The sequence below is a fragment of the Mandrillus leucophaeus genome, unplaced genomic scaffold (genome assembly GCF_000951045.1).
Source record: "Mandrillus leucophaeus isolate KB7577 unplaced genomic scaffold, Mleu.le_1.0 Scaffold552, whole genome shotgun sequence".
Taxonomy (NCBI): Eukaryota; Metazoa; Chordata; class Mammalia; order Primates; family Cercopithecidae; genus Mandrillus; species Mandrillus leucophaeus.
The window spans coordinates 1634575-1706663 of NW_012105942.1; positions in this window are offsets into that span (position 1 = coordinate 1634575).

The following is a 72089-nucleotide window of genomic DNA, read 5'->3' on the forward strand; positions in this document are numbered from 1 at the left end:
ATGACCATTTGATGCCCCAAGACTCCTGGTATGAGAAATTATCCCTTTCAGCCTTGTGCTGTACACCATTAAAACAACAAATGCCTGGTTATCTACTGGGCTGTCTTAAAAATAGAGGCTGTCACAGACGCTAAACCTGTGACCCTCTAATGACCCTCTAAATTAAGCTGCTCCCTATGCTTTTCATCATGGCAACAGCAACTCACAAGCTCAGCATTGCAACCAAGACCTCCTCAGGACAGGATGGAACATAACCTGGACCCTCTGGTACATTCCACCTGGAGGAGGTGGTGGCTTCCACTGTCATCAGTCCCTTGCCAGATGCCAGATGCTGAAGGAGGTCATTCGTCCCTCAGACCCCTTGTCTAGTTGGGGTTGACTGAGTGAATAGTAGTGAGAGTTCACAGACTTTTTGAAAGCGTGGTTCACCATCATACATCATGGAGCTCGGTGAAATTTTGCTGCTTTCCATCTCTTAGCCAGGATGTCCCTAATAAAAGATGGGACCCAATAAATAACACTCTTGGCCAGACTTCAGGCAGTCATCTTAGTACTGGGTGTCTTGATCAACAAATAGTCCCATTTTCAGCTATTATCAACTATTTGTATATAGTTTATTATCAATGATTGACCCATAACCTAAAAATTCTCCCCTTCAAGGTAAAAAACTAGAAACCTCTTGCCTCACAGATACTCGAAACATGAAGGAAAATCATATTGTCTCACATACTAAAGCCACAGTACAAGGCCTTGCCAAAAACACGCCTCATTCCCTTCAGATATACAGACATAACTGGTAGTAACCAAGACATGCATTTTACTTCTTAAAATACGCAATGCTGGGCTTCTGAAAGAAACATTTGACAGAACATTTATGTTGCCAATAGGCCCCAAATAGGTGCTTTAATTGAGAGACATAAGGATGTCTTCAAACAATTCCTTTTCAAATTCTAGTCCAACATTACCCCTGAAGTTCTCTATGTTGCATCAGGCTTTAAGCTACTTATAATTAAATTTTCAGTCTTTCCCCTATCTCACTAGGGCTGGAGGCCAGTCTGGGGGCACATACGCTCCAGGGACTCCTGAACTGTTGTCCCACAGGCCAGGCCACTGCCCATCTGATATGGAACCCAGCAGAACGTAAACTTCCACCCCCTACAAAAGCCCTGTCAGGTGCAGCACAGACCCCACTAGTAACCTCTTACTACTGGTTTGGGGGGTTTGTAGTTTACAACCCAGAGGCCCACATCAACTCAAGTGGGTACCCACTTGAAAAGGACACTGCAGTCACACTTCTTAGATGACATCTCTCTGGCCTGAAATCTAAGTGCTGGAGATGACTTCGCCCCCTGCCTGCATGCCAAGCCCACTTCACCCAGACACTAAAACCTCCACCCAGTTATGCCCATGGGCCTCCTCTCCTAAGACACAACATGAGCACAAAACATTTTTTTGTTTTTCCTTCCTGAACTCGCTGCTTAGCCCATGATCCTGGTGTTTTCCTTGCTGTCTCTTCAAATGTACACCCCTGTAATTCTATACCTACAGGGAAATCTGGTGTAAGTTACTTAAATTAATGGAGATTATTGCTTTCCCTAGAAGGCACCTGCCTCCCAAAGTGCTGGGGTTAAAGGTGTGAGCCACCATCCCCGGCTGGGGCTAGAGTTTATAGATGCTCTCTAGACACTTCAGCACCGACTTACAAAGAAAAAATACAGCAATAGTACACCCTCAAGAAGGGTTATAAACAGGGGCAACAGAAAGTGAGAACTTAGAGGACAGCGTAAGGCAGAGAGAAAGAAGAAGTATTAAGGAGTGAGGCAGAACCTCTGGGGCCCAGGCAGCGAGGCCTCCCTAGGCAGCATGTATAGTGCCCGCATGCCCCAGCCCTGAGATTGCTCAGTGTTCCCCTGCAATGACCTTCTTTATTCCCTCCTGAATGCCATCATCCATCCATTGAGGGCATTTAAGGCCTTGGGAAAATGGATTCAAAACCTGACTCACCACTTTTGTTCTGGCTTCCAGATGCTCAAAAACCCTCCAATCAGTAGGTAAATGGGAAGTTTTGCTTCAATAATCAGGCTCATTCAGACCCCTGCTGGAAGAAATCAGGACCTTTGAAGGTCTCCAAGTGTTGGGATGCAGGGAATTCATCTTCTGTTCCAGGGGAGGCAAACACATAGTCTTGGGACCTGGGAGTGGGTAATTTCTGCCTCCACCAGTGGTAGGAAAGTTTTGGTGGCTACTGACCAAGAAGGACTAACTACCTGCAAGCCACTCTCTGGCTGGAGAGACAGAAGATGATTCCCACTCCACCACACTTAGAATGTATCCAAAGCCCTTACTGTGCCTAAAATTCCACATGACTGCGGTCTCCATCCCCTCTCCTCAGCTCGGCCACTCTGCCTGCCTCAGCCTCATCACTTGCTGTTCTCTGTACCTGGAAATGACTTCACCATTTCTGTGCAGGGCTCACGCTCTCACTTTCTTTCAGTCTTTGTTCTAAGATTGCATCCTCAAAGTCCTTCCCTGATCATCCTCCTTACAAAGCTCACAGCTCCCTTACCTCGCCCTGCTGTATTTCAGTGCACCTATCTCTGCCTCATATGTTAATTTTTGTTTGTCTATTTGCTTATTTTCTGGGTCTTCCACTTGAGAGTAAACTTCAAGAAGGCAGGAAGTTTATCCACTGCCTTCCCTAGCATCTGGAACACTTAAATATTCAAGATACTCTCTAAATATTTATTGACTTAATGAATATCATTCCGTTTGCTCCTCATTTGATTGTATCAGGTGATGTATGTCACTTGCACAGACATCTGATAATGTGACTTACGAGCTGAATGTGGGAAAGTCTTATAACCTAAACTTGGACCATCAGAACTGACACTACAAGAATTAAGCCTCTGGATAGGAAGAATCAATATGGTGAAAATGGCCATACTGCCTAAAGTAATTTATAGATTCAGTGCTATCCCCATCAAGTTACCATTGACTTTCTTCACAGAATTAGCAAGAACCACTTTAACTTTCATATGGAACCAAAAAGGAGCCCATATAGCCAAGACAATCCTAAGCAAAAAGAGTAAAGCTGGAGGCATCATGCTACCTGACTTTAAGCTATACTACAAGGCTACAGTAATCAAAATAGCATGGTACTGGTACCAAAGCAGATATAGACCCATGGAACAGAACAGAGACCTCAGAAATAACGCCACACATCTACAACCATCTGATCTTTGACAAACCTGACAAAAACAAGCAATGGGGAAAGGATTCCCTATTTAATAAATGGTGTTGGGAAAACTGGTTAGCCATATGCAGAACACTGAAATTGGACCCCTTCCTTATGCCTTATACAAAAATTAACTCAAGATGGATTAAAGACTTAAACATAAGACTTAAAACCATAAAAACCCTAGAAGAAAACCTAGGCAATTCCATTCAGAATATAGGCATGGGCAAAGACTTCATGACTAAAACACCAAAAGCAATGGCAACAAAAGCCAAAATTGACAAATAGGATCTAATTAAATGAAAGAGCTTCTGCACAGCAAAAGAAACTATCATCAGAGTGAACAGGCAACCTACAGAACTGGAGAAAACTTTTGCAATCTATTCATCTGACAAAGGACTAATATCCAGAATCTGCAAAGAATTTAAACAAGTTTAAAAGAAAAAAACAAACAATCCCATCAAAAAGTGGTAGAAGGATATGAACAGATACTTCTGAAAAGAAGACATTTATGCAACCAACAAACATATGAAAAAAAGAAAAAGCTCATTATCACTGGTCTTTAGAGAAATGCAAAGCAAAACCACAATGAGACACCATCTCACGCCAGTTAGAATGGCGATTATTAAAAAGTCAGGAAACAACAGATACCAGAGAGGATGTGGCTGTCTCTTATACACATCTAGATGTGTATAAGAGACAGGTGTAAATTAGTTCAACCATTGTGGAAGACAGTGTGATAATTCCTCAAGGATCTAGAACCAGAAATACCATTTGACCCAGCAATCCCATTACTGGGTATATACCCAAAGGATTATAAATCATTCTACTATAAAGACATATGTCCATGTTCTTTCAGCATGTGAACAGCAACACTGTTCACAATAGCAAAGACTTGGAGCCATCCCAAGTGCCCATCAGTCAAAGACTGGATAAAGAAAATATGGCACATATACACCATGGAATAGTATGCAGCCATAAAATGTAATGAGTTCATGTCCTTTGTAGGGACATAGAAGAAGCTGGAAACCACCATTCTCAGCAAACTAACACAGAAACAGAAAACCAAACCCTGCATGTTCTCACTCATAGGTGGAAGTTGAACAATGACAACACATGGACACAGGGAGGGGAACATCACACACTGGGGCCTGTTGCGGGGTAGGGAGCTAGGGGAGGGATAGCATTAGGTGAAACACCTAATGTAGATGATGGGTTGATAGGAGCAGCAAATCACCATGGCACATGTATACCAATGTAAGAAACTTGCACATTTGGCACATGTATCCCAGAACTTAAAGTATAATAACAAAAGAAAAAAATTTACTTTGTCAGTTATACAAAGTCATAAAATTGCACTGGAGCAATGGTAAAAAACAATATGAGTGGATATCTATTAGTGGTACTCTTTTAGTATGGGAAATTATTTACTGTGAAAGCAACAAAAAATTTAAAAAGTTGAGCCTCCACTTTCTTCAAAACTACATTTGGAAATAACCATGTATTAATTTCCTAGGCCTGCCATGACAAAATAACAGCAACTAGGTGGCTCAACACAGCAGAAATGTATTATCTCACAGGTTTAGGTGTTACACTCACTCTGGGGCTCTACGGGATGATCTGCTCTTTGCCTCTTCCAGCTTCTGGTGGCTTTGGCATTCCTTAGCGATGATCTCCACCCACATCTTCACATCACTCTTTCCTCTGTGTCTGTGTCTGTCTCCTATAAAGACACCTGTCGTTGGATTTAGGGCCCACCTGGACAATACAGGATGATCACTTCATCTCAAAATCCTAAATTTAATTACATCTGCCAAGATGCTTTTTCACAGAAAGCAACATCCTCAGGTTCTAGGGCTTAAATTATCTTCTCAGGAGCCCCCTGTAGCCTGACACAGTCCACTACAGACAACTAAAACTTTGAGTTCCATATTTCTGACCCATTGACAACCTTACTATGTCTGTAACTTCCATTTAGATGTCATCATTATTTAAAACCCACTTTCAAAAGAAAATATGAAGTGGCTTGGCTAAATCACAGGGCACAAATATGATTTGCTATTTATCCACCTGGGAATAAACCTAAACTGACTTTTCCCTATACATACGAAAACATCTCAAATCAGCCCCATGTTTGCCATCGCAATTGTCCTGCTTTCTCTTGTGTTATCGTACTTTTTTTTTTTTAGCAGTACCCCCTTCCCTGTTTTATACTATGTTACCTTGTTTGTGCTCCTATAGCAAAATACCACAGACTGGGTAATTTACAAACAATAGAAATCTATTTCTCACCGTTCTGGTGGCTGGAAAGATCAAGGTACTGGCAAATTCATCTGAGGAGGGCCCATTCCTCATAGACAGGGTTTTGTGTGGCATCCTTACATGACGGAACGGACGGAGAGGCAAAGGGCCTAGCTAGTTCCCCTCAGCCCTTTAGTAAAGCTCTCTTGGCCCAATCACCTCCTAAAGGCCCCACCTCTTAATTCCACCACAATAGAGATCACATTCCAATATGAATTGCGGAGAAGACATAAACATTCAAACCATAGCCTTACTTATGGGCAGCTCTCCAGAATGGGAGTTTATTTTTCTCATTTTTCCATCCCATAATCATTCAGAAACTTTCTGCTTTTATTTTCTTCTCTTAGGGTTTTTAGTAGTAGTATGCCTTGCCTTTGATACATTTTTTTTCTTTTAACAATTCAGTTTATCGTTTGGTACTCATTGACAGCCCTGTTAGGGGTTGAATCATCTCCTCCTGAAAAGAGATGTCGAAGTCCTAACCCACAGTATCAGAATGTGATCTTACATGGAAATGGAGTTTTTACAGAGGTAATTGAGTTAAAATGAGGTCTTTTGGGTAGACCCTAATCCAGTATGACCTGGTATTCATACAAAAAGGGGAAATTTAGGCACAGACACAGACATGCACAGGGGGAAGACAGCCATGAGAAGACGGAGAATTAGAATGATGTATCTAAAAACCAACAATTGCTGGCAACCACCGGGCTCTAGGAAGAGGCAAGGAAGGATGTTTCCCCTACAGGTTTCGGATTGAGCATGGCCCTGCTAACACCTTGATTTCAGACTTCTAGCCTTAAGAACTATGAGACAATAAATCTCAGTTGTTTTAAGCCATTCAGTTTGTTAAGGCAACTCTAGCAAACTGATAAGATGCCCTAAACTCTGCTATCCCACTTTCTTTAGCACACAGAATTAAGGCTCACTCTGCCGCTGCCCTTCTAGTCACTACCTGAATTTCAGTCTCAGTACTTTAGTGAGACTTAGGATAATGCAATGAAAGACTAACTATTTGTTTGAAGTTTCAAATAAGCTCTTAGAAGTACAATTGCTCCGAATGTGAAGCAAGTGAATGCATGTGTAATAGACGTGTAATAGTTCAAGATACCGACTTATGACTGTAATCTCAAATTGGCTAGTGAATATGTTAATTCATGAAAAGAAGCTACATAATTATTTTTTGAAGCATGATTTAAGATTTAAGATGATTGAAGAAGACAAGAATTTTGTTGTGAGAATAAGTAGGCACTGAGCTAAGTCTGTTCTGGAGTAATTACATGAATTTTCCCCTTGTCCCCCTCATCTTCCTTCTTCTCTGTTGACATACACTCCACCTCCTAATGGGGCACTGTCTCTTTCCTGAAGGTGTGGTATCCCTCATTTCCAAGGGCAGAGAGAAGAAGGAGCTGTTGATAATCTTCAGGATACTGCTGCAGGCTGGGCCTCGTCCTGGGAGGTTTAAAGACTGTCTGTGCCTTTAGTTGGAGAAGACGTTTCTGTTGGTGGTACTATTATAGGTTCTTCTCACCATTTTAATGTTGTTTAGATGGGGAAAGATATCTGTATGAAATGTAATTGGTTGTTTTATACTATTTTTTTTAACTGTGGGAAGAAAGCTCTCCCTATAACATATTCACTGTTGACATTTGGTCATCTGACATATGCACGTGTTCTTATTTCCACTCTATATGGAAGTATGATCCTAATTCAGAGTTTTGGAAAAAGGATGACCTTCCCAGGAAATATACACATTTCCCAGGAGCTTTGATGCAAAGATATTAATATCTGCATTTCTTGTCTTCTGTAGGGTTGGTGGGGTGAATCTTTTTTTGGCGGGGGCCTCATGCAATGAATGGTTCTTCAAGCACACAGGAGGGTGGCTGCTCACTCTGTTTTTGCATAAAGCTCACTCTGAAAGCTTTGCAGAATGAAAGTTTGCCACAGAGTACAAACTCAGATGGTCAAACAGTATGTGGCATCCCAACTCATGTGAGTGAAAAAGGTCATACAAAGTCCCCAAGAGGGTTCCATCTCAAACTTCCCTTATGCAGGACACAAATGATGGTTCCCTCTTGTGCCTGAGTGTGGTGCTCCACCATACTCCCCACAGACAACGTTTCTATGACCTTCCTTAAGTAGCAACCAAGCAGTGTTGGGTCACTGTTGCCATCTGGTAACTAGTGCTGCAAACCAGGTAACACAAAAGTTGTTCACTACCTTCTTGAACAAATGAGGCATAATAAAACCCAACTCCTAATAATCTGTTTTTCCTCAGTGCCAGCATTCATGATACAGAAAAATTAAAAAATTTCCCAAACTTATTCCTCTTTGATTTAATTACCAGTATCATTATAATATTTTCCCTTTTAAATAAATAACATTGTAAGTTAATTAAATCTTTGAAAACCAGTATGTCTACTTTCCATTGGCAATTTTTTTTCATTTTTATCGAGAAACATAGTTCTTCACAGGGTCCACAGTTCTAAACTATTGAATTGTTGTTAAAATTGGACTTTTGGTTTGCAATCTCCTGAAAGTGTGGAAGCAAACACACACACACACACAAACACACACACACGCAGTGATACATCTGATAAATATTTTATTTTAGGATGCAAAATGTGTCATTTTCTTTCATCCTTTAAATAAAATGAAATATTTTCCAATCCATCGTGCTGTAATTGTGGGAAATTCAGTCTCACTCTTTATTAGATTCCTGTTCCCCCAGTTCCACCAGGTTACTCAAAGTTCCAAGAAATCTTAATTCAGGGCAGGTTTTATATTAAAGGCCCTCCCCTGTGTGGTGTTCTTGGTCACTGCTAATTATAGCAGCAGCACATAGAAGACCAGCACATAGAAGATCAGCAGATGGTTCTGCTGGTCTTACCAACAATGGGCATTTGGTCTTTGCAGAGTATCAAGTTCCACTTCCTGGAGTCTGGTCTGTCGAGATGTACGAGACAGGTATTCCCCTCCCAGGGGTACTGTCACCTCCATACAATGCTGAGGCAGCTGTTCCTCCTCACCCCTGCACCTTGCCTTCCCAGGGAGGACCCCTGTTCCTCCACTATGCTCCCATCTGCTTTTCTGGTCAGAGCAAGCTTTTTCAGTTCAGCCACTCAGCACCACCACTCCCAACCCCATGAATCTCTATTTCTCACACCCAAAGCACCCCCATAAGACAGATATTTTTAAAATCTTCTAATTCTCCACCAGGAGTAAAGGAAGTAACAGATCTTCAGGCTTTATATCCTTGCTTGCCACCAAGGTTGGGTTTGTGGGGGAAGGACATATACCTCTCATTCTTTTTGATTCTTCTGCAGCAAACAAATACACAGAAAGCAAGTAGAAGAAGCAAAGAAAGTCAACAAAAAGCCATACAACTTGGTATTTAACTCTGATTTTCTTCATCTTATGAGGTGTTTTCACACTGAGGAATTAAATGGCACAATTTTTGAAATTCTGTCCTTGAGTCTTTGAAAAGGCTGATGAAAGAAACTGGATTTTGTGTGACTCTAAAGATATATGTCATTCTGATACATTTTAATTGGGATTCTTCCAGAAAGGTTTTCACTTTTGATTGTATAATATGCATACTTAAACCAAAAACACTTTAAAATACTTTTTCAGAAGAGAGGCAGAGTTTACTAGCTCAGTTGCAGTTGCTGTCAGTGTGGTACTTTATACAGAAAGTGAGAGATCCGGTACCTAACTTTTCTTTCCCCTTTCTCTCCTGTGGACAATTGCATCTCTCTAGGGTTACTATCACGGTCAGGAAAAGTTAAACATCTATGAGGAATGAATCTGTTATCTTTTTTCCTTTAAGGAAAATTATTTCAGAATAAAGATATGGATGTTGGGTAATACATTTAAAAGTTGAATGGAAGGTTTTTTTTGTTTTGTTTTGTTTTGGTTTTTTTTTGATGTCCCTTTTTTTGAAAACCAACTTCCTTCTGTTTTCTTGGGAAAATTAAAAAATTCCACAGAACTGGTGATGATAAACAGCCATTGGCTAGATTTGCCTGTGTTGGAGTTGCTGATATAGTTTCCTTTTTTTCGCCCGATATTTTAGGGAATTGAGAATACAGGAGTGGGCTTGGGAGAACTCATTTAAATTTCATCATTTATAAAATCCCTACTTCCAAACAGTGCTGTTTCGTGTTGGTTGAATAATTCACGAATGGGCAGATGGAAATGCACTTATAGCTACAAACTGAAAGTGTCCCTTTGTATAAGCACCCGTCTGTTAAGTGTTCTTGATTCAGTTCCATTATAGTTAAAGCAATACATGGGAGGAATGAATAAGATCAACTTCTCCACTAAAATAGCGCATTCATGTGGATTTAGTAAAAGCCCCTCCTATTGAGGTGATCTGACTCCAGAATCTTATGGAACAAGGAAGTAATTAGAACTCAGGCATTGCACTACGAAATAAATGTCCTGTCAATGAGTTATGTTCTTGGTTCTGTGTTTCTTTCTTTCTTTAAAAACGGTTTTAAAAAACACACAATTATTGCTTTGCTCATTCTAAAGCATGAGTAGAAAAGTAGAACTAAAGCCACCACCATGGCTTCCTGAGATTCTCAGCCAAGGCCTTCTGTAGAGCAGCAGTGGGAGTGTGTGACTCCGGGAATTAAGCATCATGCTGGCTCCTGAGCCTTTATCTAATTCTCAGTGACCTCATGAAAACTACTTCAGGTGTCTGTGCCTCTGCTTGCTTTTAAGGCGAGGAGAATGCTATCAGCCTCCTACCAAGAAAGTATGGGGTGAATAGCAAATGAGTATAATTGAAAGTGCATATTGCTAACAATGTGTGAAGTGCCCAGGGATAACCTTACTCAGTGTAAGGTGACTGGAAGAGGAGAGATGACAGATGGCCTGCTGTTTAACTAGACCTATGGTTCAGACATGGTGTAGCTCAGGAGTTGTCTGAAGGCTTTGTTTGCCACAGTCTAAGGGGATGAATAACCCATTTTAGCCCTAAAGAAATGAGACATTAACACTTGCATAATCAAGCATTTCAACAAGCATTTGGAAGATACAGGTCTACTTCTGCTTTAGCCTAAGATCTAAAGGCCTCAGAAGTCATTCAGCCCACCCCTTCCCCCACCCACTGAAACCCTACTGTTGTAGGCCATTTCCCATAGAAGACACTTGCCACCTCCTGAATTCTGATTCTGTGTACTGTTTACCCATTGACTCTAGTTCTACTTCCCGAAGTCTGTTTCTTCTTCCATGTGACAGACTTTTCAAATCATTGAAGTCGAAGTTCCCTTTTTGTTTGAGTTTCTGTTTTCAGGTAAAATATGTTCCATTGCATCCCATTCCTTACATGACATGGAACCCAAAGCCCGTCACCGTCAATGTCATCTTTGGTGTAGCTTGTTATTGTTTCTCTTAACATGTAGTCTTCAAAATGGTCACTATCTTAAGAGTGGGTATGATGTTCAAAGTGTAATGAGGACTCTTTTATTTAAATTTTAACCAGGCAGGACATGATGGCTGCCACCTGTAATCCCAGCACTTTGGGAGACCAAGGTGGGGGTATTGATTGAGGCCAGGAGTTTGAGACCAGCCTGCACAACATAGCAAGAACTCGCTCTCTACAAAAACAAAAGTTAAAAAATTATCCAGCTGTGGTGGTATATGCCTGTAGTGTCAGCTACTTGGGAGGCTGAAGTAGGTAGCCCAAGAGGTTGAGGTTGCAGTGAACTATGGTTGGTGTTACTGCACTCCAGCCTGGGTGACAGGATGGGACCCTATCTCTAAAGTAAATAAATAAATAATTTTAATGAAACAGATATTTATGATATTTATTTTGAGTGTCTTCTGTGTGCGTGGCACTATGGATATAATAATGAACAAAATAGACATAATTCTTATTCTTATGAAGCTTATGTTTGGGGAATGGTGGGGAAGTGGGGAAAATTACTTCCAAAAGAAAGCTACCAAAAATTCCGTTAAAAAACTCCAAGTCTGGAGATGCATTATAGCAGATACGGCTGATTGGCATTCAGCATCCATCCCCACCTCTTTCTGGTTTGCTTTCCTTTCCTGTATAGTCTGGTAAGCTAACACTGCACTTCCCAGACTGCCGTGTACGTAGGATTCTGGAGGGGAATTAGGTGCTACCGAATAAATACAACTCAGGTAGGCCCTTGTTAAGGAATTTGTCCTTGTTAAGAAATTTTATTCTAAATGCAATGGAAAGCCCCTGAAGAATTTTAAGCGGTGTTCTAACATTTAGAGCTTTAAAAGAGGTTTACATGTCTGATAAGGCTAACTTCCCTTTATTTTATTTTTAATTTTCAAAATTTTGAAGCTATTTTTTTGTTCAGTTACTCATCTAGATAAATTTTAGAATAATTTCATCCATTAAAAAACGTGTGAATAGTTGTATTGGTTTAAACTTAAAAATTAATTTGAGAAGAAATAATTTAATGTTTCCATCCTCAACATAATTTTCTCCACTTATGTAAATTTTATTTCCCTCAAAAAAATTAAACAGTAAACTGAACATACTAAATATTTGTACAATAGAGAACTACTGGGGCACTGTGACAACTTGTAATAGTAAAACCTAAACCAGACTCAGGATTATAGACAAGGCTTTTCAAAAGAGGCATCTTGATTGGGTCATAGAGAGTGAATAGGAGTTCATTAGGCAAAGAGAGAGAGAGGTAAGGGAAGAAAGTTCTAGATGACTTGATCAACTTATAGGAAGGTCCAATAGTAGAAGAGAGTATGGATGTTGCTTTGAAGCACTGAAAAAGTTTAATATGGCTAGCACATAAAATCCAAAGGGGTGAAATAACAAAATTGGAATAATTTGGGTAAACAATGATCAAATTAGGAATAGCTTTGAAAACTGTATCTGGGAACTTGGATGTATGTTTGGAGTTTAGATGGCACAACCAACTTAATGTGGTAATAGAAAGATAGGTATAGGTATAGTGATGGAAAGAGAGGTATTCAATAGAATGTCTAGGCTTTTGGCTTGGGAACTAGGAGAATGGCAGTGCCTTTCACAGGAGAACAAGAGGTGAATCATATCCAGGAGGACTGAGGGATATCATTAATGCACTTTTGTACCTGTTGAATTTGAGATGCCTGGCGGGGTATACAAGTGGGAATGTCCTACAGGTGTTTGAATTATTGATCAAAACCACAGTAGAATGATGTAGGTAGAGTGATTGATTTTTTGAATCATTGTGGTATTTGAAGGCATGTAAGTGGGAAAAATCAGCCAAGGATCATGTGAGGATCAAGAGGCACAATAAAAACAACACGGATTTTAGACCCTCTGCTCTGAACCCTAAGGATGACCTCGGTGGGGTCTGAAGTCCCATTACCCTGGAGATTCATACCATGCTCATGGAAACCTTCTGGTATGTTTCATACTAGGCCACCTGGTTGCAAGTGGCAGATAATTAGTTCCAATTAATTTACGATTTTTTTTTAAAAGAAGCATGGGCTCAAAGAACCAGGAGCCAGGAGATTCAAGGTAGACTTCAAACATCACTGTGTCCAAAAACTCAAACACTGATGTGCTTATTTGTGATTGGCAACATTCTACATGAAGGTTCTTTCTACATGGTAGAAAGATGAACCTCAGCTGATCCAGCTCACCTCCTCGAAGCTTAGCAATATTGGTGGAAAGAATATTGCTCTCTCCAAATGTACTTATATTAATCCTGGAGAAGATACCTATTAACCCTACCTGTCTTATGCCAACTGTAATTCAATTGCTGTGGCCAGTAGAATGAAGCATTGTCACTGGTCATCTTGGATCAGGAATTCTAAGACAATTGAAATTCTTAAGATCCACACCAGACCTTCTGAGTCAGAATAGCTGTGGAAGAGTCCCAGGAGTGTGAATTTTTAAGAGCTGCTAAAGTGATTCTTATTGAAGGCGTGCACAGGTTGTTTTGAGAAACACCACATTCTCCAGACCTGACTTGAACAGAATGTTGCCTAAGAAGACTCAGGTTTGCACCCTGACAGTCTTGGTGAATTGGAAAATGTTTGGATGGACTTGAATGGGCTTGGGTGGTCAAATCTGGACCGAATTACGTTCTTATATGTATAACCAGGCAACACACTTATCTCCTCTGATTTTTAGTTCTCTTGTCTCAGTATACAGGGAAAGTACTTACCTGAAATGGTTGTGCCAGGGTAAATAAGATAACATTTGTAAGGTTCAGTTGCCCAGTAGCTCTTGCCATTGCTCAGGATCCTCAATGCTATGACTAACATTTCGGTCTTCTGTTGTACAGTGTGTGGAGCCTGCTTCCTGTGCTCATCCACTACTTGTTACATAAGATCTCAGTTTTCCGTGTTCAATCCTTTCATGCCCTTTCAGGTCCCTAATGCTGCATTTCCAAAAATGCTACACTGTGCCTGCCCACCTAAACCCTCACAGTCTCTCTGCTTCACCTTTTTCCTGCCACACAATCTACCTGTCTATAGCTCCAAAGCCAGCCTGCTTTGTGACTCTTTAATCTCCATGCTTTGCACTTCTGAACCTGGGCTACAGGCCTGGAATACATTTTCATGTACAACTCAGTAGCACTGTCCTAAGGGGAAAGGCAAACTGGGCATTTAGAGAGTCCACAATTGCAGGAGAAATAGCAATTGTCACTCTTTTTCGCGATAAAACATCTCATACAAAGGACTTGAGAATAAAGACCCGTGAGACCTCACCTTCCAAAGCCACACTTAGATAAAAATAGACAAAAGACTGCAAATGCCATGCTAAATTCTCTATATGTTTGGTCCTTCATCATTTTTCAGCTCTATTTAGCTATAATTGACAAATAAAAATTAAACATATTTAAGGTGTATCATGTGATGTTCTGATATTTGTTTACATTCCAAAATGATTACTACAATCAAGCTAATTAATGTTTCTATCACCTCAACATCTCACATTTTTTGGTGTGTGGTAAGAACCCTTAAGTTCTACTCTCTTAGCAAATTTCAAGTACTGCCTACAATTAATTGCTGTTATCTGTAGTTACCATGCTGTACATTAAATCTGTAGTACTCACCTTAGAATGGCAAGTGCTTGTTGACCAAGCTGCCATCTTGGGAGAAAGGAGACCTAAAATTGACCTGCAATTTAAAAAGAAAATGACTCCACTTATGAGAACCCTGATGGGGTCAACGCAGTACATACTATAAGTGGGACAATGAATGAAATGGTGTTAGGGCTCCGTGACCTCATACCGTCAGAATATGTTTCACCAGGCAAATGGGCAGGGTCTCAGAATGTCACCAAATATGTGTTGAAAAGAGATTTGAGCAATTACTCTTATGTGGGAATGCTGTGAAAACACAGCTTTTTTTTAGCTTCTAACTTTTCTGGATATTAAACTCCTGCTGCTATATTTTGCATATTCTTCTCTTCCTTCTAGTCATTGGGCTGGTGCCGGAGGATAAGTTACGAGAGCTCTCCCCCAAATCATTTAAGGACCTTTATTCTATACTTTGTTCCTGACAGTTAAGTGACATTTTTTTCTAAAGAACTCAAATTAGCAAGATACTACTTGGGGATTATCTTACCCTATATTATGCTGCTTTTCTCCTCCCTGTATTCTGTCTATTGAAATTGCTCTTAAATCTGGCCCTCTTTGACTCTGGAGAGGAAAAGGCAGGATAAATTCAGAAATTCTAGCTTTTATTTTCCAAATTCTAAACTCTGGAGGGAGGAACAAATTGGTGGACCCAGGTAAAGAAACCTTTATAAGCAGGGTAGGTAAAGGATTCAACAAGATAAGAAATGTTATCCAGGGCCCAGGGCTGTGAAGAAAGAGCTGCCAGAGAGACAGAAAGACCTCTGAGGGTCCTTGGGTCCCAAGAGCAGAAGGGACTAAGGCTTGGCCTCTTACAGCAAGACCATGGAGACCAAGGCTTTGTGTGCTCTGTAACCAGGGTCATAAATCCAACATGACCAGTTTCCTGGTAGGTGACATAGACACGGGAATCGGGTTTGGAGTGATGCAACTGGGAGACCAGTAGGGCTGGTGCAAAACTCTGGAGTGTGTGCCCTTCCCGAAGGCAATCTAATTCACATTTAAGACTACTGGCTGGGTGCTCACACCTGTAATCTGAGCACTTTGAGAGGCTATGGTGGGAGGGTCATTTGAGCCCAGGAGTTTGAGTCCAGCCTGGGCAACATAATGAGATCCCATCTCTATTTATCAAAAACATAAAATAAAAAAAATATATACATTTAAAAATAAAACTACTGTGTGGGTGGAAAAAATGCATCTTTTGTTCCTGAAAAAGTTTTGGTTTATGTTCCAGGAGCCACACTGAGTGGGACTATGTGTATTTAGTCTGAACAGATTGCTAAAGTCCAGGGGCCCCCAGTGCCTGGATGTCATACAAACTGCCAAACATCATTGCTAACTCAGTGAGGAATGGGAAGGATGGAAGCTTTGCAATGACCCATAGACATTTCAGGATGAGGCTTAAAACAGAGATTACGTTGAGTTATCAAAAATTTCAAAAGCTTGTGGTACACCTGTTGTGGGCTGTTACTCTTGTCACCAGAGATACGTCTAGGATGGTTTTAGTTTTGACAATGTAAATCCTGGTGCTACTAATAACCAGCCGTGAGATCTCAGAAAAGTTATTATATTTCACATCTCAAGCCTCAATTTCCTAATCTATGAAAGGTGAACAAGAGTAACACCCTCTTAAAATGTTGCTGGATTAATTGGGACATTTAAAGTCAAGAACCTAGAACAATGCCTGTCTCCTAATAAGCAGGCACTCAAATTATAACTCTTGGTACCAATAATGCTGATGCCTTGTGCTTATAGAGAATTTGGTGAAATAGTACTTGTGAACTTTCCTTGTATCAATATTCAAGATGTCAATATATTAATTCTCTTGTCCCTTAAGATGGTTTCCCATCTGGCTCCTTGCAGGCTCATGTAAAAACACTCCTAGAAACTCCCCATCAGCTCTTCAGACATCTCAGACTCCCTTAATTCTTAGGTTTAACACAGCTTAGGACTAAGCTGGGGTTCTTACTATGAATTCTGATAAACTTGGGCTTCAATCTATAGGCTAGAGGAAATAATAAAGTTTCATTGAAACTTAATCAAGACATGTCTATGTGGGGCTAAGTGGCTGGGGTCTACATGTGTAGTCTTTTGGGATCCTAATTTGATTCAAGTCCAAAAGTTAGAATATCCACAGAAGTGGAAGAATACATATTCCTTATACCAAAAACTTTACAACACACATAAGCATGTGAGTGTGTGTGTGTGTGTGTGTGTGTGCGTGTGTTTGAGATCACTCTGTCACCCAGGCTGGAGTGCAGTGGCACGATCTTGGCTCACTGCAACTTCCACCTCCTGGCTTCACGCCATTCTCCTGCCTCAGCCTCCTGAGTAGCTGGGATTACAGGTGCCCGTCACCACACCCTGCTACTTTTTGTGTTTTGGTAGAGATGGGGTTTTGCCAAGATGGCCAGCTTCCATCCTTCCCATTCCTCACTGAGTTAGCAATGATGTTTGGCAGCTTGTGTGACATCCAGGCACTGGGGGCCCCTGGACTTTAGTAATCTGTTCAGACTAAATACACATAGTCCCACTCAGTGTGGCTCCTGGAACATAAACCAAAACTTTTTCAGGTACAAAAGATCCATTTTATTCGCCCACACAGTAGTTTTATTTTAAAATGTGTTTTGTTTTATTTTATTTTGTTTTTGAGAATTAGAGATGGGGGTCTCATTATGTTGCCCAGGCTGATCTCAAACTCTTGGGCTCAAATGATCCTTGACAGAGTCTTGAACTCCTGGGCTCAGATGATCCTTGACGGGGTCTTGAACTCCTGTCCTCAAGTGATCCATCCACCTTAACCTCCCAAAGTGCTGGGATTACAGGCATGAGACACCACTCCCAGCCTGTGTTCTAGAAAGTTCCACCTGAGTCTCTTCTCTCACTCTCGGTTAGAGACTAAGTAGGTCTGCACTTTCACCTCTTCCTGGGTCAGGTATCTAATTCTGTGCCTTCAGTTTCCATCTTAAAAAGTTATAGTGTAATTGAAATCATCCTTATCTTTCCACTTTTTCAACTCACATATCCCATCTTCAAGTCTTCTCATGTCTTTATGTCAGCATCGTTTAAACCCGATCATGTTCCCACCTTGTCATTGCCCCAAACGAACTTCAGATTCCAATTATCTCTCACTGAGATCTGAGGTCACCTCTGGCTGGGCTTCTTGTCTCTCATCTTGGCTCCCTCTAATCCCTGTTGCAAGCAGATTGATTTTTAAACCAGAGGTCAGCAATTTCTGAAAAGGGCCAGATAGTAATTATTTTAGACTTTGCGGGCCCGATGGTCTCTGTTGTAACTATCCAGATCTACAAGTTGTAGCACTAAATCAGCCATAGACAATATGTAAATAAATGGGCACAGATGGGACTCAATAAAACAAGTTACAAAACAGGCAGCAGACCAGATTTGGTTCCGGAGGCCATAGTTTGCACATCTCTGTTCTAAGATAAATCTGTTCATATTCTTCTTGTTGCCTTTAAGATAAATGACATATTATTGAAAACAGCTTACAAGCCCAGTCAGACCTCTTAGCATCTACCTCCATCACAAACTCAGCTCTAGTTCTATTGGAAGATTTGCATTACTGCCTCATATTCTGACCCACAGCTAAGTAGGTCTGCTTGAGACCGACATTCTAAATAATACAAGTTTGGCCGGGCGTGGTGGCTTGCGCTTGTAATCCCAGCACTTTGGAAGGCCAAGGTGGGCGGATCATCTGAGGTCAGGAGTTTGAGACCTGCCTGACCAACATGGTGAAACTCCATCTCTACTAAATAAATACAAAAATTAGCCAAGAGTGGTGGTGCGTGCCTGTAATCCCAGCTACTCAGGAGGCTGAGGCAGGAGAATCGCTTGAACCCAGGAGGCAGAAGTTGCAGTTAGCCGAGATCATGCCATCACACTCTAGCCTGAGTGACAGAGTAAGACTCTGTCTCAAAAAAAAAAAATAAAATACATAAATAAAAATTTTTAAAAAGTACAGGTTTAAGAGGCATAAAGTGAAATAGGTGGAATTACAGCTCTATCCTCAGTAAAACTGTGATCTTAGGCAAGCCTCAGTTTCTTTATTTGTGAAACTAAATAATTACATTGTCTGGAGATAATATCATCGCCTCTTACATCATTCATTTGCTTAAAAATAAATGGCATAGTAGAAGAAAAACACTCATAAATTGTGAAGTGTTATATAAATGTCCATGTTGCCTACATAGGCTTGGCCAGTCCTCACCTCTCCCTCGTCCCCATTCATGCTGTCTCAGCTGGTGCTCTCTCTTTTCTCTCTCTGCACGGCTATCTGCTTATTGGTGGTGCAGAACAGCTGCAGCTCAGAGGCACCCCCGGAGGATTCAGGTCTCCTATGCCCTTCTTCAACTGACCTACTTGTTCCTTTTTCAGAGCAGCCCCCTCCCATTTTCCTACCCAGCCTCAAATCTGGTGATGGGAGCCCCGGCCCCAGCCCTAGCCCCATATCTGGAGCAATTCTCATTCCCATGAGGACTAACTGGAAATAATTCTGTGTGTGTGTGTGTGTGTGTGTGTGTGTGGTGTGTGTGTGTGTGGGGTGTGTGTGTGTGTGTGTGTTGAGAGGGGTGGTGATAGACAAAGAAAGAATTAGGTTACACACTATTTCTGACTTTCCCTGGTTCTCTCACTGTCTCAGGGAAGGAAGAGCACATTTTCCAATAGAGGAGTTACGGACTGAGCAGATGTAGCAAATAAAAACAAGTCACATTGATACATAATTTATAGATCATATATTCCCTCTGTCAGCCCAGGGATTATTTCCACCTATTTGCAGCACCAGAATGAGGTCCATACTTAAACATCAAATATGACTTTATATTCTTTTATTTGCTTTTTTTAAAAGCTGTTTTATACTTTCTAACTTTGGGTCTTTAAAAAATTCTCTGACTCATTCAAGCTGCTTAATGCGCTGTATTGAAATTTCCGACAGGCATCAAAAGCACAGGGAACTAATCTTCCATATCCTTTAAAGAAACAGCAGCTCTCACATCTGGGCATGGGGATCAACTACGCAGGACGCTATAAAAGAAAACGCCAAGGAACAAGGCACAGCTGTTTTCTCTTTGCTGCCTGGAACTAGATGAAATTACTTGTTAATGACAGAGAACTAGAAAATGCACTTTAAAAATACTTTATACAAGATTCACTTTTTGGGTTACAAAATTACTAAAAGTATGACAGGTGTTTACATAAATAATATTTATCTACTGTGAGAGGTACTTCTTACAAATTCCTTCTTTGTTTATATGTAAATTGCTCATTGTAACATTTTCACAGAGGAGGAAGTTCTGTAAGGGTTTCTATAATTGATTTTCATTTCAAACTTGATTAGAAATGCACTCAATTGTCCTAATTATTCTTTTTCCATTTTTGAAAAAAATTCTATATTCCTTTATGTGAATTAATTGACGATAGGAAAGCTTCTAGACCCTGCATTATGCCAATTACTATATATATCTCAAATATTATGTTAAATATTAAATTGTAAAACATGTGGCTATTCAATCTATTATCAGAATTCCTGGGCAACTTGAAAAAAAAGCTATGATCCCTTCAAGTTTCTGAATGGGTATAAAGAGGTTTCATTCCTAAGCAGATATAATAAACATGTATATATCTGACAAAGCCAAAAAATGTATGAGGCAAACATTTGTGGAATTAAAGGAAGAAATAGACAGTTCTACAATAATAGTTGAATACTTCTCTACCCTTCTTTCTGTAATGGACAGAACAACTAGACAGAACAGAAATAAGGAAATTGAGGACCTGAACAACACTATCAACTATACCTAAAAGATATATACAAAATATTTCGACCCAGGTCAGCAGAAAACATATTTGTCTCAAGTGCACATGGGACATTCTCCAGGACACACCATATGTTAGAACACAAAACAAGTCTCAACAACTTTTATAAGTTTGCAGTTACCACGAGGAACCAATAACAAAGGAAAACTGGAAAATGCACAAATTTGAGGAAATTAAATAACATACTCTTAACACAATTCATCCCATAACAAGGATTATTGTGCTTTTTTCCTCAATTCCAGTTAGAAAGCAAACTGGAGAATGACTCTTATGGCCCAGTTGTAGATCAGGTGATGCCCTTGGACCAGTCAGCCATGGCCAAGGTAGTGGATCTGCAAGAAGATGGCGAGTCCTGTTATAACTACACCATGGAGTCTGGATGATTTCCCACAGCAAGGAGGGAATATGCACAGACAATATCCTAGATCCACACACTGATAGTGGTTTGTATAAAGGCAAAAGAATTCAGAGGAAGAGAATATTTAAGACACATGTGGAGAAAAGGGAGGCCGGTGGGATAAGAGAAGGTGTTATCTGTCGCTCTACTGGCCTAGGGGAAGGTTTGAGTTGGACTGCCCAGGAAGTGTGAGTCTCTGCACCTGAGAGTGGGTATATCCAAATGTGTCATTAATAAACATTGAGAGCTGAAGTACAGAGGAAAATGAGTTGAGGAACCTAAGGAAAATATAAGAAGCAAAGAGGCACAGCTTAGATAAACACCGGAGTTGGTACTGTTGCCTGGGAAAGTATATGTCCGTATTTCTAGGTGCTTACTTCTAGAGGCATTGGGAATGAGAGGTTACTTCCAATAGAGAGACCCAGAACAGGAGTGGATGGTGGAGAGGAAACTAGAAAGAGTACTATCTGGAAAGTCTAGGGAGTCAGGAGTCTCAGAAGAACATGGTATCATGTTAAGAGAAAGATCGAAATATAGACTTGAATTTGAATGAGTTGGAGTTTGGTGTCAACACTTTCTAATAAATGCGGGGAGAGAGGAGGAACAAAGAGTGCAGAACTAGACTGAAGGAAATTGAAGAGAAAATGGAAGGAGAGCAAGTGAAGATAGATGCTTTTTCAGGAAGCTTAAGTGAGACTTGGAGGAGAAAGAATAATAAATTAGGGACAAGGAACGAGGAAAACTGGGAGAGCAAGTCAGCAAGTGCTTGGTTCAGGACAGAATGTGGATGAATGTGTGGAAAAAGCAATGTGACTGGACGGTCTTGCATTTCGAGGACTGGTCAAGGCTTACAGAGGTACGGCCAAGCACTTGGCCTCTGGAGTCAGGCTACCTGGGCTCCAAACCCAGGCCTGCCACTTTCTAACTGTGCGACTTCAGGCCTATTTCTTAGCCTTTCCTTTTCTGAGTTTTCTCATCTCTAAAAAGAAGACAAAGACAAAGCTTCCCACATGTGGTTGTTGTGAAGACTAAAGGAAATCATATTTGTAAAATGTTTAACATAGTGCCTGGAGCAAAATGAAGACCCATTAAATATAAACAAGCCCTTATTATTGTTATTATCATCATCATTACTATAAACAGACCTCAGGGTTTCAAATGTAACTCTGGGAATGTTGCATAAGTGATCATTCAGGCAAAGTCCCCAGTAGACTGTAGATTTTGTTGTGACAGAGTGAGACTCTGTCTCAAAATAAATAAAAATTAAAATAAAATAAAATGCGAATCAGATATTTCTATCTGTTGACCCTTTTCTATTTCAGCACTGCTACAGTTAACTTATCGATATAATATCCATGTAATATGTCAATCTGCATCTCTCTAAATTTTTTTTAATTATTATTTTTTGAGACAAAATCTCACTCTGTCATCCAGGCTGGAGTGCAGTGGCATAATCTCAACTCACTGCAACCTCTACCTCCTGGGTTCAAGTGATTCTCTGGCCTCAGCCTCCCTAGTAGCTGGAATTACAGGTGCACACCACCACGCCCAGCTAATTTTTGTATTTTTAGTAGAGACAGGGTTTTACTATGTTGGTCAGGCTGGTCTCGAACTCCTGACTTCAAGAGATCCACCTGCGTCAGCCTCCCAAAGTGCTGGGATTACAGGCGTGAGCCACCACGCCCGGTCCTAAATGGTTCTTTGCATTGTACTTCTGTTCCATGTGCGTATCATATTTTTCACATTGCAAGTTCCCTGGAGAGAGGGTTCTATTTCTTGTGCAATCTCTCAGAATCCATTACAATTGTTCTGCAAACCATAGACACACATCAGATCATACTGAATAAGTATAAATTAAATGTATTAAAAGTAAGCCCAATAGGTTTAGGGAATGAGAATTAGTAAAAACGGGCTTTTCCCTCACACCCAATTTTTGCCTTCTCTCATGGTTTTATCGATATCCTTTTCTTAAAAAGAAGAGTTTATATTGTCATTGTCACTTAAAGGGGGAAGACGTAGGAACACTAACAGGCCCCTTTCTCCCTTCAAGTGACATCCCTGAGCCTGGTTTGCAGAGTTGCTCCTCCACTTACTTGGAGGCGGTGGGGAGCAGTCCAAGGGAGAGTGAATGCTCGAAGTTCCCAGCAGCTCAGCACTGACAGGTGCTGGGTAGTTTTCCAGGCAGAATATTCTTTTATTCAGAAACTGCTGAGCTTGTCTCTGTTGCTGATAATTAACAGACTCTTCTTTACCCATGTTCAGGGAGAACTTCCTTTTTTCTTGCCCCTGGCAGTGATCACTCATACATCTTAAAGACAGCTCTCAGATAAATCACCAGGAGAGAAAGAGTAAGAATAGCTCATAGCAAACTATGACAGGAGGAAATTTCTTTTGTAAGGACTTGAAATTAGGAAATATATTAGCTTCAAATAATGTTTGGTCCTATTTTGAGAAACTTAGTGAGACATCTTCAAACATTTTAAATGTATTTACTAATTATATACATAATTTCATTTTTTATTTTTATATATTTATTTTATTTTTGGAGACAGAGTCTTGCTTTGTCACCGAGGCTGGAGTGAAGTGGTGCAATCTCGGCTCCCTGCAACCTCTGCCTCCCAGGTTCAAGCAATCCTGGTGCATCAGTCTTCCAAGTAGCTGGTACTACATGCGCCCCCGACCATGCTCAGCTAATTTTTCGTATTTTTAGTAGAGATGAGGTCTCACCATGTTGCTCAGGCTGGTCTCAAACTCCTGAGCTCAGGCAGTCCACCATCTCGGTCTCCCAAAGTGCTAGGATTGCAGGTGTGAGCTACAGTGCCCAGCCTATAATTTCGTTTTTAATACAGAAACTGTGACAACTAAAAAACTCAGAGTACTTTAAAAGTATAAAATATTAAACGTAATATTGGAGAAATCAGTTCTCTTAAAGGTGCTAAAACTGTAAACTTCTAAGATTTCACTTTGAAATTGCAAGTCTAAATTAATTACTCAATTATACATTTTAGATTAGAATTACAGTACAAATCTGTTGCTCTAATTGGCCAAATTCTTATAAACAAGTACATAGAGATAAACGATGCACAATATTAACACAAACATTAATCCTGTGGTTTTGATTTACTTGCACCTTTCTCTGTTTAATTCTAAATCTTTATAGAGTTGAAAGATGTTTAACCATCCAGGGAATAACTGTACCATGACAAAAATTTTGAAGGATATTGCCTTATGGAATATCATCTTATGGAATTCCACTTGAAATTTCATGAGAACGGGGGATTTTGGTTGGGACAGATTGGATTCTTGTTGATGGGGCACTGATGGGATATGCTCTGCTCTACTGTATTAGGATCCTCCAAAAACGGTGGTCTGATGGCCTTCATAGTCCACATTCCAGGGTTCAGTTTATATAGTAGCCAAGTCTTCTTCTACTCACAGAGTATGAGGTCCCCCATTCAAAGCATCATAAATCACTCTCTTATGTTCTTTTTATTATTTCAGGGATTGTTGGCAGAGGGATCTTACTCCAGCTACATAATGAACTATTACAAAACTTAGTGGCTTAAAATACCATTTTATTATATCTCAGCCGGGCAGTCGCTCACTCCTGTAATCCCCGCACTTTAGGAGGCTGAGGCAGGCGGATCATGAGGTCAGGAGATTGAGACCATTCTGGGCAACATGTGAAATGCCGTCTCTACTGAAAATACAAAAATTAGCTGCGTATGTGGTGTGAGCTTGTAATCCCAGCTACTCGGGAGGCTGAGGCAGGAGAATCACTTGAACCCGGGAGGCAGAGATTGCAGTGAGCCGAGATTGCATCACTGCACTCCAGCCTGGCAACAGAGCGAGAGTCCGTCTAAACAAACAAACAGCAACAAAAAAAACCATTTTATTATGTCTCACAATATTGTGTGTCAGGTATTTGGACAGAAACTGCTGAGCTTGTCTCTGTTGCTGGTTCATTAGCTAGTTCATTGTTTTGTTCTATCAGATGACTTCTGTTAATATCACATGGAACAGAAGAATCACCCAACTGAACCCTGTGCCATTCCTCACCCACAAAACTGTGAAATACAATGAAATGTTTTGAAGGGTCCAATGTGACTTCACTGTCTTGTACTTTAGGGGGATGGTTGGAAGGCTGAGCTTAGCAGGGATGGTCAATTGAAATGCCTACATGTGACCTTCCTAGCAGTATGACCTCAGGGTATTCAAACTTCTTACCTGGCTACCCAGAGCACTAAGAGAAAGTGTTCCTGTCAATGAGCGGGCTTGAGCGGGCTGTCTGGCCTTTAATGATGGAGCCTCAGAAGTCTCTTGCACTAGAATTGATTGGGCAAAGAGTCATAAGCCCCAGTCATATTCAAGAGAAGACACAGACCCCTCTTTTCTATGGCAGAAATGTCAATGAATATATGATTATGTTTTAAAACTGTGACAAAGTCCTGAAGACATTTAAAGATCTTTCCATATATGAAGGTTGATACTGAACTCTTTCCTTTCACCATACACAAACATCAACTCAAGATGGATTAAAGACATGTAAGACCTAAAATATAAAAACCCTAGAAGAAAACCCAGGACATCCCATTCTGGACGTAGGCCTTGGCAAAGATTTTATGACAAAACCTCCAAAAGCAATTGCAACAAAAGCAACAATTTATAAATGGGATCTAATAAAATGCAAAAGCTCTGCACAGCAAAAGAAACTACCAACAGAGTAAACAGACAACCTATAGAATGGGAGAAAATATTTGCAAACTGTGAATCTGACAAAGGTTTAATATCAAAAATCTACAAGAAATTCAGACAAATAAACAAAAAACAAATGATCTCGTTAAAAAATGAGCAAAGAATATGAACAGACACTTCTCAAAACAAGACATACATGCAGCCAACAAGCATATGAAAAAATTCTCAGCATCACTAGTTAGAGAAGTGAAAACCAGGACCATACTGGGATACCATCTCACACCTGTTAGAATGACTATTATTAAAAAGTCAGAAAATAACAGATGTTGGCAAGGTTGTGGAGAAAAGGGAGCACTTACACACTGTGGGAATGTAAATTAGTTTAACCACTGTGGAAAGCAGTTTGAAACTTTCTCAATTTAAAACAGAACTGCTGTTCAATCCAGCAATCTCATTACTGGGTATATACCCAGAGGAGTATAAATTATTTTACTGAAAAGGTGCATGCACATATATGTTCATCACAGCACTATTCACAATAGCAAAGACATGGAATCGATCTAGATGACCATCAACGGTGGACTGGATAAAGCAAATGTGGCATATGGAATACTATGGAATACTATGCAGCCATAAAACAAATGAATTCATGTCCTTTGCAGCAATGTAGATGCAGCTGGAGGCCATTATTCTAAACAAACGAATGCAGGAACAGAAAACCAAATACTGTATGTTCTCACTTATAAATGGGAGGTAAACATTGAGTACACATGGACACAAAGAGGAGAACAATAGACAATGGGGCCTACATGAGGGTGGAGGATGGGAGGAGGATGAGGGCTGAAAAACTACGTATTGGGTACTATGCCTGGGTCTTGAAATCATTTGTACACCAAACCCCAGTAACATGCAACTTACCCATGTAACAGACCTGCACATGTACCCTCTGAATCTAAAATTAAAATTTGAAAAAGATAAATAAAGATGTTTCCATTTAACTCAAAATGTTTTTGAGTTTGATGTGCATTCTTCTCAAACACTTTTTGTATTTTAGGAATACTTAACTCTTTTTAAAAATTTTTTAAATTATACTTTAAGTTCTGGGATACATTTGCAGAACATGCAGGTTTGTTACATAGGTATATATGTGCCATGGTGGTTTGCTGCACCCACCAACCTGTCATCTAGGTTTTAAACCCTGTGTGCATTAGATATTTGTCCTAAGCTATCCCTTCCCTTGCCCCAGCCCACTGACAGGCCCCAGTGTGTGATGTTCCCTTCCCTGTGTCCATGTGTTCTCATTGTTCAACTCCTACTTATGAGTGAGAACATGTGGTGTTTGGTTTTCTGTTCCTATGTTAGTTTGCTGAGAATGATGGTTTCCAGCTTCATCCATGTCCCTGCAAAGGACATGAACTCATTCTTTTTTATGGCTGCATAGTAAGGAATACATAACTCCTATAGCTAATAGAATAATATCTAATTACATTCTTGGCATATTGCATGGCATTATCTAACGATCTGGTCATGACTTTAAAAGAACATTCTACTTGATAAAATGACATTCGAAAGTCATTCTACTTGATGAAATCATTTATAAGAAAATCTTTATTTCATTTCCAAATGAGCCACAGATGTTATCTCTTGAAATGTACTCAGAATGTGAAAAGTCTTTGTCTTACATTAATGGTTTCTTCAATTTTCTTGACTGAAAAATGTACAATGAAAAATATTTTATGTTCTCATGTACTGAATTCAACATACATACAGTGAGAATCTTTTATAAGTAAAGTGAGTATTAAAGAAAAGTCTGGATTTCATCAGGTGTCGATGGCTGTTGGTAAGTCTTTCGGGATGAAAGGGACAAGATGAGCAATCAAAGTAAAGCAATTAACTTGCTTGGGAACTTTTCAGCAGGAACCGTGATCTTCCAGTAATTCACCAAAATGAGGAACACAAAGGGAAATAGGAGAGGCACCCGATACACGTTCTCTAGGCCTTTTAGAAAACATGGAGTTGTTCTTTTGGCCACAAACATGAGAATCTGCCAGAAAGGCAGTTTTGTAGACATCCATGAATGGATACTCTTCCAAAAGGAATGCCCTACAAGTGTTACCATGGCAAAACTGGAAGAGTCTACAATGTTACCCAGCATGCTATTGGCATTGTTATAAACAAATAAGTTAAGGGCAAGATCTTGGCAAGATAATTAACGTGCATATTGAGCATATTAAGCATATTAAGCTCAATTAAGAGCTGAGATCATTTCCTGAAATATATGAAGGAAAATAATCCAAAAAAGAAGGAAGGCAAAGAGAAATGTTGCTGGTTCAACCAAAACGCCAGCCCGTTCCACCCAGAGAAGCACATTTTGTGAGAACCAATGGAAAGAAACCTTAGCTGCTGGAGCCTATTCCCTGTGCATTCACAGCATAATAGTGCAAAAGAAGCAAAAGACCTCTGGACTGTTAAGAAAGAAAGAAAGGAAAGAAAGGAAAGAAAGGAAAGAAAGAAAGAAAGAAAGAAGGAAAGAAGGAAAGAAGGAAGGAAGGAAGGAAGGAAGGAAAGAAAGAAAGAAAGAAAGAAAGAAAGAAAGAAAGAAAGAAAGAAAGAAAGAAAGAGAGAAAGAGAGAAAGAGAGAAAGAGAGAAAGAGAGAAAGAGAGAGAAAGAAAGAAAGGAAAGAAAGAGAAAAAGAAAGAAAGGAAAGGAAAGATGAATATACTAAGAAAAGATGCAAGTAGATCTATAACCTGCTACAGACAAGCTCAGTCAGAATCCAAGTTCCTTTTGTGTTTTGTTCTATCTGTTTAGCTCCTGTAAGAATTTTAACCTTGATTCTGCGTTTTGGGTGATTTTGTCTGTCCCCTCCCACCACCATTTAAACAAGCATTGGTAGATGCTGAATATATATTTGTTGACTGAATGAATAAATGACCAATATTCAAAGAATCTGAATATAATAAATCAGCTCTTAACACCAAAATTACATTGCTCATAATTTATTTCTCCAGCCTTGAATCAGAAGGCATTCAAATCCTCTAGCAGTAGTCATCATTATCATAATCAGCCATCATTGTTTCCTCAGTCAACTTATTTTGCTTTTTTGAGTGTTTTGATTCCAGTTAAAGAAGTACATACGTATTTCTCTCCAACTGGGTGGTTTTTCTTTCAGCTAAAAATGATGATAGAAAACCAGAGCTCTAAAACTCAGAGTGATCTCACGGGCACTCAAACCATCACCAGCTTTTCTCAGTGTCTACTGTTGTCAGATAGAAATAACGCCCAGAAATAATGTCTTGTGAGGTGCCAGTGAAATGCACTGAGGAAAATACAACATTGGGTGCATGGTGAAGACAAAATAATGTCACAAAATTGCCGTCCCCCAAATTCGGCTTTCAATCTCACTCAATTGTGTCTTATAATGTGGCACTGGAGATAGATTCGTGCAATCTGCCACTGATTTATATACAGTTGCAAGATTGCTCTACCTTTTACATTTTATTGGTTGTCTCTATCTCCACATTGATCTCCTCTTTCCCCTCTAAGTTCTGCGCTCTCTTTGCTTTGTCTTACATGCCTTGTGCAGCTCTTAAAAATAACCTACTCTTGTTAAGGGGGCCGAAGAGGAAAAAGCTACACCTGTGATTTAGGGTGATGATTTTAATTTTCAAAAGCCCTCTAAATATAGAGCCTACTTGTTTGAAAAAAAATGTGGCAGATTTTTCGCTTTCAAGAATCTGAAAGGAGTGCTGAACAGAGGGGGAGAACGAAATGTGAAATGAGTTAAGTCCTGTACCTTGGCAAGCTGAGCTATGTCTGGGTGGGAAACCATTCAGGGAGGAACAGCATGGGCGGGTGGATGTGTTGTCTCCTCCTGCTATTGCAGCTAAATGACTGGAGTGTCAACGCTTCGCAGCATTTAAAAACAAAAGGTTGCTAGTAGGAGGGCCTCTAGCTATTTTTGATTTATTACCTAATCTTTAGACACTAGAAATTAACGATAACAATGAGAAGAAACGAAAAGGGGCAGTGACTAGCAGAAGCTCTACGATGATGATTCATTCATGTGAGTAAGTGGCATCATTTTCAGCATTAAAATAAACTAGGTATGGCCATTTGAGAAACATCAAGGTCCCCATTATACTTTATTTCCTAGAATTTTGTCATTGTACATTTCAAACACCTAGTCATGAATATTAGCTTCAAAAGACAGTTGGTCTGGGTTTTTATAACTGAAGTTAACCATTGAAAAACCTCTTGTAATTGGCACTTTACGTATTTCAGGAATCATATATAAAAGTGGGGGAACATTTTGCTTTGGAATTTGCAGGACTTACAGCTACTCAGTGACTCCAGTCAGATGGAGTCCACAGACATGTCTTTCTTCCTGTTACCTTTTTACCTGTTTGCTGAATGGTCTAGATAGATCGTTAGTTTACAAACTGATCCATGGAATTTTAGTAAGTAGCCCTTAGGAAAACAACTTTCATTGAAAAATTAAGTTTGGAAAAGGAAGATCACTGATCTAGTGTGTCTAAAATATCTATATACCATTTTAGGTATATATACCTAAATTTACCACATTTACCTATGTGGTAAATTGATTTTAATATTCTGTATTGGCTAATATTGCTATTGTATTATGCTGCATCAGCTATTGTTGCTGTTGGCAGTTATCACTGCATTTAGTAGTCTGATTTCTGACTTCATTAGAAAAAGATTTAGTATGTTTTAATTTAAATTGTTTCCTATTTTTGAAGAATGGATTAGATAACTGTTCTCAGTTCTTCCCCCCATCCCTGTTATAGAATTACACCTCCCCACTGTGTCATGGTGGGTAGAGTGCACTTCCCTATGACATTGAGCTTGGCCCCCAATGACATTGAGCTCGGCCACATGACGTCATTTGAACACTGGAAGATCAACGTACTTGACTCAAGTAAAGTCTTTCTATGTGTTCCTTTGAACTGTAATGAAAAGAGCACACCTCAGGTAACTGGTACTCCTTTCTAACGGTCTGAGAATGAAAATATGTGTAGCAGAAATAAACTGGACTAGAGCCTGGAGTTCAACTTGGCATAGCAAAGCTCAACCTAGATTGGCCAAAACCCTGCAATGTGCAGGCCTGTGAGAATAAAAATAAATGTTTATTGTTCTAAGTCACTGAAATATTTGGTTTACTATGTAGCAAAAATGAACTAATTCAGACATTGGTGCTAGAAGTAAGATGGTACCTTTATAAAAGCCTAAAATACACAATATGTCTTTGGAACTAGGAGGCAGGTGGTATAAAATCTAGCATAGGCAGTTGGAAAATTTACAATCTGTGATATGTACTGTCAAAATGTTTGGATAAACTATCATCTGCTATACCTTGGGAGACAGAAAATACACCTAATCAACTTGCAAACTTAGAAAGACATGAAAGTAGAACATTGAGATCATGAATAAGTTGTTGCAAGAAAGAAATGAGCTCAGTGAATGACTGGCCAATTTGCAAGCAGAATTGAAGGGGAGCAACAAGAGCCCAGACAATACAGGACTGGATAATAAAACTATTTCTGATTGAATCATTGCTATGGCCATAAAGACCAAATTAAAGATTGGATCAGTAGAATCCTCTTTTAAGAGCCCCCAAAATTAAAGTAGTACCAGGACATCCTTACCCATAGGTAAATTTTGCTAAAATCCAATTTATAATTGAGTTTCTTCATGGTTGGCTTCTAGTATCTTCTTATCTAGGAATGTTTTGCTTGTCCCAGAGTTTAAAAAAAAAAATTCTTCCATTTTCTTTGATACTTTTAGTTTTTACATTTAGGCCAATGATTTTTTAAATTAAGTTTTGTCTATGATATAAGGAAAGATTTAAGTTCTTTTTTTTTTCCTTTGTGGATATGCAGTTACTTCAGCATCATTTATTGAAAAGGATGTTTTTCTCACATTGAATGTTATTAACCTCTTTGTTAAACATCAGGTAACTAGGGTCCCCATTCTGATCCATTAATCTATGAATTTATCCTTATGCTGAATAGAATATCTGCTGTTTTAATCAGCATAACTTTTTGATAAGCCTTAGAATCTTTTAATATTTCTCCTCCAACTTTGTCTTTCTTCTTAAGATTATCTATTAAGATTGACTATTTCAGCTCCTTTTTTCTATATGCATGTTGAAATCATTTTATCAATATTTAAAAAAAAAAGTCTGCTGATATTTTGTTTAGGGTTAGAATGAACAATTTAAAAGTATTGAACCTTTGATCCATGAGCATGCTATGTCTTTCCATTTACTTAGGTCTTCTTTAATTTTTTCACAGCAGTGGTTTTCTTGTAGTTTTCTGTTGTAGTTTTAGGCATAGAAGGCTTGATTTTATTTTATTAAATTTACTCCTAAGTATTTGCTATTTTTAAGTTGTGGATGGATTATTTTTAAGTTTAATTACATAATGGTTTGTTGCATGTGTACGGAAATGCCATTGACTTAAAAATATTGACCTCATAAAGCAACTGCAACAAAAGCAAACATTGACAAATGGGAAGTAATTAAACTAAAGAGCTTCTGCACAGCAAAATAAACTATCATCAGAGTGAACAGACAACCTACAGAATGGGAAAAAATTTTGGCAATCTATCCATCTGACAAAGGTCTAATATCCAGAGTCTACAAGGAATTTAAACAAATTTACAAGAAAAGAAAAAACAACTTATTTAAAAAGTGGGTAAAGGACATGTGCGAACACTTCTCAAAAGAAGACACTCATGCAGCCAACAAGCATATGAAAAAAAAAAAAAACCCTCAACATCACTAATCATTAGAGAAATGCAAATCAAAACCACAATGAGATACCATGTCACACTAGTTAAAATGGCAATTATTAAAAAGTCGAGAAGCAACAAATGCTGGTGAGGTTGTGGAGAAAAAGGAATGCTTCTACACTGTTGGTGGGAGTATAAATTAGTTCAACCATTGTGAAAGACAGTGTGGCAATTCCTCAGAGGTCTAGAGGCAGAAATGTCATTTGACTCAGCAATCCCATTACTGGGTATATACCCAAAATAATATAAGTCATTCTATTATAAAGATACATACACATGTATGTTCATTGCAGCACTATTTACAATAGCAAAGACATGGAATCAACCCAAATGCCCATCAATAATAGATTGGATTTTAAAAATATTGTACATATACACCATGGAATACTATGCAGCCATAAAAAGGAATGAGATAATGTCCTTTTCAGGGACATGATGGCGTGGGAAGCCATTATCCTCAGCAAACTAACACAAGAACAAAAAACCAAACACTGCATGTCCTCACTTATAAGTGTGAGCTGAATGATGAGAACACATGGACACATGGAGAAGAACAACAGACACAGGCCTGTCAGGGGGCACAGGGAGGAAGAGCATCAGGAAAAATAGCTAATAGATGCTGGGCTTAATACCTAGATGAGGTGTTGATCTGTGCAGCAAACCGCCACGGCACATGTTTACCTATGTAACAAACCTGCACATCCTACACATGGACCCCAGAACCTAAAAGTTGAAGAAAAAAAAATTGACCTTATATTTGATGCCTTTGCTAAATTAACTTATTAGTTATAGTAGTATGCAGATTCTTTTGACTTTTCATATCATCTGCAATTAATGATAGTTCGACTTATACCTTTCTAATCTTTGACTTCAGGAACTGTTTTGAAATTTGAAAATCTGAAGAGACATGACAACTAGATACAATCTGTGATTCTGTACTATATCCTGTACTGGAGGAAATTTCTATGAAGGACAATATTAGGACAACTGATAATATTGAAATTTGAACTATATGTTAAATACAAGTATTGTATCAGTGTGTTAATTGTACTGAGGAGAGGTAGGAGTATTCTTCTTGGAAAATACATGCTAACATATCAAGGGTAAAAGGGCATGCTATATGAAGCCTACTCTCAAGTGACTTAGAAGAATCAGAGAAAGAAACAATGAATGTGCCAAAGTATAAAACATTAGTGATTTTGGGTAAAGGAGTTCTTTGTATATTCTTGTGAATTTTCTGTAAATTTAAAATTATCTGAAAAGAAAAAGGGTGTCTCTTGTAAAGAGAATATAGTTGGTTCTGGAGTTTTAAATTTTATTTAATTTAAATAATTTTTTTGAGACAGGGTCTCACTTTATCACTCAGGCTAGAGTGCAGTGGTGTGAACAGCACGTTCAGCCTTGACATCCCAAGCTCAAGTGAGCCTTCCATCTCACACCCACAAGTAGCTGGGACTACAGGTGTGCCCCGCCATGCGTGGCTAATTTTTGTATTTTTTTGTAGTAATGGGGTTTTGCCACATTGCCCAGACTGATCTCACACTCTTGACCTCAGGCAATTTGCCTGCCTTGGCCTCCCAAAGCAGGGATTACAGGCATGAGCCACTGCACCTGGCCAGTTCTGTTTTTTTGTTTGTTTGCTTGGTTTTTTGTTTTGTTTTGTTTTGTTTGAGACAGAGTCTCGCTCTGTCGCCCAGGCTGGAGTGCAGTGGTGCTATCTCAGCTCACTGCAAGCTCCACCTCCTGGGTTCAAGCCATTCTCCTGCCTCAGCCTCCCAAGTAGTTGGGACTACAGGCACCTGCCACCACGCCTGGCTAATTTTTTATATATTTTTTTAGTAGAGACGGGGTTTCACCGTGTTAGCCAGGGTGGTCTTGATATCCTAACTTCGTGATCCACCCTCCTCAGCCTCCCAAAGTGCTGGGATTACAGACGTGAGCTGCCGCACCTGGCCAGTTCTGCTTTTTTTTTTTTTTTAAATCCCATTTAACAGCCAAGATTTTGGTGCCTTTATATTTAATGTAGTTACTAATATACCGTGTATAGGCCTACCATCATTTACTGCTTGTTTTTTATTTATTTCATCTATTCTTTGTTCTATTGTTCTCTTTTTCTTCTCTTCTTTTGGATTAACCAGTTGTTTTTATAATACTTTTTAAAAATCTTCTATATTGGCTTTTCAGATATACCTTTTTGTATCTTCTCAGTAGTTATTCTAAAGTTGTTCTGTTCAGTATGGTAGCAATTAGCTTTATGCTACTATTTAAGTTTAAATTAGTTAAAACTAAAATTCCAATTTGTTAGTTGCACTGGTCACATTTCAAGTGCACAATAGCCACATGTGGCTAGTCACTACTATATTGGACAGTGAAGATGACAGAACATTTCTGTAATTTCAGAAAATTCTATTGAATGGCACTGTTCTATAAATTAAAATATGTACCCTTAATTTATTACTGTCTACCTTGACTTCACATTCTACCACTTTACAAATAATGTAAAATACTTAAACAGTATATTTCCACTTGCCTACCCTCTAGTCATTTGTGCTACTATTGTCATGTATTTTACTTGTACAAATGTACTAAATCCCACAATATATTGCTTATTTTTGCTTTATATGGTAAATAGCTGCTTTAAAATTTTAAAGAAAAATTATATATTTATATTTACTCAGATATTTCTCTTTCCAGTGCTTTTTCTTTCTTTCTAAAGGTTTATGCTTCCAGATTTGATTATTTTTCTTTGGCCCAAAGAACTGCCATTAGTATCTCATGTTGCCTAGTTCTGCTGGCCTCAAACTCCCTCAGCTTTTATTGTTCAGATGTATTTTCGGTTTTCAGCAGTTTGACTGTGATATGCTGATATTCTTTGGCTCTGTGTCCCCACTCAGGTCTCACCTTGAGTTGTAATAATCTCCAGATGTCATGGGAGGGACCCAGTGGGAGGTAATGGAATCATGAGCATGAGTTTTTCCTGTGCTCTTCTCATGACAGTGAGTAAGTCCCACAAGATCTGACAGTTTTATAAAGGGGAGTTCCCCTGCACATGTCCTCTTGCTTGCTGCCATGTAAGATGTGACTTTGCTCCTCATTCGCCTTCTGCCATGATTTTGAGGCCTCCCCAGCCATATGGAACTGTGAGTCAATTAAACCTCTTTCCTTTATAAATTATCCAATCTCAGGTATGTCTTTATTAGCAGTGTGAGAATAGAGTAATAAATGTGCTTAAATGTGGTTGAATATTGAGATTTATGTTTTTCTTCAATTGTCAGGCATTATATTTTAAAATATTTCTTCTGCCATATTCTCTTCTACATCTGGAACTTTATATGTTTAGGCCATTTGATATTATCTCGTATGTCTGCCATATGGTGTTATTAAATAATTTTTTCTTTCTGTTTATTGTGTGGATAATTTATGTTGGCTTTGATAGGTATAATTATGTATGGTTGAGAAGACAGTAGCACATATACATTAAAATATCAAACAAAGCGTAGCCTAGAGGAAAACAATTGCAAAAAATATGCATCAATAGGGGAAACATTTTGCAAGTGATGATGATCTAGGCCTCCTTTTCCTGTTGTCATTCCTCATCTTCCTCTGCTCTGCTTCAGTGCCTGCCAGCGAGTTCTGTGAAAACACTGGGGGAAAGCATAGCACTATGTATATCAAAAAGCCAAAGGAAAGATATCTGCATGGAAAAATTAATTTTCAATTGTCAAAAATATTTCTGTGGTAAGTTTAAAATTTAAAATTTCATCTCACTAATAAATCTATGAAAGTCAATTGTGAATGATAAAATTTCTTACTGATGCCATTCAGATTCTAATGTGATGAACAACCCATGTAGACACAACTGATCAGTCAGAAACAGGTTGAGGATGTTCTAGTAACAGCCATATATATCTTCTAAAAAGAGGATTCAGCTGCCTTTTTCCCAAACTTTGCTGCTGAAACAGACATTCAGTAAGTAGTAATAATAACAAAAACAATAGTCATGCTAGGAAGGAACAGAAGGCAATAGAAAGGGGCAAACTTTTTTGGGCTTTTGCTTAGTGCAAGGCATTGAACGAAATCTCTCTGAGTCAGGTACTATCATTATTCTCAAAGGATGGAGAAGGAAAACAAAACACTGAAAAGTTGTGCCACTTGACTGGTGCTGGAAGAATCTATCCTACATCTGCTTTACCTCCATGGTGAGTGGCAGTAATGATTTTTGGAGTATTGATCTCGGACCAAGTGGTGAATCTATTTGAGTGAAAAATAATTCAATCCCTCCTGCCAATGATTGAAAACCGGGCCAATAATCCAATTCTTGCCAATGAAACATGAGAAGAGATTTGATGGAATCTCTGGAGGAAAGGCTTTCATTTCATTTAAAAGTCAACTTCACTCTCCTACTGGGTCTACACAGGAGGTACATAGCCACGGTTGCTTCTGGTGGTAACCTCATAACTGCAAAAGGAGCTAGGCTGATTATGATGTAGGGAGAAGAATATCAAGACAGACAAAAATAACCTGGATTTTTGATGACAATCGATGACAACTGAAGCTGCCTATCTGTGGGCTTCCTCTTACATAATTTTTTTTTAATCTTTTGCTTAAGCCAGTTTGCACATGAATTGACTAAAATCATGCTCATTTAACTTTACTGCTTAAATGTCCATAAATTATTTTATTCTCACTGTTCACCACAAGAAAAATAAACATTTGCACACAATTTTTGCATGTCTTATTTGATTAAACACTTTTTCTACTTTTTTATTATTTAAAAATAAATGTTCATAATTCATATTGCAAAAGGCTACTTTTCCTAGTGAGTAAAAACTCCTGCAAATCAATAAGAAAATAATAAAAAATAAGCAAATACTATGAACGAGCAATTCACAGGAAAGGAAATACAAATTTATCCTCCACCTTTTTTTTTGAGATGGGGTTTCACCCTGTCACTGGATTGTAGGGGCACGACCTCAGCTCTCTGCTGTGGGGGAAAGAAAGAGAGATCAGACTGTTACTGTGTCTGTGTAGAAAAAAGTAGACATAAGAAACTCCATTTTGTTCTGTACTAAGAAAAATTCTTCTGCCTTGAGATGCTGTTAATCTGTAACCCTAGCCCCAGCCCTGTGCTCGCAGAAACATGTGCTGTGTTGACTCAAGGTTTAATGGATTTAGGGCCGTGCAGGATGTGCTTTGTTAAAAAGTGTTTGTAGGCAGTTTGCTTGGCAAAAGTCATCGCCACTCTCCAGTCTCGAGTGCCCAGGGACAAAATGCACTGTGGAAAGCCGCAGGGACCTCTGCCCAAGAAAGCCTGGGTATTGTGAAGGTTTCCCCCCACTGAGACAGCCTGAGATATGGCCTCGTGGGAAAGACCTGACCATCCCCCAGCCCGACACCTGTAAAGGGTCTGTGCTGAGGAGGATTAGTGAAAGAGGAAGGCCTCTTTGCAGTTGAGATAAGAGGAAGGCATCTGTCTCCTGCTCGCCCCTGAGAATGGAATGTTTTGGTGTAAAACCCGATCGTAGGTTCTGTTTACTGAGATAGGAGAAAACCACCTTATGGCTGGAGGTGAGACATGCTGGCGGCAATACTGCTCTTTACTGCACTGAGATGTTTGTTTAAAGTCAAACATAAATCTGGCCTACGTGCACATCAAGGCACAGCACCTTTCCTTAAACTTATTTATGACACAGAGACCTTTGTTCATATGTTTTCCTGCTGACCCTCTCCCCATCATTACCCTATAGTCCTGCCACATCCCCCTCACCGAGATGGTGGAGATAGTGATCAATAAATACTGAGAGAACTCAGAAACTAGTGCCAGCACAAGTCCTCCCTATGCTGAGCGCTGGTCACCTGGGCCCACTGTTCTTTCTCTATACTTTGTCTCTGTGTCTTATTTCTTTTCTTAGTCTCTCGTCCCACCTGACGAGAAATACCCACAGATGTGGAGGGGCTGGTCCCCTTCATCTGCCGTCTTGATCACCCAGCTTCAAGCGATCCTCCCACCTCCGCCTCCCCAATAACTGGGACCACAGGCATGTGACACCATGCCCTGCTAACTTTTTTATTATTTGTAGAGACGATGTCTTGCTATATTGCCCAGCATGGTCTTGAACTCCTGGATTCAAGAGATTGTCGTGCATCAGCCTCCCAATGTGCTGGGATTGCAGTTGTGAGCCATCATGTCCAGTCAAATTCATCTTAAATATATGAAAATGTATTTATCCTCACTCATAATAAGATAAGTGAAAATTAAATTTACATAAAGAGGCGGGCGTGGTAGCTCATGCCTGTAATCCAGCACTTTAGGAGGCCGAGGTGGGCAGATAACAAGGTCAGGAGATCGAGACCATCCTGGCTAACATGGTGAAACCCCATCTCTACTAAAAATACAAAAAGTTAGCCAGGCGCGGTGGCGAGTGCCTGTGATCCCAGTTACTTGGGAGACTGAGGCAGGAGAATCGCTTGAACCCAGGAAGTGGACGTTGCAGTGAGCCGAGATCGTGCCACTGCACTCCAGCCTGGGCCACAGAGTGAGACCTCATCTCAAAACAAACAAACAAACATAAAGATACTATTTTTATCCAATCAGATTAATGAAGATAAACAATTTGATAACTCACTGTGTTAAGGCTGTGGAGGAATAGGCATTCCTATGTATTACTGATGGTCATTTAATTAGAACAACTTTTGTGAAAGGTAATTTGGCAACATCTCTTTTGATTCAGTAATTCCACTTACAGAAATTTAATTTACAGATATATTTACAGTCACGTGACATATTTTCACAAGTTTATTGCTTTCAGTATTATTTGTAATAACCAAAAACTGGAAACAACATACATGTCTATCCATGGGATCTAGTTAAATAAATTATGATGTTCCATGCCATGAAATACTATGGAAGCATTACAAATGAGAAAATTCTTTATAAAGATACTTAAAGTGGTATCAAAGACACATTGTTTGAAAAAAACTAGAGAGTAGTAGTGTGTATAAGGTGCTACCATTTATACATAAGAGAGAAAATGATATATAAATGTGCACTTATATGTACGTATATTCACATAAATGTATGTTTTGCAAATGTATACATTTACCCAACTATTCATTAACTAGTTGGATAGTTAACTAGTTATCTCTAGAAGAATATACAAAAAAAGGGTAATATTTTTTGCTTTTCAGAAGGAGAACCAAATAGCTGAAGGGAGGAGTTAGAGGGAGCTTAGTACTTTTTGAATTTAAACATAAAATTATTTGAAAAATAAGCACAAATTTAAAAAACCTAAATAGTCAAACAAATATATACACAGGTTATACACATATTGTCATTAGAACAATTTCTGTTAGTAATTTGTTTAAATTATCTTAAAGAATTTAAAGAGTTTTTTTCTAAAGCTGCATATTATTCATCATAAATGAATAATCTTTCTTTTTTTCAAAGCAGAAAGGAATTTATTCAGAAAATTTGTCTTCAGAATTTCTGGCATGGTGTGGGTACCACACCATCAATGCCAGGCTGTAAGAGAAATGCCTTTAACCACACTGTAATTTTTCAACAAAAATTGTGCTTGCTGCAACTATAGTCTGCTATACATAATTTTGGTTGCATACATCCTTTTTGTGATTACTAATGTTTCAATTATCTATTTGACATATAATAGTACATATTTATAGGGTATATAATGATGTATAATAGATAGGGATCAGTTGAAGGTAATTAGCATATCCATCTTCTCAAACATTTATCATTTCTTTGTGTTGGGGACATTCAATATCCTCCTTCTAGCTATTTGAAACTACGTAATATATTATTGTTAACTATAGTCATCTATAGTGGTATAGAGCACTAGAATTTATTCTTCCTATCTAACTGTAATTTTGGCTCCTTTAACAAATGTCTCCTTATTTCCCTTACCCCCTATCCTTCTTAGCCTCTAGTATCCTTTGTTCTACTTTTGATTTATATTAGATCAACATTTTTTAGCTTGCACATGTGAGTGAGAACATGCAGTGCTTAACTTTTTGTTCCTAGCTTATTTCACTTAACAGAAGATTCTCCAGTTCCATCCATATTGCCATGAATAACAGGATTTCATTCTTTATAATGGCTGAATAATATGCCATTGTGTGTATATATGCCACATTTTCTTTATCCATTCATCTGGTGTTGGACACTTAGGTTAATTCCGTATCTTGGCTATTGTGAATAGTGCTGCCATAAACATAGGGGTGCAGATGTCTCCTTAATATATTGATTTTCTTTCCTTTAGAAAGCCCAATAGTTGGAGTCTTGGATCATATGGTAGTATTAATTATAGTTTTTTGAGAAACATTCATACTGTTCTCCCTAGTTGCTGTATTAGTTTACATTACTTTCTTTCTTTCGTTTCTTTTTTCTTTTTATTTTTCTTTTTTTGAGACAGAGTCTTGCTCTGTTGCCCAGGCTGGAGTACAATGGCGCTATCCTGGCTCATTACAACCTCCAACTCACAGGTTCAAGCGATTCTCCTGTCTCAGGATCCCAAGTAGCTGGGATTATAGGTGTACGCCTCCACGCCTCACTAATTTTTTGTACTTTTAGTAGAGATGGGGTTTCACCGTGTTCCCCAGGTTGGTCTCAAACTCCTGAGCTCAGGCAATCCACATGCCTCGGCCTCCCAAAGTGCTAGGATTACAGGTTTACATTTCTACCAACAATGTATAAGAGTTCCCTTTTCTCTGCATTCTTGCCAACATTTGTTATTTTTTACCTTTTTGATAGTAGCCAATCTAACTGGGGTAAGATGATACCTCACTGTGATTTTAATTTGCATTTCCTTGATGCTTAGTGATACTGCACAATTTTTCATATATTTCTTGGCCATTGGTATGTCTTTTGAGGAATATCTATTCAGATTGTTTGCACATTTTTAATTAAAATTCTTTTCTGGCTGTTGAGATGTTTGAGTTCCTTGTATATTCTGTTTATTAATCCCCTGCCAGATGAATAGTTTGCAAATGTTTTCTCCCATTCTGTATGTTGCCTTTTCACTCTGTTGATTGCTTCCTTTGGGATGCAGAAGTCTTTTAGTTTGATATAATCCTATTTGTTTGTTTTTGCTTTCATTGCCTGTGCTTTTGAGGTCTTTTTCATAAAATCTTTCCCCAGACCAATGTCTTGAAGCATTTCCCTTATGTTTTCTCCTAGCAGTTTTATTGTTTCAGGTCTTACATTTGTGTCTTTGATCTATTTTGAATTTTTTTTTTTTTTTTTTGATAGTCTCACTCTGTGGCCCAGGCTGTAGTGCAGTGGCATGATCTCAGCTCACTGCAACCTCCACCTCCAGGTTCAAGCGATTCTCATGCCTCAGCCACCTGAATAGCTGAGGTTACAGGTGCATGCCGCCATACCCAGCTAACTTTTGTATTTTTTGTAAAGATGAGGTTTCACCATGTTGGCCAGCTGAACTCCTGACCTCAAGTGATCCACCCACCTCGGCCTCAAAAAGTGCTGGGATTATAGGCATGAGCTACCATACCTGGCCTGAGTTGATTTTTGAATAGGATGAGAGGTTACAGTCTAGTTTCATTCTTCTGCATGTAGATACCAAGTTTTCCCAGCACCATTTATTGAAAATACGGTCCTTTCCCCAATGAGTGTTCTTGGCACCTTTGTCAAAAATCAGTTTCATGTAAATACATGGATTAATTTCTGGGTTCTTTTCTCTGTTCCATTGTTCTATGTGTCTACTTTTATGTCAGACCCTGGGCCTAGGCATGTAGCTACCCCATGTTGTTTTGGTACTACAGGTTTGCAGTATGTTTTGAAGTCTGGTAGTGTGATGCCTCCAGCTTTGTTCTTTCTGCTCAGAATTGCTTTGGCTATTCAGGGTTTTTTTTTTTTTTTTGTTCCAGACAGACTTTAAGATTATTTTTTTCTATTTCTGTGAGGAATATCATTGGCATTTTGATAGGAACTGCATTGAACTTGTGGGTCCTTTGGGTAGTATGGTCATTTTAACAATACTGATTCTTCCCATTCATGAACATGGAATGTCTTTCCATTTGTTTGTTTCTTCTTCAATTTCTTTCATCAATGTTTTGTAGTTTTTCTTGCCAAGTTCTTTCACCTTTTTGGTTAAATTTACTCCTAGGGATTATTTTGTAGCTATTGTGAATGGAATTGGTTTCTTGACTTCTTTTTCATCTAGTATGTTGTTTGTGTATAGAAACATTGCTGATTTTTGAGTGTTGGTTTTGTATACTGCAACTTTACTGAATCCTTTTATTAGCTCTAAGAATTTTTTGGTAGAGTCTTCAGTTTTTCTACATATAAGATCATGTCACCTTCAAGTAGGAACAGTCTGACTTTCTCCTTTCCAGTTTGGATTCCCTTTATTTCTTTCTCTTGCCTAATTGCTCTCGCTATAACTTTTAGTACTATGATGTATAAGAGTGCTGAGGGGCATCCTTATCTTGTTTCAGTTCTTAGAGAAAAATATTTCAACTTTCTGTCACTCAGTATGATGTTGGCTGTGGGTTTTCCATATATGGCCTTTATTGTGTTGAGGTACTTTCCATCTATACCTAATTTATTGAGAGTTTTTATAATGAAGGAATGCTGAATTTTATTGAGTGCTTTTTCTGCATCTATTGAGATGATCATATAGTTTTTGTCATTCATTCTGTTTATGTGATGTATCACATTTATTAATTTGTGTGTGTTGAGCCATCTTTGCATCCCTTGTATAAATCTCACTTGGTCATGGTGTATTATCTTTTTGATGTATTGTTGGATTTTGTTTGCTGTATTTTGTTGAGGATTTTTGCAGCTGTGTTCATCAGGGATATTGACCTGTAGTTTTCTTTTTTTGTTGTGTTTCTATAGTGATTTCTATGCATCTGATAGAACAGTTGCCTCTTCCAATTTTATGGAGTAGGTTTTGTAGATAAATACTTGTTTGTATATACAACTCTTGGGGTGTCAGTTGCGTGGAGTGCATTGGCTTTGGTTCTAGGTAGATGCAGTAACGTAGTCTCCATGCAGTCTTTTCATGGAATGATGTTTGTGTCTCTGTGGCTTAGGCTGAGAATTTGTGGTGGTGGTAGTAGTAGTACTTTGCTGAGGGTGGGATTACAAGGCTGTTTCTCAGTTCTGGAATGTGTGCGTATGCAAGGCGGGTCAGCCAACTTGGGGCCTGGCTCTCTGGGGTTGCGGCCAAAGGCCTGTTATTCTGGCCAGGCACTGATGTGCAGTTGCTTGACCAGCCTGGGGCTGTGCCTGTCAAGTATAGCCTGTGGAATTGTTTCTCAGGTCCCAGATGTGGAGTCATGGCTGCTTAGCTGGCATGGAAATAATTCTGCCACAGGCAGCCCATGAGGTTGTTTCTCAAGCCTTGATTGCAGGCACAGGGCCCTTGGGCAGGCCAGGGACATGACCTTGAGGAAGGTAGGCACCACTGGGTTGTTCCTTAGACGCTGGACCTAGGCATGTAGCTACTCCACTGGCCTGGGGGCATGTCAGCTGTCCAGTGGCTCAGGCATCTCTCCAGTTCGAGAGAGGGCACACTGGTGCTATGTCTCATGCCTGTAATCCCAGCACTTTGGAAGGCTGAGGTGGGAGGATCACTTGAGCCCAGGAGTTTGAGATCAGCCAGGGCAACAGAGTGAGACCTCGTCTCTACAAAAAAATAAAAAGAAAAAATAAATAAACAAGAGAGAGGACATACCATGGTTTGGCTGGCTCAAGGGTGGGTTGACACTGGGCAGGACTGCCAGACTGTTCCTCTGGTGATGAGAGTTGGTTTCCCTGCCGTGCAAGACCATCGTCACAGCAAATCCTGGACCCAGGTTCCATGCAGCTAGTATTGTGTTCAACCACCTGTGTAGGCTTGGCATAATAAAGAAAGAGTTCCAGTGTTGGAGAAGTGCAGTGGCTACTAGCCCCCAGAGCAAGGCATGTCCCATAGGTGGCTCTGGCCTCAAGATGGCACAATGCTGAAGCATCTTGGACCACAGGACATAGGGAGGGCACACCTCCTGCTCCTAATCTGGAGCAGTGCAGCTGCGTGAATTCCCAGCAGCTCTGCAAACCAGGCTTAGGCAAGGACTGTGGAATTCTTATGTAGTAAAGATGGCAGGTATCTGTGGTGACAATGGAGACTGTTGGAATTCTTCTGCTTACCTTTTCCCTGAAAAGGAAATCCCTTCTGTATTTGAGCAAATTCAATCTGGGTGGGACAGGTAGAGCTGCACAGGCCAGGTGCCTCCATAGTACCCTCCTGGGCTTCTAATCACCACAGGTGCCTCTCCATTCCCTGCTGCACTCCAGCACTCTCCTTCAACACTACAGTTAAATCTTAGTTGTTTATTTGTTGTGTTGGTCTTTTTTTCGTCAGGGGGAGGAGCACCAAGTCATGTCTCGTCAGCCATCTTGCTGTGTCATTCCTAGACACATTTCTTAATTACACAAAAATGTACATCCAGATTTCTTGATATAGAAAGATGTTCACATCATACACCACACAAAACTGCATGTATAGTTGTGTATAGAAATAGAGGTGGATAGATGGAGAGAGAGGAGAGATGTATACATTGTACACAGATACACACACACACACACACACACAACCCTCTAGAGAGATGCCTGGAAGAATTATAGGTATCAAATATTACCAGTGATAATCTCTCACTAGGTGGTAGAATTTGCAAAATTTTTGCGTTTTCCTTTGTACTTTTCTACAGTTGAATTTACTTTATAGTTATTCCTCAAAAGAATAAAATTTTGTAAAGGAACACAAAATATTCATAAGCTGGAAAAATTACTCCATAAAGAATAATAACATCTAAATTGCCACTTGCGCTTAGAATACAAATCACTGATTTTAAAGTAAATGGCACTGGTTCCCTTTCTGAATAGCATGACAGCCTACCAAGAGCAGGATTTTTCTAAAGTTCCAGATATTTCCAGGTCTCACAGTTCTACAATTTTTTTGTGCCAGTGCTTTCCTGGATGCAAATTTAGATAGGAAATGAGTCCATGTTTTTTTTCTTGCCAAAAAGCAAAATTACACAGAAGAACTCATAAAAGAAAGGCACTAATTCATCCCAAAATTAAAATCCCTTAATCAGATAGCATATGCACCTTGAATACCACCAGCCTCACCTTAGCCTAATGTAGGAGGTGATTTGGCCTGACTTTTATACCGTATCTTAGTCTTTTTGTGTTGCTATAAAGAAATACCTGAGACTGGGTAATTTATAAAGAAAATGGTTTATTTGGCTCATGGTTCTGCAAACTGAACAAGAAGCATGACAGCAGCATCTGCTTCTAGTGAGAGCTTTAGGCTTCTTCCACTCACAGTGGAAGGTGGAGAACCCACATATTCTTCTTAACCACCAGCTCTTATGGGAACTGAGAGTGAAAGGGCATTCATGAGAGATCCGCCCCCTGTGAACCAAGCACCTTCCACTAGGCCTCACCTTCAAACTGAAGATCAAATTTCAACATAAGGTTTGAAGGATTAAATATCCAAGCTACAGCATACCCTTATCCAGGAGAACTGCTAGGTTATTTTCTCGTCTCTACCCCGTCCTCTGGCACTGATCAATTTTCCTAAATTTCCTCTTCAAATCTTGAAGTTGCCAGCACAGTTGTTCCCTACACGAAATTGTCGCATGATCTCTTTACCCAGGAACTCCCCATGTATAACTACAATATTGAAAGAAGCACAGAACTTCCAGTGCCGATAACAAGTGTATACATATTAAAAAAGAAAGTATATGTACATATTAACTTCATAAAGAAGAACATTGTCTTATTCTAATATGGTGCCAGTTCTTCAGGATCAATAAACTTAAGCCTATCCAATGTATTATATGGTGCACCCATTCAACCAAAATCATCGAACAAGTGATTTTTAAAAATAATACATCCACAGTAAATAATCTATACAGAACACTCTGCATGCCAAGCGCTGTAGTAAGTACTTCATGTTCCTTATCTCCAACCTGCAGACCTCTCCTGCCCTGTATGTGTTATCGTTCCCATTTTTCAAAGGTCAGGCAATTTTTCTGGGACACCCCTACTCAGGGAGTGAGCTGAGAGTCAAGAATCAACGTCTGCCTGGCTCCAAATTCCCTTCTCTTTTCACTATAACAAATTTCCCCTTAATTTAAGCCATTTGCATATTTGTTTGAGAAAGTCTCAGAATTATATCTTAGTTAAGAAAAAATAGTCTCTACTGAGAGGAAGCTTGGAACAATACAAGAATTCACATCTGTGTCACATGCTTCTGTCAAAGGCTCCCGATTCTGCCTATCCACACAGTTTTGGATGGGGATGGGGGCAGAAAAGAAGCACTCTTGTATTAATAGTTTACGGGCTTTCAACATTTACCTCAATCCCTCAGTTATTACAGAGGGACCAGCCCAGCTGCATCATGCATAACCCCTGACCACAGCTGCAGACCCTGTGGACCTGATGCTAGTGGTGATCAAACAAGCTTGCAACCAAACCAGGCCTCTTTGTGGTCAGATAGTCCTTCAAAAAGCAAAGCAAAGAAATGGGTGGAAAGCGAAAATCTTTTGGTGAGTGGAGCTCCAAATGCAGAAACAAAAGAGGGATGGACCAAAGATTCACTGAAGCTCTTCATAAAATTCTGAGGCTGACAACCCGGAGCAGAGCAGTGACAGGAGGCTGCGAGAGGTCGCCTTTGTGTCTCCACAGTGAGCGAGAAGCTTCTCCCCGAGGCAGGTTGCAATGCTGCTTTCCAGAGTCAGCTGAGTGGTGAGGAGCTCTCATTCTGGGGGGCGAAAGGGACCTTGGAAACTGGTCAATCATTGCAGCGAAAATATTTGATCCAAGGAACGTGGCAGAGGGAAACTGAGGATGCAATCTTCTGAAAGTTGTCCCATTATCATGGAGAACTGTCAGAACTCCTTGTTAGAATCTGTAATTCAGAGTCTTGTTCACTGTTTCTCACCTCCTTGATTCTTTGTGGAAGATTCTATAATTATTTTAACAGGAAGAGATCTCCTGATGCTTCTACTTAATCTACCATCTTCTAGGAGGTAATATTTGAGCTGGAATTAATCATCTGCTTGCCCCTACATCCCACTCCAGCATCCTACTCCATCATCCTACTCCAACATCCTATTCCAGCACCACCCACACTGAAGCTATAGGAAGGGGCAAGCTGAGTATGTCAGCTGAGCCTGTCCTTTCTTGTTGTATAAGCAAAGTGTATTAGGTCATTCTCACATTGCTGTAAAGAAATACCTGAGGCTGAATGCAGTGACTCACACCTGTAATCACAACACTTTGAGAGGTCTAGTGGGGGTATCACTGGAGGTCAGGTGTTAGAGATCATTCTGGCCAACATGGTGAAACCTTGTCTCTACTAAAAACACAAAAATTAGCTGGGTGTGGTGACAGTTGCCTGTAATCCCAGCTACTTGGAAGGCTGAGGCAGGAGAATAGCTTGAACCTGGGAGGCGGAGGTTGCAGTGAGCCGAGATTGTGCCACTGCACTCCAGTCTGGGTGACAGAGCAAGACTCTGTCTCAAAGAAATACCTGAAGGCCAGGTAAGGTGACTCATGCCAGTAGTCCCAGCACTTTTGGAGGCTGAGGCAGGCAGATCACTTGACCCCAGAGTTTGAGACCAATCAGGGCAACATAGTGAAACCCTGTCTCTACAAAGAAAATACAAAAATTAGCCAGGCATGGTGGCGCATGCCTGTAGGCCCAGTTACTTGGGAGATTGAGATGGGAGGATCCCTTGAGCCCAGGAGGCAATGGTTGTGGTAAGCTGAGATCATGCTGCTGCACTGCAGCCTGGGCTACAGAGCAAGATCTTGTCCAGAAAAACAAAACAAAACAAAACAAAACAGGAGAAACAGAAAAAAATGAAATACCCGAGACTGGGTAATTTATAAGAAAAGAGGTTTCATTGGTTCGTGGTTCTGCAGGCTGTACAGGAAGCATAACACCAGCATCTGCTTCAAGGAAGCTTACAATCATAGTGGAAGGAGAAGCAGGAGCAGGGGCCACACACTTTTAAATAACCAGATCTTGCATAAACTCATTCACCATCAGGAGGGCATCACCAAGGGGATGGGGATAAACCATTCATGAGAACTCCATCCCATAATACAATTACCTCCCACCAGACCCCACCTCTGACACTGGGGATTCCAATTCAACATGAGGTTTAGGTGGGGACACAGACCCAACCTATATCACAAAGTTTTCCCAGTGTCCTTCCTACTCCACAGACTTCCACTTGTTGGTCAGAACTGTGTGGTGAGGGCCATCCTACTGGAAGACATCTAAGTAAAGAGGTTGTAAAGGGAGTCTGCCAACCAAAATGTGGGTCAAGTAGAAACAGTCCAACAGAGGAGAGGAGCAGCATGAATGTGGCTGACTGAAGGCAGGGAATAGGACCTGTCACTACCACCTCAGGAGGTTGTCATTACTATTGGGGCAGGAGAGGGAGGGGTGGGTGATGAAGACACCTTGACCATCTTTGCAGTTTTGCTTCAGGGATGTTTATAGGAAATGGGTTTGCCATGTGTCTTTTTCATTCATTCCACAAACATTTTTCCAGGGTCTAGTCCATATTCCCAGAATATTTTTAAAGGAGCACATAACTCACTGGACTACATGGGCTAAAATACATACAAATGCTCCTTGATTTATAATGGAGTGATGCTCTAATAAATTCATTGTTAAGTAAAAAATATTGTAAGTCAAACCATTGTAAGTCTGGGACTATCTGTACTTGGTCTTTGTCTCTGGCTCCTGGCACAGAGCTCCTAAAATGCCTGGCTTTTCCCTAGTGATTAGGAACATACCTGAGATATGCTAATGAGGCGACTCAGGATGGGGCTGGTCCCTATAAAGACCAAAGAAGGGCGGGAACTAAATGAGGGTGGGAACTCTCAGCCCTACTCCCGACCTCCAGGGAGGGAGAAGAGCTGGAGATTGGGTTATACAAACTCTTCAACAACAAGGTTCAGAGACCTTCCAGGTTGGTGAACAGATGGAGGTGCTGCTAGCAGGGTGGCACCCATGGAGAGAGCATGGAGGCGCTGCACCTCTCTGCCTCTAGGCTTTGCCTTATGCATGCATTCCATTTGCCTATTCCTGAGCTGCATTCTTTACAATAACTGGTAAAGAATGCAGCTCAGGAGTAGAATGTGTTCTGTGAGCTGTTGTAGCAAATTATAGAACTTGAAGGGAGGTTATAGGAGCCCTTGAATTTATGGTCAACCAGGCAGGAGTGTGGGTAGATTACTGTCCCATCTGAAGTTGGGATAGTCTTGTAGGAGTTTAAATTGAGGCATCTGATGCTAACTCCAGTAGATAATATCAGTGTCAGAATTGGACAATTGGTGTTGGAAATGTAAAATCAAAGGAAATGACTCAGGCGAGTCTCAATCAATTTGGGGGTTTATTTTGCAGATATGCCCAGGAAAAAGAATCACAAACCACAGTAGGATATGTGGCCCATAGTTTTTTCCAAAGAGGATGTTGTAGGCTTTAATATTCAAAAGGGGAAAAGTGGACAGAAAGAGAGAGGGAGAGGAAAAGGGAGGGTATGGTCATGTTCTAGTGAGGCTTTGATTAGAGCTCACTGAATCTATGTGTTGCATGAAAAGGAGGCAGTACAGGGAACAGTCAGTTGTGTATTTGTCTCTCACTCAGTAAATCTGCTCATCACATAAGATGAAGTAAACTTAGAGTAGAGAAATAAATCAAATATGCATGCCTTTCAGGATGGGTGGGGGGACAAGTTCCAGTCCCCTCTTATCCTATACCCAGAAGATAAGCTGTTGATTGTCAGGGTGAGGGAGGCCAGCTATGGATATATATCACCTTCAATCTGTAGCTATTCTGTTTAGAAACAAAAGCAAAGGCAGGGTTGTTTTTTTTTTTTTTTTGTATGACTCCGCTTCTCAGCTTAATTTTTCCCTTTAGCATAGTGAGTTTGGGGTCCTAAGATTTTATTTTGCTTTCACAGAAAAGACATCATATATTTGGTGTCAGAGAGATGGGGAAAAAGCCAACACACTGCAAAAAAAAAGCCAAACCAAAACAAAACAAAACAAAAACAAAAACAAAAAACAAAAAATGCAACAAAACAAAACAAAACAAAGACCTCAAACTCTCAAAGTCCAAAACAAAAACTAACAAACAACAACAAACTTGTCATCATGACCGTCAATTTACAGATGTTAACGAGAAGCAATACTTAGCAGTATAGGCCTTTCCTTAAAAGTAACAAGACAGTAATTCTTTCCAGCTGAGGGGACGGCTGCATTAGCGTGCATCTCAGCGTTCGTTTGTGATGTAGGAAGTTTATGTCAGTCAGTGCCGGTAAGCACAATTGTTCTATCATCATGATAACCTGTCCCCGCCATGCCTTCAAAAGATATCACCACTCCCAAATGAGCCTTAGTTTGATAACCTTTCAGAACACAGAGAGGAGTCATGTTTTCCTCACAGTCATGTTGAATAAACACAGTCATGTTGTGATCCTTAGACCCTTTTCGTCAGTTGAATTGTGTCTCCCCAAAAGATATGTTAAAATCCTAAACCCAGTTCCTCACAATGTAGCCCTATTTAGGAATGGTGACATTGCAGTTGTAATTAGTTAGGATGAGCTCACACAGAGTAGGCAGAGCCCATAATTCAATATGGCGGGTATCCTTATAAAAAAAGGAGAAGAGACACAGGCATGAGGGGAGAAAGTCATGTGATGATGGGGACAGAGTTTGAAGTGCTGCAGCTGCTAGCTAAAGGTCGCCAGCAAATCACCAGAAGCTATAGAGAGGCAAGGGAGGATCCTCCCTCATAGGTTTCAGAGGGAACATGGCCTAGCTGATATCATAATTTTGAACTTTTAGACTCCAGAACTGTGAGATAATAAATTTCTGTTGTTTTAAGTCACCCAGTTTGTGGTACTTTCTTATAGCAGCCCTAGGAAACTAATACAATTCTGATATTTTTTATTTCCTATTATATGCTGTGGAAAAAGTACCAAGAAAGAAATATCCAGGTATTGGATACCTGGATAGTGATAGAGTCCTTTTACGCCCTTAGTGTGCTAAGTGTTAGGCACTTGATCCTTAAACTGGCATTTCTTTCTGGATTTTGGTTTGAAATTCTTTATTTTAGGATTCCCTTGTTCAAGGATGTCCAATAAGGTGCTTTATATTTTTGGCTAAAATTAAAATTAAGCAATTAAAAGTGGCACACTCTCAGTTGAGGCCAGAACATTTTGATTCTGAACCAAGCAACATTAGCTCAATGGTGATCCACCCAATCTATTCTCTGCCCTGCTAGTGGCACTTTCACAACTCTCCCTTGTGACCAAGATATGGCATGTTGCCATCAGTCATAGGCCCTTGGGTACTCTCTTCCCCACATTCTCACAATCAATTCATTCAATGTGGAATTGATTGTCCCTTAATTACCTTAAACTCTTATTTCTTGGATTTATGACAAGAACTGTGAAGGATCTGAGATTGCACTCTACTTACAAGCTAACAAGTTATCATGGATAATAGCAGAAGTGATGAGACTCCTGGGTCAGAGGTTTAAAAATATTATCACTCAGCAAAAGCAGTAGCCAGAGCTTCATGTTCATTTGCATTAGTGTCTCATGCCTTCTAAGTCTCTCAGGACAGTGCAAAGAGACCATGAAGGAAACCTGCAGACACAGTGAGATACATTACAGGAGAGAAACACTGAGCTTGGGGAATCTACAACTTTGTAATAAACCTACTCTTTGGGAGAGATGTTACCTTGTCCCTCAAGGGTACTCCACTCAGTCTTGAGAATGGCCTGGTCAAAGAGCAGTCAGGGCCTTGTATTCTTGGAATACCCAGTAAGAATGTACATGAATACTCAGAGCTTGTAGCAGAATTATCTCTCTGCAAAGGCAGGAGTTGGCAAACTGTAGACTGTGAAATATGGCCTGTGACCTGTTTTTGAATGACCCATGAGCTAAGAATATTTTTACATTTGAATTCCAATTAAGAAAGTTATTAACCTCCTAAGAGAATTCTGTTCTTCTCATTTGTAGAGCTGCATTACCAAAATATTGCACTCAGTTATTATGAATATATTTTGAATTTATCAATAAAAATATCTTCTGTTATGTAAGTACCTACATAATATTATTGATTGCCTCTTGGCCTACAAACTGGATCTACACTATCTGGATCTTGACAGTAAAAGTTTGTTGGCTCCTGATCTATGTTATTGAAAGTTTACAGAGTCCTGGTTATTTGCCATTCTTGGAACAGCTAATTTTACAGCTAAGCTTAGAGGAAATGTGTGAGTAACCAAATTAGTTCAAGTGCTTATAGATTAATTTTTTTAAATGTAAGTTTGGAATAGGTTAACATGTTCATGATTTAATTCAAATCAGAATTTAGAAGGCTCCTTATCAGTCTTTCTCCACTCATCAGGTTGATCGTAGAAGCTTCAATTCTAAAACTGAGGGTTTATCACTTAATAACACCTTTGCTTCATGCTTAGTCTGATAATAAAAGAGATTAGCAAGCTTGAACTAGAGGGATGAAATACTGCTTATCTAAACTGTCTTTTCATATCCTTTCATCTTCTTTCTGGTAAGTCAGCTTCCCTGGATTAATTTTATTTAGTACACAGTACAAATGTGAAACTAGTTAGAGTTGGCACTTCAATTATCTATAGGTGTGTAAAAATTACTCCAAAACTTAGTGGCTTAAAGCAATAACAATGTGTTATTTCTCAGGATTCTACAGGTTGACCATGTCTTTCTCCTGCATTACAAGGTATCAGCTGGGCTGCTAGAATGACTAAAAGGGCTCAAAAGGCCTTATTTGCATTGTTGGCAGTTGTTACCAGCTGCCAGCTGGGACCTCAATTGGGTTGTTGGCTGGGGACTCAATTGTCTTCCAAGTAGGCCTCTCCACATGGCTTCCTGACCTTCCTTACTGTATGGAAGCTGGGCTTTAAGAAGAAGCATTTCAACTCAGTCTAAGAAGTTACACACCAGCATCAAAATCTATTGCTCAAAATATATTAAAGCAATGTATCCTGGTTTTGGAAGCTGTTAGCATTATGGGAAACTTGGCGAAAGGTACATTGGAAACTACCATATTATGTTTGCCATTCTTCTATAAATTAAAATTATTTTAAAGTAAGAAGTTTCTTAAAAAAAATAGGTCACAGGGTCAGCCTAGACTTAAGAAGAGGGGAAACAGGCCCTACCTTTCGATCAAAGAAAGGACAAAGTTATATTACAAGAGAGCATTTAGGATGGGAGAGATTGTTGCACTCATTCAGTGGGCTTCTAAAAGCTGCTCAGGAAATCGTAGCATGGCATATTTTGAGTTGTATGCATGTGTGCACATGTGTGTTTGTGTGTGTGTATGTGTGTCTGATTTCACATGCTTTCGCACCCGAATTTGAAAATTTTCCTCTTTTACTTTTGAACCAGCTGTGTTCATGTTGCCATCCACTTTCCCTTGGATCACATTTTTTGAGCGTAATTGTAGATAAGACTAAGGAGCAGTCACCAACTTGTCTACTGTGTTTTGCTCACCTGAAACTGAGAATTAGTCCACTGAGTGCAATAAATAATCTATTGTGGACAGTGATTTTTTCCCCCGAAAGATCTGGGTCTCTAGGCTGCAGCCTCTAGAATGTAGATGAACTGCTGATCATCGGTATTTATTTTGTAAGGAAATAAATCATGAAATGCCCTTATATTTTAAAGCTTGGCTGTGATAATTTGCAAGTCATTTGTAAATACCTTAGAACTCATTTACAACCACATTTTACTTTCTGCCTTGGCCTTTCTTACACTTTATACTCCTTTAACCTTCCATCACCTCCCAGCATAGGGATACAAGATTTAGGAAGGAAGGGGAAGAAGTCTGGGATTTGGGTGTGAAAATTCTAACAAAATCGTTTAAGAAAGCACCGTATTCATAGATGAAATTGATCTATGTTTTATTCTTACGTGCTATCTATATCAGATTTGGTATAAATATGTTAGTATTCTAAAATGAATTGGAAAGGTTTCTATCTTCTTATGTTCAGCAGTGATTTAAATAACATAGGAGCTGTTCGTTCTTTGAAGATCAGAAGGGACCTACATATAAAATCACCTGGGTAGGGCACATGTTTTAAAAGTAGATCTTTGATAAGTTTCTTAAAGTTTTCCACTGGTTATTGGTCTATTCAGGTTTTCTACTTATTCTTGAGAAATTTTTAAAAATTTATATTTCCCAGAAAATCAGCAATTTCATCTAGATCTTCAAATTTGTTGGTAAAAAGTTATACAAATATTTTATTACAGTCTTCCAAATCTGTCCCCATCTGTGGTTTTACTGCCTTTCTCATTGACTAAGTTGGACATTTTTGTTTTTCTTTTTTCCTTAGCCATTCTTTGTATTGTCTTTTTTTGGAAGAAATAGGTCTGATTTTATTTAATAATTCTACTCTTTTATTTGCTTTCTAACTCACTAGCTTTGGCTATGTGAGTACTCTCAATTTACTAATAAGGTCCGGGAACTGAGACCCCTGAATAATAAATTTTCACCACGGATATTACAGTTATCCAAATTGATGGCAGGACATGGTAGAGAAGAAGATTGTCAGGTGTGGAAGGATCCATAAATGAATTTGGGAGAGGTGGGAATATCTTTCACCTTATTAGGGGTGATATCCAAAGATAGTCCTTTCCAGTGATTCCCTGCAGTATGATGAATAATTTAAAGGTGGTTAGAGTAAGTCAAGCATAAAGGGCAAGAAGGAATAAAATGAGCACATTTCAGTGGTACTTAGGCAGATATACCCTGCTGCTGTCAAACTGTTTTAAAGCAATTCACAGCCTTGTGAATTCTAGGGAAAAATTACATAGAAGGTTATGTTTCTAAATTCAGATTTATGAAATATCTTATTATTCAATGATGCTTTTTTCCCGACCAGTACTGTGTGCTTCCCACGTCATGCAATGGAGTCTTTCGCTTCTTGAACAAAGACAGATTCCTGAGGGGCAGAAAGGTAATTCCATGCCACTGGGAAAGCAAACTAGTCTGCCATCATTTTTATAATTTGAGGAGAAAAAAAATGAGGCTGATTTAGAAATGTAGGGTTCTGTCCCAGGCTTCAAATTATTATAGAGAAGTAATTCCTTGATTTCAGATTATTCTGAGGTAATAATACATGTCTCACCAAATTTTAATGCAAAGCAAATACAATTTTTCCTGGTATTTCATGCAAGTCAGATAATGATGCATTTATATGTATTGTGCTCTCAGCCAGGTCCAACACTGTTAAGTTCATTATTACCACCACCTTTAATTCCCTGGCCCCAAGGACAGGATACGCCACAGGCCTCCTAGACGGAAATTGTTCAAAAACATTCTCGTCCACACTATTCTTGTGTCTTCTTATGGGACTCTTAACTTCTTCAGTGGCCCTACTTTTGCCTGCTCCCAGCCTCAACCATGTTTGAGTCTTTGCCACCCCTCAGTTTTTGTTTACAACCAAACAATCATCATCAATTCTACCTTCAATGCCTTTTTAATTCCCACTGCACTATTCTCCTTCAGGCTCTCTTGTACTATCTTTTGTTTCAGGAGTGAGAGAACAAGGATTCATTGAGCTTCTATAGTGTGTTGACAGGGTGGCAGATGTTGACTGCCCCCATCCCCATCTTGCTCTTTTTGTGGGTCAGCTTGGGCCACCATAGCACCATAGCAAGGTATCATAGCCTAGGTAGCTCAAACAATGGAAATTTACTTTCTCACCATTCTGGAGGCTGGAAGTCCAAGATAAAGGTGTTGGTAGGATTGGTTTATTCCGAGACCTCTCTCCTTGGCTTGTAGATGGCTGTCTTCTTTTTATGTCCTCACATAATCTTTCCTCTGTAAGCATCTGTGTTCTAATCTCTTCTTCTTAAAAGGATACCAATCATATAGTGGATTAGGGCCCACCCTAATGGACCTGATTTCAACTTAACCATCTCTTTAAAAGACTCCATCTCCAAATATAGTCACATTCTAAGGTATTGGGATTTCAAAGTATAAATTTGGGGAGTGAGAAGGGTGGTGGAGAATGCAATTCAGCCAGAATTCTATTCTTTCTCCCTAATCTGCTATTCTGACATCTTCAGGATCAAGCTAGGTAAGAGAGATGAGGGTTAAAATGTGAATGCCTTTTAATTTAGCTGATGCTGTTGGATATTCTACTAAGGCTTTTTGGTCGTTCTACTGAATGCTAGGTGAAACAACACCTAATATGAGTTATCTCCACTTTAAAAAAACAAGAGGTTAACACAAGAATTCGTATGTGGAACTAATTTTGCTCACCTCTTTATCAGGTACTCAGAATGATGTAGCTCTTTGTTTCAATGGGAGGGTATTGTCACGTATTGTTCTCAGCTTTGAGATCCATCCTGAAACCCAAATCATTAAAATCCAGTTTCACTTCCTCTGTCACTTCAATTGCTTTTTGCTTTGAAAGTATTATTTCTGTGACATGTTCCCACTTCTCCCTCTTTGATGACCTACGCATTCTTGGCAGGCTTCCCTGTAAAGCCTTTGTGTATTCCCTCAACCAGAGTTTCAGAATTAATTGTTTTCACTCCTTGTCAAAGGATCTGACTTATATTACAGATAATTGTATTTGCATCTTCTCTATCAGATTGCAAGTTCTTGTTGGCAGAGAGTTGAGGAAAATTCAAAGTGTGAAGAAAGAGGAGAGATAGTGAAATTAAATTGAGATAAACTATATGATGAGCTGTACTCAGCATCCCACTCTAAGGGCAATAATTTTTTTTGCTGGTCTAACTAAAAGAATTTTTTGGTATGTGTGTTCTTTGTGTTCTCTGCATTCTTCCAAATAGTGACTTGGATAATTCCTTCTGTAGCAGTTAATATTGTCAAAATTGTGCTAAAATGTTAAGTGGTTTTGTAAAGACACCTGCAAGACCTGTATCCTGTCCTTCTAAGAGTTCTTACTTCCCTAGAGTTTCTATGGAATTAAACATTCAAAGATCAATAATAGTTTGCAAGTTGAAGTATCTTTTTATCAATACCTGCGCAGGTGCCTAATGTCCCAAGGCAGAACTCTGAAGACATCTGGGGTCGAAGCATGCAAACTTGGCCTGAAATATGAGCAGATCCTCTTCTTAAATATTTTAATGCAATATTTAAAATTTTTAATGGTTACATTTAATTTTTAATTGATAAACAGTAATTGTATATATTTATGGGATACAATATGATGTCTTGATACATATAGTATATTTTATGGTATATATAGTATATTTTACAGAATGATCAAATCAGACTAATCAGCATCTCTGTCACCTCAAACATTTATCATTTCTTTGTGATGAAAACATTTCAAAATCCTCTTTTTTGGCTAATTTGAAGTGTACATTACATTATTATTAACTATAATCACCTTGCTGTGCAATAGAAGGCCAGAATTTATTCCTCCTATTTAACTATAACTTTGTACCCATTGACCAATGTCTCCCCTTTCTCTGTACACTCCATTCCCCAGCCTCTGCTAACCACCATTCTACTTTCTACTTCTAGGAGTTAGACTTTTTTAGATTCCACATGTGAGATGGTACAGTATTTGTCTCTCTGTGCCTGGCTTATTTCACTTAAAGTAATATCCTCTGGGCTCAGCTATATTGTTAAAAATGACAGAATTTCCTGTTTTTTTTTTTTTTTTTTTTTAAGGCTGAATAGTGCTTCACTGTGTATTTATATGACATTTAAAATTCCATTCATCCTTTGATGAACTCTTAAGTTTTTTTTTTTCATATCTTGGCTATTGTGAATAATACTGCAATGAACATGGGTGTGCAGGCATCTCGTTGGCACACTGATTTCAATTCCTTTTGGTATAGACCCAGTAGAGGGGTTGCTGGATCATATGGTAATTAAATTTTTATTTTTTTGAGGTGTCTCCATACTGTTTTCAAAATTGATTGTACTAAGTTGCAATACACCAACGTTGTATAAAAAGGGTTCCCTTCACATCTTAATGAGCACTTGTTATCTCTCATCTTTTTCATAGTAGCCACTCTAATAGATTTTAATTTGCATTTTTCTGAAGATTCAAGATGTTGAACATTTTTCCATGTATGTGTTGATCATTAGTATGTCTTCTTTTCAGAAATATATCTATTCAAGTCTTTTATCCACTTAAAAATAGAGTCATTTGTTTTCTTTTTATTGAGTAGTTTGAGTTCCTTATACATTTTGGATATCAGCCTCTTATTTGATGTATGATTTACAAAAATTTTCTCCAAAGCCATGGTTTGTCTCTTCTCTATATTAATTGTTTCCTTTGCTGTGCAGAAGCCCTTTAATGTAATGCAATCTCATCTGTCTATTTTTGTTTTTGTTGCCTGTGCAATAATATCTTGGTCTTATCCAAGACATCTCTGCCCAGACCAATGTCATGGAGCTTGTCCTCCGAATTTTCTTCTACTAGTTCTGTAGTTACACATCTTATGTTTATGTATTTAATCCATTTTATTGTTTTATATGTGAATATCTAGTTTTTCCAATACCATTTGTTGAAGAGACTAACCTTTCCATATTGTGTATGTTCTTGGCACCTTTGTCCAAAATCAATTGACTGTAAATGTGTGAGTTGTTTCTAAGCTTTCTATACTATTTTATTGGTTAATGTGTCAGAATCATGCTGTCTTAATTACTATAGCTTTGCAATATATTTTGAAATTCTATAGTATATTGTCTCTAGCTTTGCTCTTTTTAGTCAAGATTGCTTTGTCTATTTGGGTCTTTTGTGGTTCCACAAGATTTTTAGGTTTTTTAAAATATTTCTGTGAAGAATGACATATTATTTTGATGGAGATGGCATTGAATCTGTAAATTTTGAGGGGCCATATGGACATTTTAACAATATTAATTGTTCCAATCCGTGAACATGGGATATGTTTCCATTTATTTTCATCATCTTCTATGTTTTTCAATGTTTTGTAGTTTTCACTACATAGATTTTTCACATCCTTGGTTAAATTTACTCCTAAAATAATTTTTTGATGCTATTGTAAGTTTGTTTTCTTAATTTCTATTTCAGAAAGGTTATTGTTGCTGTAGAGAAATTTTACTAATTTTTGTAAGTTGGTTTGAATCCAAGCATATTCTCTTAATTTGGCAACCTTAAAATGGTTGCCACTTAATGAGATGGGCAAGATTTTGGATAGGAATGGGTTTGGGGGTAAGAAGAGTTCACTTATGAACGTCTGAAGTTTGAGATACCTATTAGATACCAAGTGGAAGTGCTATTAAGCTCTTGGATAAAAATCTGGTGTTGGAAAAGTTATAGGCTAGTTGTAAAATTTCAGAAGTCATCAATAAAGAGTTAATATTTAAAGTCATGATATTGCATGAGATCACCAAAATGGTGTAGGTAGAAAAGAAAAAAGGTTTCATGGCCTCTTGTATTATTGAACCACCACTATTTTAGACGTGTCTGTAGTGAAGAAATGTTGAGGTTCTTATATTAGAACTTGTTGCAGTCTTTTTGACTGTGTCACAGGTGTGGTTGGTTAAGTCAAAGACCTGATCCAATTAATAAAATGAAATAAAATAGAAATGAGTGAAGAATAACCTAACGGTTAAAATAAAATCACCAGTGGGACATTGTTATTTACTCACCAACATCCATTCCACCTCAACTAATTAATCTAAACTGACCATGATAATCCCATTCCCTTGTCAGTAAAGACTTAATGGTGGCCAGGCCCAGGACAATTTTGGTAAATGAAAAGCAAGGAGAAGCTTGCCAAGGTCATTGGAGAATAAAACTTTTAGAATCTTAGAGGAAACCATGGGAAGGATAGTGACATGGTCTGGCTGTGTCCCTACCCACATCTTATCTTGATTTGTAGTTCCCATAATCCCTACATGTCATGGGAGGGACCCAGTGGGTAGTGACTGGATCAGGGGGGTGGTTCCCCCATGCTGTTCTTGTGATAGTGAGTGAGTCCTCTCAAGATCTGATGGTTTTATAAGCGTCTGGCATTTCCTCCACTGTCACCCCACCTTGCTGCCTTGTGAAGAAGGCGCCTGCTTCTCCTTTGCATTCCATCATGATTGTAAGATTCCTGAGGCCTCTCCAGCAATGTGGAACTGTGAGTCAATTAAACATCTTTCCTTCATAAATTACCCAGTCTCAGTGTTTTTTCATAGCAGCAGAGAATGGACTAATACAGGAAACTATGTTTTCTGTCTTTCCCACTGGGTATAAACAAGAAGTTTATACTGCTCTACTTCTATGTCTTACAAATATGAGTGTAACCAACCTTGGGATGAAACTGACCCTGTAGATGAACCAGGGGAGACCTGGGTCCCCAGTGACATCATTGATTTGCAAAATTAACCAACCCAGAAATCAATCCTACTATTGTGTGAGTTGATAAATTTCCTTGTTTCTTAAGCCAGCTTCAGTTATTTTTCCTGTTATTTGCAGCCAAAACTACCTAATGAATGCATCATATGTACAGTAAAATATAAATCATCTCTAGCCTCTTTAAGGCTATAAAATGAATATTAGAGCTAAACTTGTTTGGGGTAATTGCATTATTCATAGAAGGCTGTGATCATTTTCCTAAAATAATTGGCTTTTGTTTGACATCAGAGCATATTTCACACATAATCAAATTAGGTTAATTTCAAAGGAAAAATCTCCATAATTTTTTAATAGTTTAACAACATCAAATAATGACAAGGAACAGGGAGTGAAGGACAGTATTTCCAAATGAAATAGATAATAAAGACTTGAGAATAGAAAAAAAGTTAAAGAGGCCAGGTATAGTGGCTCATGCCTATAGTCCCAGCACTTTGGGAGGCTGAGGTAGGCAGATCACTTGAGCCCAGGAGTTTGAGACCAGCCTGAGCAACATGGTGAAACCTCATCTCTACAAAAAAACACAATAAAGTTAGTTAGGTGTGATGGAGCATGCTTGTAGTCCCAGCTACTCAGGAGGCTGAGGTAGGAGGATCACCTGAGCCCAGGAGGTCAAAGCTGTGGTGAGTTGAGATCATGCCACTGCACTCCAGCCTGGGTGGAAGAGTGAAAGAGAAAAAAAGTGAGAAAGACAGAGAAAGAGTGAGAAAAAGAAAAAGAAAGAGGAAAAAAGAGAAAAGACAAAGAAAATGATTGTCAGAATCAGTTCAGGGACCTGTCAGTCCCCCATTGTCCCTGGACGCCTACTGTCTTTAGAGTCTATGCAATTCACTGGACACCTGGGATTACCTGTGGCCCAGCACATTTTAGTAATCAGCATTATAACTATGGAAAGACATGAGCTGCAAGAAGTAGCTGTAATACATATCTTGTTTTATTTCTCTAATATCCTCTTCTGCAGGTATAATGATATAACAAGTGAGGAAACTGAGGGTCAAAGAAACCAAGTAACTTTCCAATGTTACCTCCTTGCCAGTACCATATTTAGTAGTGAAAAAGTCCATATTTAATAGTGAATCCTAATTATTTAGTCCCAAACCTAAACAGGGCCTGGCACATTGGGGAACTCATTGGAGACTTATTGAGTGAATGACTCAGTCCTCTTTAATTGTGACATTAGACTTCACAGTGCACAGCCTCAAATTTCAGTTCTTGGTCAATTTATTACATTATCATCATCCATAGATGATGATTGTTAGGACCTTTGAATAAAAATAATTGAATATTTCTCCAAATAATCTCTTTTTATACTGACACTGACTTTGTGCCTAACAACCCTACATACTGTCACCATGACAACACACTGTCCTCAGTCCCATTCAGACCATTAGGTATACATTATAAATAGAATATTCAACTTCATTCCATCCAAATTTGCCTTAAATTTTTTTTTGTGATAAAAGTGGAGATACAAAAATATTAAGTTTTGTTTTAAAAGTCATGCTATGAGTTTTTTATTTAATTTGTTCACACAGTCGTGTGAGACCTCTCATGAATCTTTAGCATTTAAGAACGATTTTATACCCTTAACAAGTACCAGAGCATCTACTATCTGGTAGGTGTTAAAATTAGGTGTCAGAAACACAAAGATAAGCAAACTCACCTTTCCTTCCCTCAGGACAATAACAACACAATAGCTGATATAGTCATATATATATAAATCTATAAACTTAAGATTATAGATAGTTGGTCACATAGCTTTAATATACTCGTTTCCTCTAACACAAACACAACCAATTAGCAATGTGTCCTTACATTTGCATTTTGTTTCAGATTTTACTCTGAGAATTTCAGAGTAAATGATAAATAACACTGAAGAGTTTATAACTTATCAAGTGACTAGCCAGCCAAATTAGGGGGAAAGAAAATACAGTGTGTTAATTCCAATCAGTTAGTTGTCTTTGTTGTATTTCAAAATACATTTGGTAAAGAAACCTCTTTCTTTCTTTCATGAAATAAAATGTTTCTGGAAAGTTTTTTCAAAATAAAAGTCTATATTATTTAATTATATTACATATTCAGTATTAGTTATCATCTTTCAGATTTTTCTAGGGATAAGGAGGGTATGCAGAGCTGGCTGGGATTGGTAATAATAATAATGACAATAATAGTGTCAGAGGAGTTTGAACCAGAGCAACTCCGTCTTGAATAGAGGCTGGGTAAAATGAAGCGGAGACCTACTGGGCTGCTTTCCCAGAAGTTAAGGCATTCTGTCTCAGGATGAGATAGGAGGTCAGCACAAGATACAGGTCATAAAGACCTTGCTGATAAAATAGGTTGGGTTGCGATAAAGAAGCCGGCTAAAACCCACCAAAACCAAGATGGCGACGAGAGTGACCCTGGTCATCCTCACTTCTACACTCCCACCAGCGCTATAACAGTTTACAAATGCTATGGCAACGTCAGGAAGTTACCCTAGATAGTCTAAAAAGGGAAGGCATAAATAATCCACCCCTCGTTTAGCATATCATCAGGAAATAGCTATAAAAATGGGCAACCAGCAGCCCTTGGGGCTGCTCTGTCTATGGAGTAGCCCTTCTTTTATCCCTCTACTTTCCCAATAAACTTGGACTCGCCCTGAATTCGTTCTTGCACGAGATCCAAGAACCCTCTCTTGGGGTCTAGATTGGTACCACTTTCCTGTAACAATAATTACTATTAAGCACTTAGTATGTGTTAGGCATGGTGATCTGTCTACTTATATTTATCAACTAATTTAATTCTTACAATAATCTAAAGAGGTATGTATTTCTACCATTAGCCCCATTTTAAAGATAAGAAACATGGGACTTTAAAGGATTAAATAATTTGTCTAGCTCCTAAATGGTAGAGGCAAAAGGAAGGAAATTCTGGATCTTATTGGTACTCAAACTCGTTAGTAAAAGGTCTACTTTTATTTGTTCTCAAAGTAATAGCAAAATTTGTACTATGAGCGATTATTTTTTAAAGCAAAGACATTCTAGTCCCTTGCCAGATATCTTGGGTTATTAATTTTTCTCTTGTTATGAGTAAAACCTATTTCCTGTGGCTCTATAGTACTAATAGATCTCCAGCCAGACTCTGGAACCAGAAAACTACTCCTGAGGTCATTGTGGTGTTGATGTTTCTATTCAGACCTTCTCCTTTCATGTAGGGAGACTTATTTTGCATCCTTGCCTCACAGTGCCTGCTAATGACTCCAGGTGGCAATGATGCAATGGGCTTTGCTTAATTAGCCCATTAGCAGCCAGCACAGCTGTGGGTGGAACAGAAAACAACTCTCAGTTTGGGGTGAAATGAAAATGCATACTGTACATGAACGCAATGGAAAGAATTAGGAGTATAACTCTGGAAGTCATTATTTCCTTACAGACCCCATACTGTAAAAATCTCATTAAAATATTTTATCCTCATCTTTCTGTGACTGAGAAATATTTATAATGTTCAAAACAGAAGAAAACAATCCTGAAACTAAAACCTGAGTTAATGGGAAAAATTAAGTTTTATTCAGAGTCCTGTAAATGGGGCAAGAAAGAAAAATTAGACTTTTAAAAGAAAAACAGAGCTCTTTAGTGCTTCAGAGTTAATGAGTAAACCTCTAAAATCCCGACCACTTGAAAGCAACTTGGATAAACAGCCAGAAGCCTGAGACTCAGCTAGAGAGCAACCAAATTATTCTAATTTGTGACTACCAGGAGAAAAGGCACATTGCCTACAAGATTTGTGTCTTGCTAGGGTAATTAATATATGGACTAACTCCAGAACACATGATTGGATGGCCTAGGCCAAGGTTTCTCAACCTTGGCACCATTGCTGTTTTTGGCTGGATAATTCTTTATTGTGTGTCATATTTAGCAGCATCCCTGGCCTCTGCCCACTAGACGTCAGGAGCATATCCCATCCCTGGGCTTTGACAGTCAAACGTGTCCCTAAACGTTGCCAAATGTCCCCTTGATATGGACAGGAGGCGGGGAATTACTGGGTAGAAGAGGGCCATTCCCTGGCAAAGGCCCCACCCTCAAGACTGGAAACCCACAGCCCTAAATGGCAACAGGCATTCCTGGTTTTGTGCCCAAATGTTGCCTTTTGTCCCACCATGTTCCCCTATCCAATACCCATATAAACCCCAAACCCCAGGCTCCATGGGCAGACAAGCAGATGAGCAGATGAATAGAAAAGCAGGAGAGTGGCAAGGCAGAGAAGGAGAGAAGAAAGGGAGCATCTGACCATCAAGAGAAGTTTGGCAGGGGACGATCGGAGAGGAGACTGGCCATGGGACAGCCAAATTCCAGAGGAAGATCATCTTCCCACTCCATCCCCTTTCTAGTTCCCCATCCATCCTGCTTAGAGCCACTTCCATCACCCAGTAAAATCCCTGCATTCCCCATCCTTCAAGTCTGTGTGTGAGCTGATTCTTCCTGACACTGGACAAGAACCTGGGTACCAAGAGGGCAGCGAGCTGGTTAACAAGCTGTCTGTTGATGGGAGAGCTAAAAGAGCACTGTAGAGGGTCCACCAGGGCTTCAAGAGTTGCAGGCACACACCCCTAGACATTGTTGTGAAGCCCACATGCACAGGATTTGCTACTGCCAGCACCCAAAAGCGCTCGCCCGGGCTCCTGCTCCTGTCCATCTGCGTGCTCTCCCCACCATAAGGGGATTGAGCACACCTCTTGCAAGGGGGGGTCAGGGAACTCTCCAGTTTTACCTGGTGGGGCAAAACCACCTCCAGTTGAGAACCACAGCTAAGACATTTCTCTTTCAGGATCCTATTTCATCTGGTGCCTCAGCAGATTCTTCTTCAGGAGAATCTGTACAGTATCAATATCAGCCCAGTAGGAAGGACTTTTACACTCCTTCAGATGGCTTTGAATCCTAACTTTTTAATCTACTAGCAATGTAACTTTATTCAAATTATAGAATAATAATATTAGCAGTTATTTATTTAGTGTTTAATCATTTTCTTATTCAACCAAAATGTTCCAATGGAGTCAGGAAATCTACTAGATTCTGGGGATACAGTTTTTGAGCAAAAATAATCCTGACTCTGATTCACGGAATTTACAGCCTAGTGATAAGATAGATATTAATCAAACAACTGCCCCTTAGCATGTGCATAGGTCCTAGGATTGTAGAAAAAAAAATTCTAAAGATTAGCATGGTTTAACAACAGAGAGCACATTTACCATACACCAAATACTCTGCTAAATACTTCGCACATGATACATAGATTAGGTGCATGTGGCAAGACATAGGAACTGTGAATACCTTATTTTACACATGCAGGTCGGAGAAGTTGTCACTTAGCCAAGGTTACAGGATTCAAAAGTGGGAAAGCTGGAATTCAAAGCCAGATTCAAAACTTCAGAGCCTGTGTTCTTTAATTACTCATGTAATAACCTCTTCGTTACACCACCTTATAGTTTGTTTTGTAAACCAAAAATAAAATTCTAAGGCCCCCCAACCATCTGAATGATCCCCTCCTTTTGACCTCCTTCTCCAAAATTAACCTGAAAAATTTCTTCAGGCCTTGATGATAAGGGAGAACTGGACATGCCTCATTATACCCTCCTCCCTTTTGAAATTACTGATAGAACAGACTCTAAGTCTAACAAGAAACATTTACAATCTATTTTTTCTGAAGCCTGCTATCTGGAAGCTTCATCTATATGATGAAGCCTTGGTCTCCACAACGCCTTATCATAGCCTAGATATTTCTGTCTATTAATAATAACTCTTTCAACTAATTACCAATCAGAAAATCTTTGATCCCACCTATGACTTAGAAGCCCCACTTTCAGTTGCCCCACCTTTCTGTACCAAACCAATGTATATCTTACACGTTTTGACTGATGCCTTGTGTCTCCCTAAAATGTTAAAACCAAAGTTGTGGCCCAGCCACCTTGGGCATATGTTCTCAGAATCTTCCGAGGGCTGCATCATGGGCTGTTGGTCACTCATATTTGGCTCAGAATAAATCTCTTCAAGTATTTTACAATTTGACTCTTTTCATCTACAAAGATGTAGAGCATTATAGAATAATTACCCATATATCCATCATTTTGCTTGAGAAATCAATTGTTACTAATATCATTAGAACATCTTCTGTACTACTTCCTGATCCCAATACTCTCTCTAAACCATATTCTCCAGAGGTAACTACCAACTTGAATCTGATGTGTTACCTTTGCCATATCTTTACACCTTTGCTACATATATTTGTAACTGACCTAAAAAAATAGAGTATTGTAAAGTTTTAAACTTTATAAAATTATGTCATAATATGTGTATTCTTCTGTAATTTACTTTAATGCTTTCTTTGGAGGTTTTCCATGCTGATACATGAAGCACTAGTTCTTTCGTTATTGCTGTACAGGATTCAATGTATAAAAAAAGTCAATTTATTTAATAATCCACTTATTGCTGAACTGTACTGTTTTCAAGGTTTTTACTGTTATAGTGCTGTGTTAATATTCTTGTGCATATCCTCTTACACACATGTCTGTTTCTCCGAAGACTGTATCTAGATATTGCTGAAGAATATAAGCATGGTCAATTCTACCGGAGATTGACAACTTGATCTTGAAAGTGATACCAAGTTAGATACTCTAAGCAAGTATGTAAGAGCTCTCCTTGTTCCATGTCTTCTCCAAACTTAGTACTTTGTCAAATATATATTATTAGGTATCTTGAGGTCTGTAGCCTGTCATTTCACTTTACTTATTATGTCTGTTGTTACGCAAAACTTAATTCTAATATAATTAAATCTATCAGTCTTTTTATTCATTATTTGTGATTGTGTCTTGTTTGCTGAAACCATAGAAATTAATGATTTATTGCAGTTCTTTACATATGTGGACTTCATGCTTTGTTAGCTATAGATATTGGTTTCTTTTATTTGTTATTTTGTCCTTTTTCTTATTTTTTTGAAATAAAATTTTTGATTTTTATAGATTTAGGGGTATGAATATAGCTGTGTTACATGGATATATTATATAATGATGAAATCTGGGCTTTTAGTGTACCCATCATCCAAATAGCGTACACAGTACCCAATAGATAGTATTTCTTCTCTTACCCCTCTGCCACCTTCCCACCATTTGGAGTCCCCAATGTCTATTATTCTACTCTGTATGTCCAAGTATGCCCATTTTTAGCTCCCACTTAAAAGTAAGAACACGTGGTTTTTGATTTTTCTGTTTCTGAGTCATTTCAGTAAGGATAATGGCTTCCATTTCAATGCATGTTGCTGCAAAATATATGATTTCATTCTTTTTATGGCTCAGTATTATTCCATGGTATAAATATACCACATTTTTAATCCAATCATCCACTGATGGACACTGGGTTGATTCCATGACTTTGCTACTGTGAGTAGTGCTACAATAAAAATAAGAGCACAGACATCTTTTTTAATATAATAGTTTCTTTTCCTTTGGATAGATACTCAGTAGTGGAATTGCTGGATCAAAGAGTAGTTCTGTTTTTAGTTATTTGACAAATCTCCATACTGTTTTCCACAGTGGCCATACTAATTTACATTCTCCCACCAGCAGTGTATAAAGCATTCCCTTTTCTCTGCATCCTCACCAACATCTGTTAGTTTTTGACTCAAAAAAATTCATACTTATTTCTTTGTATTTTTTACAACTTTTATGGGGAAGGTTTGGGGGTACATGTGAAGGTGTGTTACATAGGTAAACATATGTCATAAGGGTTTGTTGTTCATATTATTTCATCACTCAGGTATTAAGCCCAGTACCCAATAGTTCTCTTTTCTGCTCCTCTTCCTCCTCCCACCCTCCCCCATCAAGTAGACCCCAGTGACTGTTGTTTCCTTCTTTATGTTCATAAGTTCTTAACATTTAGCTCCCACTTATAAGTGAGAACATGTGGTATTTGGTTTTCTGTTCCCGCATTAGTTTGCTAAGGATAATAGCCTCCAGCTTGACCCATGTTCCCACAAAAGACAAGATATTGTTCTTTTTTATAGCTGCATAGTATTCCACAGCATATATGTACCACATTTTCTTTATCCAATCTGTCACTGAGGGGCATTTAGGTGGAATCCATGTCTTTGCTATTGTGAATAGTGCTGCAATGAACATTTGTGTGCACGTGTCTTTATGGTAGAATGATTTGTATTCCCCAGGGTATATACCTAGTAATGGGATGGCTGGGTTGAATGGTAGTTCTGCTTTTACCTCTTTGAGGAATCACCATACTGCTTTCTACAATGGTTGAACTAATTTACACTCCCACCAACAGTGTATAAGTGTTCCCTTTTCTCTGCAACCTCACCAATATCTGTTATTTTTGGCTTTTTATAGTAGCTGTTCTGACTGGTGTGAAAGGGCATCTTATTATGGTTTTGATTTGTGTTTCTCTAATGATCAGTGATATTGAGCTTTTTTTCATATGCTTGTTGGCGCCTGTATGTCTTCTTTTGAGAAGTGTCTGTTCATGTCCTTTTCTTACTTTTTTAATAGGGCTGTTTGTTTTTCTCTTTTAAATTTATTTAATTTCCCTATAGATGTTGGATATTAGACCTTTGTCAGATGCATAGTTTTCAAATATTTTCTCCCATTCTGTAGATTGATTTTCTTTTCACTCTGTTGATAGATTCTTTTGCTGTTCAGGAGCTCTTAAGTTTGATTAGACCCCACTTATCAATTTCTGCCTTTGTTGCAATTGCTTTTGGTGTCTTTGTCATGAAGTCTTTGCCCATTCTTATGTTCAGGATGGTATTGCCTAGGTTGTCTTCCAGGGTTTTTATAGCTTTGGGTTTTACGTTTAAGTCTTTAATCCATCTTGAGTGGATTTTTGTGTATGGTGTAAGGAAGGGGTTCAGCTTCAATCTTCTTCTGTATATGGCTAGCCAGTTATCCCAGCACCATTTCTTGAATAAAAAGTCTTGTCCCCATTGCTTGTTTTTGTTAGCTTTGTCAATGGTCTTTTTTGACTTTTTAATCATAGTCATTCTGACTGGTTATCCAAGTAAGATGGTGTCTCATTGTGGTTTTAATTTGCATTTCTGTGATAATCAGTGATACTAAGCATTTTTAATATGTTTGTTTGATGTTTGTATGTCTTCTTTTGAAAAAAGTCTGTACACGTCATTTGCCCACCTTTTAATGGGGTTACTTGTTTTTTACATCTTAAGTTGTTTGAGTTCCTTGTAGATTCTTAATAATAGTCCTTTGTCAGATGCAATGTTTGCAAATATTTTCGCCTTTTCTGTAGGTTTTTTGTTAACTTTGCTGATTATTTCTTCTGCTGTGCAGAAATATTTTAGTTTAATTAAGTTCCATTTGACTATTTTTTGTTGCATTTCCTTTTGAGGAATTAGTCACAAATTCATTGCCTACACCAATGTTCATAAGAGTTTTTCCTAGGTTTTCTTCTAGAAGTGTTTTTTGTTTTTTGTTTTTTTTTAAGTTTCAGGCCTTACATTTAAGTCTGTAATCCATCTTGAGTTAGTTTTTCTATATGGTGAGAGATAGGGGTTCAGTTTCATTCATCTGCATATGGCTCTCCAATTATCTCAGCACCATTTATTGAATAGATTGTCCTTTCCCCACTGTATATTTTTGTCAACTTTGTCAAAGATCAGTTGATTGTAGTATGTGGTTCTCTATTTTATGATTTCTATTCTATTGATCTATGTGTCTATTTTTATACCATTACCATGCTGTTTTTGGTTACTACAGCCTTGTAGTATAATTCAAAGTCAGATAATTTTGATACCTCCAGCTTTGTTCTTTTTTTTTGAGTTGGAGTCTCGCTCTGTCACCCAGGCTGGAGTGCAGTCGTACAATCTCAGCTCACTGCAACCTCCGCCTCCCGGGTTCAAGCGATTCTCCTGCCTCAGCCTCCTGAGTGCTGGGATTACAGGCGTATGCAACCAGGCATGGCTAATTTTTGTGTTTTTAGTAGAAATGGGTTTTCACCATATTGGTCAGGCTGGTCTCCAACTCCTGACGTTATGATCCACCTGCCTCAGATTCCCAAAGTGCTGGGATTACAGACGTGAGCCACTGTGCCCAGCCTGTTCTTTTTGTTTAGTATTGCTTTGGCTATTCAGGTTCTTTTGTGATTTCACATGAATTTTAGGATGATGTTTTTCTTACTTTGTGAAGAATGACACTGGTAGTTCGATAGAAATTGCATTGAGTTTACAGATTACTTTGGATAGTATGGTCATTTTAACAATATTGATGATTCTTCCAATCCATGAGGATGGGATGTTTTTCCATTTCTTTGTGTCCACCTTAATTTCACTGTTGATCCAACAATCATTCAGGAGCAGATTACTTAATTTCATGTGTTTGTATACTTTCAAGAGTTCCTCTTTGTGCTGGTTTTCCAGTTTTATTCCACTGTGGTCCAATAAGTTACCTGATATGACTTCTATTTTTAAAAATGTATTGAGACTTGCCACATGGCCTAGAATATGGTCAATTTTTGAGAATGTTTCATATGCAGAAGAGAAGAATGCATATTCTGTGGTTGTAGGGTAGAAAGTCCTGTAAATGTCTGTTAGGTCCATTTGGTCTCGCATCTGATTTAAGTTCAGAATTTCTTTGTTGATTTTCTGCCTTGATGATCTATCTAGTGCTGTCAGTGTGGTATTGAAGTTCTCCATTATTACTGTATTGGCATCTATTTTCTTTCTCAGGTCTAGTAGTATTTAAGAATCTGGGTGCTCTCGTGTTGGTATTGGGTACATATATATTTAGAATTATTATCTCTTCTTGTTGAATTGACCCCTTTATCATTATATAATAACATTATTTTGTTGTTGTTGTTGTTGTTGATTTAAAGTCTGTTTTGGTTTTGTCTGATTTAAGTATAGCTATCCCTGCTCACTTTTGTTTTCCATTTGTGTGAAGTATATTTTTCCACTGCTTTACTTTGAGTTTGTAAATATCCTTACCAGTTAGGTAGATTTCTTGTGCAGCATATTGTTGGATTTTGTTTTTAATCTGTTCCATCAACCTATTTTTTTAAATTGGAAAATTTATTCCATTTACGTTTAAGTCCATTTACATTTGACATGTGAGGTTTTGCTCTTGTCATAATGTTAATTATTACCTAGTTGTTTTAAACTCTCGATTGTGTAATTGCTTTACAAGATATGTGAGTTGTATACTTTTCTCCTTTTATGAGGGTATCACCCTTTAATTTCCATGTTTAGAATTCCTTTGAGCATTTTTTGTAAGACCAGTTTAGTGGTGATGAATTCCCTGTGT